The sequence below is a fragment of the Neoarius graeffei genome, chromosome 17 (genome assembly GCF_027579695.1).
Source record: "Neoarius graeffei isolate fNeoGra1 chromosome 17, fNeoGra1.pri, whole genome shotgun sequence".
NCBI lineage: Eukaryota > Metazoa > Chordata > Actinopteri > Siluriformes > Ariidae > Neoarius > Neoarius graeffei.
Genome location: NC_083585.1, coordinates 42,571,060 through 42,643,148, shown reverse-complemented (window position 1 = coordinate 42,643,148; position 72,089 = coordinate 42,571,060). Strand labels below are relative to the sequence as shown.

General features: G+C 39.6%; 1 protein-coding gene across 3 annotated transcripts; it reads right to left on the bottom strand.

The window, feature by feature from the left end:
- Nucleotides 1-46,350: 46,350 nt before the first annotated feature.
- etv1 (ETS variant transcription factor 1) lies at nt 46,351-71,144 on the bottom strand. 3 transcript variants are annotated; one of them, XM_060898145.1, is made up of 12 exons: nt 70,960-71,144; nt 70,576-70,654; nt 70,234-70,281; nt 66,116-66,169; nt 62,883-63,012; nt 60,544-60,735; nt 58,619-58,872; nt 56,386-56,454; nt 55,850-55,918; nt 53,718-53,887; nt 47,507-47,608; nt 46,351-47,336 (listed from the first exon to the last, which is right to left on the bottom strand). In XM_060898145.1, the coding sequence occupies exons 1-12, from the start codon at nt 71,002-71,004 to the stop codon at nt 47,115-47,117; spliced, it is 1,434 nt and encodes a 477-aa protein (XP_060754128.1). In that variant the 5' UTR covers nt 71,005-71,144; the 3' UTR covers nt 46,351-47,114. The 3 variants fall into 3 exon arrangements, with proteins under 3 accessions (XP_060754128.1, XP_060754129.1, XP_060754130.1); XM_060898146.1 differs by lacking the exons at nt 70,234-70,281; nt 70,576-70,654; nt 70,960-71,144 and adding an exon at nt 69,432-69,492; XM_060898147.1 differs by lacking the exons at nt 66,116-66,169; nt 70,234-70,281; nt 70,576-70,654; nt 70,960-71,144 and adding an exon at nt 63,243-63,295.
- Nucleotides 71,145-72,089: the final 945 nt, after the last annotated feature.

Below are 72,089 nucleotides of genomic sequence, written 5' to 3'. Positions count from 1 at the left end.
GGCATTTTGATTAAAAAATAAATTAGTTCAGAACCTGAAAAGTTGGTTCTCAGCTGGAACCAAAATATAGCTGTTTTTTTCCAGCATGAACCATGGCTACATCAGTGGGCATGTCATTAATTTGGAGAGAAAGTAGAGTGCAGCAATGGAGCATGCAATGGAAAAGGATACAGCTTCAGAAAAAAAGAATGAAAACAAATATCTGTATTAATAGAACAAAAGCTTGCAGGTAACTAGTGTGCTCTGCCATCGTGCTACTATTGTTTACTTCCATTGTGCATTGCACTGCATTTGAAATGGCAACTCAAATTCAGCATTCTGAGGTGAACATGTTTTCTTTGAAATTTGAAATTTTGTGTAAACATTACAAATTGTTTGATTTTAAATAACTAACACTTAAGCTGTATGTGATGTATGCTCTTCAAACTCTTCAAATAAGTTATTAGCAAGCATGTAAGGAGCAGCTAGTAAGGTAAGGCTCTCGTTATATACAGCTGGGTTGTTAAGGATAGCATGATGCACATAGTTAAACAATATTGACTGTACATGCATGTGGATTATTTGTCACAAAGTAATTGGCAGTTACAGTACTTGCAATGGAGCACTTTATATATTATATTATTTAATAATTAACTTAAGAAAGCATGGGTTTGCTTCCTTCCGCACGCACATGCCGACCCCCTGAAAATATCCATCCATCCATCCATTATCCGTAACCACTTATCCTGTGCAGGGTCACGGACAAGTTGGAGCCTATCCTAGCTGACTATGGGCGAGAGGCGGGGTACACCCTGGACAAGTCGCCAGATCATTGCAGGGCTGACACATAGAGACAAACAACCATTTACACTCACAGTCACACCTACGGTCAATTTAGAGCCACCAGTTAACCTAACCTGCATGTCTTTGGACTGTGGGGGAAACCGGAGCACCCGGAGGAAACCCACACAGACACAGGGAGAACATGCAAACTCCACACAGAAAGGCCCCATTGGCCACTGGGCTCAAACCCAGGACCCTCTTGCTGTGAGGCGACAGTGCTAACCACTACACCACTGTGCTGCCCCCCAAAATATCTCATCTCATCTCATTATCTGTAGCCGCTTTATCCTGTTCTACAGCGTCGCAGGCAAGCTGGAGCCTATCCCAGCTGACTATGGGCGAAAGGCGGGGTACACCCTGGACAAGTCGCCAGGTCATCACAGGGCTGACACATAGACACAGACAACCATTCACACTCACACCTACGGTCAATTTAGAGTCACCAGTTAACCTAACCTGCATGTCTTTGGACTGTGGGGGAAACCGGAGCACCCGGAGGAAACCCACGCGGACACGGAGAGAACATGCAAACTCCGCACAGAAAGGCCCTCGCCAGCCACGGGGCTCGAACCCGGACCTTCTTACTGTGAGGCGACAGCGCTAACCACTACACCACCGTGCCACCCGCCCAAATATCTCATCTCATTATCTCTAGCCGCTTTATCCTTCTACAGGGTCGCAGGCAAGCTGGAGCCTATCCCAGCTGACTACAGGCGAAAGGCGGGGTACACCCTGGACAAGTCGCCAGGTCATCACAGGGCTGACACATATGGCCCTTTTCCACTACCCTTTTTCAGCTCACTTCAGCTCGCTTCAGCTCACTTCAGCCCGACACGGCTCGCATTTCGACTACCAAAAACCAGCACGACTCAGCTCGTTTCAGCCCTGCTTAGCCCCTAAAACTCGCACGGTTTTGGAGTAGGGCTGAAGCGAGCCAAACCGTGCCGACTGAGGCTGGGGGCGTGAGGAGACACTCCCCTGTGCACTGATTGGTGAGGAGGAGTGTCCTCACATGCCCACACACGCCCCGCGAGCGCGCTGGGATCTGTAAACACCGCAAACCCGGAAGAAGGAGAATTACGAATTACGAGAATTTCTGAAGCCTTATGCGCCTCGCCTCATCTATACGCTCTTGCCAGTATCTGTTGGCGTTGTCGGTGACAACAAGCCACAGCACCAAGACCAGCAACACTAACGACTCCATGTCCTCCATGTTTATTGTTTACTATCCGGGTCGTGAGACTACCGCTTAAAAGCTCACTGAATCAGTGACATACAGAGCATCGTGGACGAGTTCGCGGAGCGCAAGGCTCATCGTATGCCCTTCAAATAATGCGCGCAGTAGGCTATTGATGTTTTATTATGAGCCATGTACAGTATGTCGCCTAATGTTTTTTTGTTTCTGAGTTACATGTTCGTTTGAAGGACTTAATGTACAAAATAACATAGTTGCACCCCGTAGTGTTGAAATTGGTAAACACAGTGCATTCAGTGAGGTTTGCACCGCCCTCCTTTTATTTCTGACTCTTCCTGTCACCGTTGCAACCTCTGAGCGCTCATTCGTATGCCCTTCAAATAATGTGCGCAGTATAGGCTATTGATGTTTTATTATGAGCCATGTACAGTATCCTAATGTTTTTTGTTTCTGAGTTACATGTTCGTTTGAAGGACTTGATGTACTAAATAACATAGTTGCACCCGGTAGTGTTGAAATTGGTAAACACCGCAGTTGCGGACATTTTGTAGCCTAAAATGATGTTATGATAAGCTTTAATAAAGGGCCCGGTCATTTGCCCCGCCCCCGGCCCGGCTCTGACTTGTTCCGCCACTGTCACTGATGTCACTGTTTGCGCTGCTTAACGACATCACATGACGTCCACCCACTTTCGCTAACTCCACCCAATGTGTCCACCCACTTCCAGCCAGCACGGTTCAGCGCGGTTGTAGTCGAAATGCAACTCCAACAGCCCCACTCAGCCCAACTCAGCTCGACTCGGCACGGCACGGCTCAGCCGCGTTTGTAGTGGAAAAGCGGCAATAGACACAGACAACCATTCACACCTACGGTCAATTTAGAGTCACCAGTTAACCTAACCTGCATGTCTTTGGACTGTGGGGGAAACCGGAGCACCCGGAGGAAACCCACGCGGACATGGGGAGAACATGCAAACTCTGCACAGAAAGGCCCTCGCCGGCCACGGGGCTCGAACCCAGACCTTCTTGCTGTGAGGCGACAGCGCTAACCACTACACCACCGTGCCACCCGCCCAAATATATTATATTTAAATAATATTGGCTGACGTTGAGTGGTATATTAAATATATTCCATTCAGCTCACATGATATTCAACAAGTTGAAGATGAGTTCAATATCATGCTCGCTGAATGGAACATATCTGATATACCATGAAAAAAAGCCAACCATTATTATTATTATTATTATTATTATTATTATTATACATACACATTCCTTTTGGGTGTTCAATGCGTCTTTCTTTTTCAAAATTCTCTCAAAATCTTCCATATTTAGCAAAGCAAACCTGGTGGCCATGTTTATTTACAAATTGTCACAGTCGCTTGCTGGCGCGGAAGTTTAACATCTCTGACATATGACGTCATGTTGTATTGACACCGATGCAACATTGTAAACCATATTCAATGCTTATTCTCCATTGGCTAGAGTGACGTAATACATGTAGGATAAGCAATATGCTAATAATATTGCATGCTAGCAAACCAAATGAATGAACTCTGCTAGAAGGGAATAGAATACATGTTTTTATTCCATTGGAAAGGTGTCCTGTATGTATAATAATTCCTGATATTTCACTCTGATGACGTCACTCCCAATGTTTTTTCGCTGACTAGACGCATGTTGTCAAAATGATGAACTGGATCAAAATTAAAATGATTTTGATTAACTTGCGTATTTTTTTGTGTGTGGAAGTGTCCATATAATATAAAGAACATTACACTGTGATGTGAAGATATGAAGTTTATCTTACCGTGTTGAAAATATTTTCATTCATTTGCTTCACTCACTCATGAATATATTCACCACTCGAAGGTAAACTTCATTTCTTCATGCAACTGTGCAATATCCTCTATGTATTATCTCATCTCATCTCATCTCATTATCTCTAGCCGCTTTATCCTTCTACAGGGTCGCAGGCAAGCTGGAGCCTATCCCAGCTGACTACGGGCGAAAGGCGGGGTACACCCTGGACAAGTCGCCAGGTCATCACAGGGCTGACACATAGACACACAACCATTCACACTCACATTCACACCTATGGTCAATTTAGAGTCACCAGTTAACCTAACCTGCATGTCTTTGGACTGTGGGGGAAACCGGAGCACCCGGAGGAAACCCACGCGGACACGGGGAGAACATGCAAACTCCGCACAGAAGGGCCCTTGCCGGCCCCGGGGCTCGAACCCGGACCTTCTTGCTGTGAGGCGACAGCGCTAACCACTACACCACCGTGCCCCCCTCTATGTATTATATTATATTATATTATATTATATTATATTATATTATATTAGGCGGCACGGTGGTGTAGTGGTTAGCGCTGTCGCCTCACAGCAAGAAGGTCCGGGTTCGAGCCCCGTGGCCGGCGAGGGCCTTTCTGTGCGGAGTTTGCATGTTCTCCCCGTGTCCACGTGGGTTTCCTCCGGGTGCTCCGGTTTCCCCCACAGTCCAAAGACATGCAGGTTAGGTTAACTGGTGACTCTAAATTGACCGTAGGTGTGAGTGTGAATGGTTGTCTGTGTCTATGTGTCAGCCCTGTGATGACCTGGCGACTTGTCCAGGGTGTACCCCGCCTTTCGCCCGTAGTCAGCTGGGATAGGCTCCAGCTTGCCTGCGACCCTGTAGAAGGATAAAGCGGCTAGAGATAATGAAATGAGATGAGATATTAATATTACATGAGGTGCAGGTAGCTGTGCACAGAAACAGCTGGTAGAAATGTCCTTCAAAGGGCTACTTTTTACTTTTATACTTTGAATACGTTTCAGAGTATATACTTTTGTACTTTTACTTGAGTAAAGAAGTTGAACTTCTACTTTTATCAGAGTCTTTTTTAACAAGTATCTGTACTAATACTTAAGTAGAGAATGTGTGTACTTTTGCGACCTTTGCTGAAATTGAATATTTAAATGTAAGTTTTCACTTTTGGGGTAAGCACTCTCTAAGTGTATGTGAGGCAGTGTTGGAGAAACTAGCAAGAGGAAGCTAGATTTTGAAAGTATCCAACCGAAAAATCCCACTCCCTCCCTTCAGGCCCCCACCAAAACCTCTCCTTTAACATACCTGAACCCGCACTGCCTGACTACTGCTGGAGGATGAGTCCATGAGAGAGAGAGAGAGAGAGAGAGAGTGATGGGGAGAGGAGAATATTGCATCATTGTCTATATGGTTTCAGGAAAATAACAAATCCCCAAAAACAAAACAAAACAAAACAAAACAAAACAGATAATTAACTGTCCGACATTAATTCAGCAACCATGGTATCACTTTTCCAGGCCCTTCAACTCCCCCGGTTGTTGCCATTGTCGAAATGCCATAGTGATGTTCATTCTAGTTTGGCCTCTTACTTTTTCCAACCTCTTTTTCATCATAGCCTTTTCGACTTCAGTCTTTCTTTTCTCGCTTTGTTTAGCAGTGCAAGCTGTTATAGGTGTAACATTAGGTGTAACTGGAAATGTTTGCTGCCCTTTTGCCTGACATTCTTATGTGACTAGCTCGCTAGCTTTAGCAATATGTCTGCCTAGCCTTGTGGATGACTCCAATCACATACAATGAGTGCACGGGCAGAGTGCGTGCAGGTAGGAAGACAGGCATGTAGGCCACCCAATCATTCAGGGCTTTTTACAGCCTTGTCACTGTCACAGATGATGGCTTTTTTCTTCTTTTTATTATCAGAGCATTTGGGTTGTTCATTGCCGTCAGGATGGAAATAGAATTTCAATATGTATAACAACAACAACAACAACAACAACAATAAAAAGAAGCTTTGAAAAGAAATTGCCCACCCTAGCTTTAAATGTTAAAACTTTACTTACATATAGTAAACAGTTAAAAAATTTCACATGCCTCCACATATCTGCTATAGATGAAGATTATGGGAAAGATTTTTTGTTCTATATACGATTAGAAGAAGCCTTTATTTGTCACATGTACACTCAAGCACAGTGAAATCCCTTGTCTGCATTTAACTCATCTGAAGCAGTGAACACACACATGCACACACAAGTGAGCAATGAGCACACACACATACCCAGAGCAGTGGGCAGCTATGCTACAGTGCCCGGGGAGCAGTTGGGGGTTCGGTGCCATGCTCAAGGGCACTTTGGCCACGATACAGAGGGAAGGGAAAGTTCTGTTCATTTACTCAACTCCCCTCACATTTTTCCTGCTGGTCCCAGGAATCCGAACCAGCAACCCTTTGGGCCCAAGGCTGCTTCTTTAACCCTCAGGCCATGGATTAATGTTAGAACGTGCATAATCTGTATAATTTCACTAAAACCACATACTAATTTGTCTATACTTAAACTTTAAAAATGTATCTACAGTATATTTGTAAACATACTTAACTTAATTCTCACAGTTTTCCTAAATTTTTTTTTCTTTCTCCCTATGAGATGATCTTACGTGAATATCTCTTATTCTGTAACTTAACAATTGAGTTTACCCAAATGGCTTACGGAAAATGACTGTCCTGACTGAAATGAGTGGCCTTTAATCACTTTAGCTGTGTGAGCTGCAGTAATGAATGAAATAAATAAAGATGAATCACCATGTGAAGACATAAATGAGTCAAGGAGTCATTTTCAGTTAACCATTTCTGAGACTCAACAAGCTGCTGAATTGTGCGTTGAGGCTGCGTTCGAGCTGTACTGTAAGCGAAAGACATTACAGAACATAATGTGGGAATGTAAATGTGTTTTAGACCTGACACTCTCTGGGTTATACTTGTGCTGCCAGATTTTGTTCCCAAACTCCCGTAATCTACTGGGAAAATATTTACACGTCGTATAATTTGTGGGAAAGGTGTTAAATCATTCCAGTTCTCATGTCAGTTCTTGATATAATGAATCTAATCGTATATATCACACAGAGGTCTCACTTTGAATGCAGATGAGTACTTGCTTTGCCCGGGTTTCCAAGGTGTTGCTGCGATATTTGAATAATACTTGTCACTGACTAATCAGCTGTTGTGAACAATTACCTAATGGCATGTCAATCAAAGGCTGTCAGTCAAAAAAGTGTTTTGCAATTATGTTATTTTTATTCCGAACTGGGTGATGTTTATTAGAAACAGGGCCTTATGTAATTGCAGTGAGCGTTACCTAAGAGCTGTGATGTTTGATTAGCCACCAGTGTGATTGAGAGCAATAAATAAACTGGCTCGGGATACGAGTGAGCTGCACAAACAGCCCTGTGTATGTGAGTGTGTGTGAGGAATAGAGAAAGAGAGAGAGAGAGAGAGAGAGAGAGAGAGAGAGCAATCAACACTACAAAACTTTAATTAAAGGTCAATTTGAGAATTTGAGTGTGAGTACAGGGCTCTGTATAAATAAGGACTAAAATACTTCTTTGAAAACGTTCAGTAATAAAAGACATGGTGGTGTGATTAACTCTGGAGTCCATGTTACTTTCTGTTGTCCCGCATCTATCGCACTTGTTCCCTCAAAACCCTTTCTTTTTTCTCTCTCGAAGTTGCTAAAACTAAAAAAAAAAAAAAACACAAGTAGGCATGTTATTGAGGAATGAGCGAGGGAAGCTCTTTCCTGTGGTGTTAAACTTACCGATGGCTATAAATCAAGGGTTCCACTCGAGACTCCTTTCATAGTCTGCGACATAAATGTCCCCTTTCGGAAAAGGTCACCATATAAGTTATTAAATAACAGCACATTTTATTAGTCCTTAGTCCTAATTATTATGCTTAGATTATGTAGCGTATCCACCATATAATTCCCACTGAGTTCTTACTATGAAATTGAAAACAGATTCAAGCAAGCACATTAATATAAATCTGTGATTTGCCTTGCAGATGGTACAACTGAAGTTAATAGCGCTGTGGTACATCAATTAATGACCGTTGTCGAATACAGAAGTTAAATATTTGTGTCCCACTTAATATTAAGTGTCTGTAATACCTGTGTAATTAAACATAAACTGTACATTTAACTATACAGTAACTACGGAGGATATTATGCACTGTTGCAGATGGATTATAGCAGAACATCTTGTATAAATACACACATTTTAGCTTCAGTGTTGGTTTGTGTACAGTATCTCTTCAGGTGCCCAGACATCAGGTCTGTCTCAGATGTACCGGTAGTAGTGGGAGGGTAATTACATTTGTATGACAAAACTGCCGTCCAACAGCATGTTACAGCATGAATGTGTGGTGATCTGGGAAAACCTACGACATAGGAAAATTGTGACTCATTTTTATTGTATGTATTTCTGAAAACTACAGGATTTCCTCAGATGATTCTCTTTTACATGTATCTCAATCACAAGTCAGGTTAAAGAATCCTAAACTCTCAAACAACAACAACAACAACAAAGGGAAAGTTGCATTTAAAGATTTCATTCCGACTGTGGTGCAGGAGCATGACGGACGTTTTCTTTTCAGAAAGTATAAACTTTTAGCAATTTTTAATGTGAATGTATATCAGATGTGTGTGTTGATGTATAAATATGTACACTTATCTCAAGACTTGTCCAGCATTTTCCAGATTTTTTTTAAGTTGTCCACAGAGATTCACTCATATTATACAAGATATTCTAATGACCTTAATTTTCCATTTTGTCAGACTTCTCTTAAGCAATATACATTGGTTACAATATACAATATACGTTACCTTGGGTGGCACGGTGGTATAGTGGTTAGCACTGTCGTGTCATAGTAAGAAGGTTCTGGGTTTTAACCTCATGGCTGATGGGGGCCTTTCTGTGCGGGGTTTGCATGTTGTCTGTCAGTGCGTTTACATGCACATAGAGAAAATCGAATTTCTGCCATTGCTCGACTGAAATCGAAGTTCTAAATGCCATGGAAACACCTTAGCTAGGCTGAAATTGAACCGAACTGGATTTCTCGTAATTGAGCTACGCGACCTAGATTATGCGATTTTTGCCGAGCTACTTAGTGCATGTAAACCCTATCGAGCTACGTAGTCGAGTTACTTACTTCAGCACTGCCCCTTCCGGAAGTGACGAGTGACGAGACCACAAGCGGGAAACACGACAGCCTCGGTCGGCATGACAACAGTAGTAGCGAACAGCAGAAAAGGTCAGGAGGAACAAATGAAGAAGAGAAAATGGCGAGCAGAAACGTGCACTTCTGGAGCAATGAGGAGACAGAGTTCATGCTAATTCAGCTTAAGGAGTTGAATATATTAAAATTCATGGACGGGAGAAAAACGCGCAATGGAGAACACGGAACTGATAACTTTGTTTACACTCTTGAAGAGCTCTTCTTCATGACGACAACCGGAAGTGTACCAACACGATGGGGCGTGTAGCGCCACCTGTGGCTCGGGTGCACAATGTACCTCACACAATAGCTCGATTTCCTTGTGTGCATGTAGGATTGGATTTCTCTGGCACCCCTGCTGAGACCCTTAGCTCGATTACCGACAGTAGCTCGATTTGGATGTGCATGTAAATGCACTGTGTGTGGGTTTCCTCTGGGTGCTCTGGTTTCCCCCACAGTTCAAAGACATGCAGATTAGGTACAATCGGGCTATTGCAATGTATGTACACTAGGGCTGTAACGATATGCGTATCGAAATCGAAATCGGGATACGCAGAGCCACGATCCGTATCGCGATACAAGAAGGCAGAATCGCGGTACACCCTTTCAAACTTCTCCTCAGCCCAAAAACAGAGGCGCTTCCAAACTTCAATTTATGAATACTTTACTTTTTATTTAAATTACATTTTAAACTTACTTAAATTACTTTTTTTTTTATATCTATTAGTAAGTCATTTTTTCGCCGACCTGCGACAATCTTCTGCGAGTCACGCAACGTCCACACTCGCCACTGGCAGAGCGTTCATTTCTTTTAAGCGGTCGCCATTCTGGTTGCGACGCGGGGAGCAAATCTGTAAACAAGCAGCTCACTGGCTGGCTAGGTGTGCCACAAGCCAATCACAATCACTTGACCGGAAAGGCATCAGTCTGCTTGGGCGGAAGCCTTCTGCGGTAGTTACATTTTGACACGCGAGCAATGTTTCACCATAAAAATTCTGTAATTTCCATCTGTTTTCCGCAATCACAGAAAATCATTGGCCCTATGAGAGTGAGACAGTGAGAGAGCCACCCCCCCCAAAAAAAAAAATCTTAATGGATTTACACGATTTGGAAAAAATGACTTTTTCAGAACCGAAAAAAACAGAGCTTCCGGCTCAACAGTATTATTTTGAGAAATAAAGCAATCTTTGGATATGCATTTGTTCATTTTTGCATACATATTACTCATTCTCTGCAGTGGTCTGAATTATCTGTTATTAAATAGTTAATGTAAGTAAGTAAATGTTAATAAGTCAAATTTACTACTTTAAAAAAACATTTTAAAAAAATCGTGGGCGTATCGAATCGTGGGTCAAAAATCGCGATACGAATCGAATCGTGAGTTGGGTATATCGTTACAGCCCTAATGTACACACACACACACACACACACACACACACACACACACACACACACACACACACACACACACACAATCTTGCTATGGCAAGGTTAAATAAATTGAAATACAGAGGACCATCTCTTTGGAACAAGATACCTACATCACTGCAATCAAAATCCACTTTATTATTGTTCAAAAAACATTTGTCTCTAATCAACAAACATTTTAAGAGTTCTTGAATCTTATTTTAATTAATTGTGTTGTCAATACATTTTATGTATTTTTTTTTACTTTTATTGCTGTCTAGTGCAACCATTATTATTCTATCCACATTCACTGGATATGAGCAATTGGGTGCTCTGATTGGCTACTCTACTACGAGGCTATCAGCTCATATACCGTAAGTAGAGAAAAACAAAATGGCGGAACGTGTTGCTGAACCAACCGAGGACGAAATAAAAACTCTACTCAAAAACAAACCCCCAAAATACCAAAAAAAAAAGCAACAAAATATGGAATGAAAGTATCTGATGGTAAGAACATACCTTTTTTTATTTTTCAAGAATTATTATTATAGCATTTTCACAAATTGCTCCTGTCATTTCACCGGTTTGTTTACATTCTAAGCGGAAATGATTTTGTTGGAAGTTTTGTATAAAGTTTTTATTTCTCGAATTTGCAAAAAATACAAATAAAAATGCTCTGTTTCGCAAAATCCAGTGAATGTGGATAGAATAAAACAATTATTCCACTCAAACCCGTCGTACATGGCTTATAGCCAACTCGGTGCTATGTCTTGTTGGCTATCAGCTCATGTACAACTCAATTTTGTGGAATAATAGTTAATTATTTAGAAGGGCGGTATTGTCCTAAGCCTTTTTTGGCTTCTAACCTTCCCTGCACAATGTTCTATCGATTATCAATCACTATTGTCTTTATATATGTGCAACTAAACTAAACTAAACATTTTGATCGCCTTAATCTGATTACCAGCTGAACTGATTAGGGTTATGTCAGTTCGGCTTTGGCACATAGCGACCCAACAACTTGAACAAAATGTGACATTGACTTTTGTGTGTGAGGAAGTTACACTTAGCTAGCAAGGTTTGAGATGTTTATACAGACTGACTGTTTTTACCGCTGTGTTTGTTAAACTGCCTCCTTCCCAAACATCATCTTTGCAGGATGACAGCCTTGACAAGAAGTAAATAAAAGCTTTTCCACATTTTTTCGTGAAATTTATTAGCATTTTTAAAGTTAAGGGGTCATACAAAGGTATGTGTATATTTAAAAGATTACTTCCAAGTTGACATGCATGTTAAGTGTTATGCACTAAATCAACATTAAATGCCCGACGCACCTTCTCTCCTCCCTGTTTGGAATTCTATTCATGAGATGCATTTTCGAAGACAGAAGTTATTCTGTACTGTAACTCTGTCCCAGAATGCCATGCTGAACTTCTACGTGCTCTTTGAGAGGTTTCTCGGGTTGAAGTATCAAGTATAAAGATCTTCTTCTTTTGTGTTTCTTCTGCTCTGGTCAAAAAAAGGGGAAAAAAATCTGTGACTCAGCTGTTTGGATGCTGCATTATAAAAGAATGGCAGCGGAGAGGCAGCAAACAGCGTGGTTAAAAATGCATGAGCCGCTACCCAGCACTGCTCTCACCGCGTCGAATAGAGCTATCATGGGTGCCTGTTATCTCCAGAAGCCCCAGGTAGGAATGGTAATGATACCACTTAACATCACTGCACATATGGAGGGAAAATGGAAATGCCAACAGCACCTCAACTATAAAGAAAATCAAATTGAAATATTAATCTGCTGATTAATATAACATTATGAGCGCCCATTCTCTTTGTTGTTTAACAACAAAGGGTTGCAAAATAAGCAACTGCCTAAGAGGTAAGGGGTTTAAAGGAGTCCCACTGATGTGCTAAAATCCCTTTCAAACATCATTACCACGCATAATGTATTCACTTCCACAGTGCTGAGATTTTGATATTGATGTTTACTCATTTATTTTTTAATTAATGTTCTTTGTTAATGTATTCTTTGATGAGAGGCGTTTTGTAAATCATTAGCCCATGAAATAAAGCAACTCTGTGAAAACGTGAAAATTGTAAAATGTACAGGATGACCAGTTAGGTTTTTTTTGTTTTTCAGTTAAAGTCACTCATTTTTGTGTTTGCCGTCAAATTCCTATCACATGTAAATCTGCTCTGGAGTTTCTTTAGAGACGGGCAGCGTTGCCAGCAGCATTCTTAATTAAATTAACTCAGAATCTCAAATGAACTGCTGTGAAGAGAAGATTTAGATCATCATGGAGTATTAGAAAAGTTCTCGTCTCTCTTTAAAAGAGTTTGATCTCAGTAAGAGTAAAGATTGACAAATTAATAGTGTGTTCAGTAGATTATAGATTAAAAGTTCATTCTGATGCTGAAAAAAAAACCCCAAAAACTTAGTGTGGCATGGTGGTGGAGTGGTTAGCACTGTCACCTCACAGCAAGAAGGATCCAGGTTCGAACCTCATGGCCAATGGGGGCCTTTCTGTGTGGAGTTTGCATGTTCTTCCCGTGTCTGTGTGGGTTTCCCCCATCCATCCATTATCTGTAGCCCCTTATCCTGTTCTACAGGGTCGCAGGCAAGCTGGAGCCTATCCCAGCTGACTATGGGCGAGAGGCGGGGTACACCCTGGACAAGTCACCAGGTCATCACAGGGCTGACACAGAGACAAACAACCATTCACACTCACATTCACACCTACGGTCAATTTAGAGCCACCAGTTAGCCTAACCTGCATGTCTTTGGACTGTAGGGGAAACTGGGGCACCCGGAGGAAACCCACACACAGACACGGGGAGAACATGCAAACTCCGCACAGAAAGGCCCTCGCTGGCCACTGGGCTCGAACCCGGACCTTCTTGCTGTGAGGCGACAGTGCTAACCACTACACCACCGTGCCGCCCTGGGTTTCCCCCAAAGACATGCAATTAGGTTACTCTAAATTGAGCAAGCTTTTAGCATTTTAAACTCTGCCAAGTTTAAAATGCTCTAGACACACCAATAATGGACTGTTAAAATGTCATCAGTGGTGCCCTTACAGTCCTTAAATTAACCAGTTAACTGTCAGGGCATTCCTGAATCTCATAACGACACACCTATTGAACTAGTTAAGGTAATTTCTGATAAAATATTGAATAATCAGGGGATTTTAATCATCTAATCATGACTGAAAACTAATTACTGTATGTAAGTAAAATGTATGTGTTACCATTCCTTCTTCCTTATTTTATTTTATTTATTGATTTTTTAAAATCTTTTTTTTTTAGAAGCCCATTGTCCAATATACAAACCTAAAGTCCAGTTGTGGATGATTGATTTCTCTGAATCATTTCATTCTTAATTTTCACTAAATTCTTTACTTTTCTGTCGTAAGCTCCATATGATCGCCTGTACATGCAGACACAAAAGTAAGAACCTTTGGAATTTCTGATCCACCAACTTACACAAAACCAATCTGAAGTTCTGCAAGAAACTTGGAAGGCACCATAAAATTCTCAAACGGATGAATAGATTTTGGAAAGAGCACATGAATTTTGTGTCGCTCATGCGGTGTCAAAACATGGCCTTATGCCATTTCATATTCAGCAAGAGCAGAAAATGTGCATTTTACTCTTTGAAACAAAGAAAATGGTTTGCTTCACCCCACAAATGACTGATTGTGTTTGCAGTACCTCACTTACACTATGATGCTATTTTTCTTTCTATCCTTCAAGCCAGTCTAAATGAAGCCAAACTATACAACCCTAAAGGCACATTCATCACCCTGCGTGGAGAAGCTCTGTGCAGATGTTACGCAAGTAACTGATTGCTCCCACTTTCGGAAAAAAAAAAAGAAAAGAAAAAAAATCGCAACTAGAATTAGGCCTTTTCATCGGCAAATATATTTCACTTGTGATTAATTGCAAGACTCAAATCCAGATCATTTCTACACAAGAGAGAGCATTTTGGCTTTGTAAAAATGATATAAAGAAAATGCAAATCGTTGGTGTTCTTGGCACCAAACATATGCTGCCACGATGCCAACAAGCCTGCCCCTGACGCTCCCAGCTGGAGGCTTCTAAGACTTGCTTTTGGCAAAGGATTTTTTTTCCCCATCCCGTTTTGCAAATGATCGGCAATTAATATGCCAAGCATCCAAGCCCTATTCTGCACCTGTTTATGTGTAAATTTAAATGTGTATGTAATATGTGTAGGTGCAAATGCTTTACATTGATTACAATATCTGTGAGTTTGTAATTCATACGGCACAAAAAGCTAAGCAGATAGGATACTGAAGACATTACTGTTAGAAATAAGTACACTCTGTGAGTGTGTATCAAGAACCGTCTTTAAAGTGCATCAAATCCGGGACATTTTAAGCCTTGATTTTTGACGTTAACTTTAAGCTGGAGTATTTTTCAGATTCTGTGCACCTGAGAGCTGAAACAAAGCCTGAGCGCAGAACTCGCAGATTTACATCTTTCCAGTCAGCCATTTTAGGAATTTAAAACTGTGGTAAATGCAAATCCAACAAATATTCAAATATTCTTGCTTTTAGTATGATGGGAAATCGGCCTGGCAATGCTTTAAAAAAAATCTTGAACATACAATAAAGAATGGGAGTCTATGTAGACTCCCATTCTTTATTGTATGTTCAAGCTTTTTTTTTTTTATAAGCAATGCTCATTGAGTCCTACATATAGAATTCATAGGGATCAGCACTTCTACAAAATGATCATTAAGCGTTCCTATTAAATGTAAATCACTTTCCAGTTTATAAGAGCAGGACACAGTCATCTCAAAGCTGATATCATGAAGTCTAACGGAGTGGTTTTTGTTCACGACTCTCCTTTCTGGCTCTTCTTCCTCACCACACAACTTATGATGGATAGGAGGCCTTAATGAGCTTCTTACAAGCAATTAAGTAATCAGGGAGCCCTGCTGCTCTGCGCCGAGGCTTTAGAGAGCGCTGACAAACGGTGGGCCGTCAGTGCTCCAATCAACAGGACACAGAGCTCAGCTCCACCACTAATGCTATTTTAGACAACGAGCTAATGAAAACATTCACACATCCTTGGATTTATCAGTTTTAGACAATAAGGTCATTTGTCGAAAAAACGGCATAATACTGTATATTTTGTTATTTCAGTAAATGTAACCTTCATGCAGTAACACTGCTGTGTCAGCTGACTCAGAGCCATACTGATCAAGCTAAATATTTTTAATAAATAAATAAATTTCTTACACAGCTGGGTTGCAGTCAGTTTTTGGAACACACTAGCCTTTTCAGAATGATGGCGTGTTAACCTTAAAGCAAAAATGGTATTTACATAACTTCCACTCCAAATGTTCAGTCAGCCATGACATGTTTTGTGTCTGTCGTGTGCTTCTTTGGTTTTTCACTGAAGCTGAACGCTCATATAGCCATCAGTTTAGCATTGCACAAAACACCTCAAAAACATCATACCCACCTTTAACTGTGCCACATTGTTTGCTATCTTGAACACTCTTGTTTATACAGTGCCCTCCACAATTATCGGCACCACTCGTTAAGATATGTTCTTAGGCTTCTAATAAATTCTTTTTTTTTTAAGAATACAGGACAACAATGCAAAAAAAGAGAAAAATCCAACCTTTAATTCAAGTGCATTTATTCAGTGGGAAAAAAATCCCACATTAAGAAATAATTCTTTTACATGAAATCATGTGTGCCGCAATTATTGGCACCCCTGATGTTAATACTTTGTACAACTCCCTTTTGCCAACAAGACAGCACTTAATATTCTCCTGTAACATTTCACAAGATGGGAGAATACAGAGAGAGGGATATTCGACCATTCCTCTTTGCACAATCTCTCTAAGGCTGCATCCACACGACAACAGCAATGAGATTTTTTTTTTAAATATCGCGTCCACATGGGCAATGGATCAGTTAAATTTCGGGTCCATATGGCAACGCAACGCTTGCTGAAAACGATGTAATACACATGCCACACCTCTAGGTGTGCTGTAAGATGGTCCCATCGGAGACACCAGAACAATGGAAGAAGTACACGCATGCGCATAAACCTCTTCTTCTGTAGCATTAGCCACATTAGCTTCCACAGTGTTTGGACTAAAGACTCTGCCCTAAGGGCTATTCTCTCTCTCTCTCTCTCTCTCTCTCTCTCTCTCTCTCTCTCTCTCACTTTGCATCATTACACAATAAATATTCACAGTGAAAATATTTTGTAAGCGCGTTTCATGAACCAAGTTATAGGATTTGTTGACAACTCGCATCGAGTTCATTACACTTCTACCCGGCGTGACGCACTGACAGTCATGTGGTTGTGACGTCATCGTAAACAAATCCGTTCTACTCATCCAGATGACTTCGCAACGGTGCCGTTGCCATATTTGCCAAAAGATTTCATTTTGGGGCACCCAAAACGCCGGTGCTGTGTGGACACCAGGCCGAAACGATAAAAAATTTTATCAGATTCACCTGAATCCGTTGCCGTGTGGACAGGGCCTGAATCATCCAGAGTCCTGGGTCCTCTCCTATGCACTCGCCTCTTCAGCTCACCCCACAGGTTTTCAATTGGGTTGAGGTCTGGGGACTGAGATGGCCATGGGAGGAGCTTGATTTTGTGTCTGGTGAACCATTTTTAAGTAGATTTGGCCACATGTTTAGGGTCATTATCTTGCTGAAAGACCCAGTGACGACCCATCTTTAGCTTTCGGGCAGAGGCCACCAGATTTTGATTTAAAATGTCCTGATATTTCAAAGAGTTCATGATGCCATGCACCCTAACAAGGTTCCTGGGGCCTTTGGAAGAGAAACAGGCCCACAGCATCACCGATCCTCCCCCATACTTCACAGTGGGCAGGAGGTGCTTTTCCACATACTCATCTTTTGTGATGTATTAGAGTGTTTGTTGCCAAAAAGCTCTATCTTGGTCTCATCTGACCAAAGCACACGGTCCCAATTGAAGTCCCAGTACCACTTAGCGAACTCCAGATGTTTATGTTTATGCTTGTAAGTGAGAAAAGGCTTTTTCCGTGCATGCCTCCCAAACAGCTTGTTAGCATGTAGATAGCGCCTGATGGTTGTTATGGAGACTTTGTGACCCCAAGATGCTACTCTTTGATGCAGTTCTCTAACAGTTTTCTCAACAGCTTTGGAGAACTTTTTACTTCTCTTACCATCCTCCTCACTGTGCATGGTGGCAAGATAAACTTGCATCCTCGTCCAGGCTTGTTTGCCACTGTTCCAGTTGTTTTAAACTTCTTGATGGTTCCTCTGACTGTAGATATGGGCAGGTGTAGGCGAGTGGCTATTTTCTTGTAGCCATTGCCTGACTTACGAAGGTCAACACACATCTGCCTTACTTGAATGGTGTGTTCTCTTGCCTTTCCCATGTTGAAGAGTGGATAAGAGAAATAGGCCTCTGTGTCACATCATATTTATACCCCAGGGAAACAGGATGTGATGAATTACTAATTAAAGGTTCCTAGATGCTCTGATCAACTTTATAAACTACAGTTGAAATGACAGAAATGCTTCAATTACATTTATTTTCTAGGAATTGTTACGGATGCCAATAATTGTGGAACAGGTGATTTTATGAAAAATAATTATTTCTTAGTCAGGGATTTTTTTTTAACTCACTTGAGTTAAGGGTTACATTTTTCTACAATTTTCAGTGTGAGATTATGCTTCTGCAATAAAAAATTAAATTTATTTTAAGGCTTTTAACACATCTTAACCAGGGGTGCCAATGATTGTGGAGGGCGCTGTATGACTGTTCGTGGTTTCATCTTAAAGCTGAACCACTTTATCCCTCAGCTTATGGTTTGATGTCGCTCAGGTAGGTGATGTGGCACAAAGTTTGTATGCGAGACATGATTTGGCTGATAATATGGGGGCAGCCATGGCCTGAAGGTTCGAGAAGCAGTCTTAGGCCCAAACGATTGCTGGTTCAATTCCCTGAACCAGCAGGAAAATTTATAGCTGAAGTTCCCTTGAACAAGGTACCTAACCCCAAACTGCTCCCCGGAGGTGCTGCTTGCTGTAGGTTGCTCTGGATAAGAGTGTCTGCTAAATGCCTGTAAGGTAGTATAATGTAATTTTCAGGTGTAGATTTATGCACTTTGCTTCTTTATGAAACTCTTGTATAATATTTGAATATTTAGGCAAGTCTTTAACGTGTTAACATTATTAGCTTCAGAGTCCCAAAGGAAAAATTATGTAAATTAGATTTTTGTCCAAACTATCAATTTAAGTTCTCAGTGTGGGTAAAGGCAGCAGTTAGATATGTTTATGTTGCTTACACACATGTTGGAGATGGTCCTGTTTCCCAGAACAGAGTTGTAAATATGTAGTCTTTTTGCTAAATTGTACCACTAATGCTAGGCTACATGAAGTCAAACAAAACCCAAAAATAAACGCCATTTGCCGATCACGGCAAGTGCCCTGATGTGCCCCACAACACGTTTAAATTAAAAATAAAACCTTATAACAACAATTTATAACTTTAAAAGTGATGATGTTCTTAAAAATAGGCTTATCCGGGTGTAGTCATTTGAACTGAAACCAGAGATTCGCCTGTGATGCAACCAGATCACTCGTATGCCATTTACCTTCATTACACAGAGCCATCAAATAAAGGCTTCTAAGGGTAGTATCTCACTGGGCTGCGACAGCCTGCGATTAGTTGGAGACACAACAATTGCGATAAAATATGCGAATTAGTGACAATTTTCACTTGGAATCACACTGAATTGATATTTGCATATTTTATCGCAATTGTTGTGTCTCCAACTAGTCGCAGGCTGTCGCAGCCTACTGAGATACTACACTTGCACTTCCTGTCTCATGGAAACTGACTTTAGAAGGGTTTGCGACGGCTTTGGGACACCAGCGACGCATTTGCGGCTATTTTGAGAGAAATTTTGTTGCACAAATTTTCAGCGACAAAGGAGCAACACTTTGCGACTCATGCGAGGACATTGAGAAGCCCCGCAAATGTTTCAAGATGCGTTTGAAACTCTCTCGTGAATGACGTTCGCAATTTGTCGCAAGCTGTCACAGCCCAGTGAGATACTGGCTTAATTCTAAAAAATCCCCAGGCGCCACCGCTCTCTCTCTCTCTCTCTCTCTCTCTCTGTGTGTGTGTGTGTGTGTGTGTGTGTGTGTGTGTGTGTGTGTGTGTGTTCACTGCTTCAACAGGGTTAAAAGCAGAGAAAGCACTTTGCTGTGCTGTAATGTATATGTGATGTTTCTAATTCTAAAAAATCTAATCAGAAATTTTCTGTAACCATGTGATTTTTACTGGCAATGAAGTCTGCGAATCAACAGACTTCACTTTTATGAAGTTTAACTCTTTACCCCTTAATGACGACCCCGTGTATATCCCATAATGACGACATTTGATGACTTTTTTTTTTCTTGTAAATATGTTCTAAGGGTGAACAGTATATACATATACAAGGGTGGCTGTAGCAACTGCTTTAAGGGGTAAAGAGTTAAATCTCACTTGGCTAGATAACACAAACTGACACAGATACTTGTAAACCGTGGCGGTTGTCATAACAACACGATTCTTGCCATCGAAAACGATCGCTTTTCTCAGTGAATAAAAAACAAACAAAAGCATATGAAAACATGATCAGGCTTATTTTTACAGCCAAATGCTTGACATTCAGGCATCTTCAAGATTGTTTCCAACAATTTAGAAGCGATATATATTCACATGGTCGTAGCTTTGGTAAGTCATGTAGCTTGTAAGTGATGTCACAATCTCGTAATTTGTACTCAGAGTGCGATATTTGAACCTTGGCGAGAGTAAGATGGCAGCGCCCACGACATTGTTTTTCTTTTAAAATAAAATCTGTTCAAAGTATTTAGATACAAATATGAACAAGTGAAAACTCGAACATATCTTGTATGTATATTATCTGTCAGTATAAAGGAGTTTATTTTTTGGGTTTTGTTTGATTTTAACTAGCCTGATCTATTTTCATGACTTTTCTTTCTGTAAATATGTAAATAATGGTGTGTCAAATTTAATTTCAGCCTGGCCTACATGCGTATTTTGTGAGCTGTTGACGTTCCATAACCGAAGGCTTCCACATGTTTTCCACATATTAATATAAATGCAGCTAATCCGATTACGCTAGTGACTTTACCATATTTATTTTTGTTTCATAATGACAGAAATGTTTACTTAATCATACCAGCTTCCTTACTGTAGCATAAAGAAGAAAGCATATAGGTATCTTTGTGAACAATGTATTTATCCTCAGTCTCCCATGTTTGGTCTTCACTATCCATCAATGTGCCTGTAGGTTGCTATGCTAGGTGACGCATTTTAGCATTTGGACCCAATCATTATACTGAAGTCTACTTAACACCGGCAGTGTTTCTGAAGCGGTATTAGAGACACAAAACACATAAAACATGCTTCCATTTTATTCAACATTTCGATCCACTGGGGCTCTGTAAGACACACATAAAACACAATCCCATGCACATTACTGCATTTGTTTTTAGCATAAACATGCACGGAATCCTGACATTTCCACTTTCTATAATGTTAATTTAATAGCTACTTATTAACTGAGCGTGAAGTCTTTACGGGAAAATATCAGACAGAGGTCTTGACAGATATTGTCTGATATTTTCCCATAAAGACAGAGCAAGTGAGGTTAATAAGGAGTTTATTATTTGGCTTTTTTAATTTCTAAGATTAAAATAGATGGTCATTACAATGAGGCATGATGCTGCTTTCAGTCACAACATATTTATAATGTAGTTGAGTCACGCATGCAGAATGAACAGCTAGCGGTTTCAAAACTGAATTTCTTTAATGGTTAGCAGTTTCTGAATGCTCTTTGTTGCTCATTTCTTGAATAACTCAGTGACTCTTGTTTGTCTTTTGTGTTTAGGTCATTTTTGATTCCGTTTTGATTTCCAATTAATCTTTTTTTGTCGTTTTGTTTTCGTTTTGGTTTTATTTTGCAACATTGAACCCCAGCACCTTGGAAAGAAAGTCCATAATCGCCCACCAAGGAACCAATCAGAGTGCACAATTTTACCGGAAGTAGCTCGTGCCATATAATAAATCATATTAATGATATAAAGATTCTGATATCTGTACCTGCAAAATGTTTGTACAGCAATGATATAGTATTTACTGTATACCTAGAATAATTAAAATAAGCACAAATTTATAACTAAACATCCACTCTCTCTGTTCTTCATGTTTTGTGGACACTGTTACACAGTTTTTGCAGTCATTTGCTTTGTAATAATTAGGTGCAGTGCACGGGCGATTGCTCTAAGACAACGAGGGAGGCTCAGCCTCCTCTAAAAATGACGAACATCGTGTAGGATGAATTGCGCTAGACTTACCGTATGTTATAGCCGACCTTATAACATTGCTATTTCAGATCCAGAATCATAGAAATATATGTGCTCAACCCAACTACAGTGCGAAATCATTCCCTTATAACTTTAATGTGTGCGTGAGTTTTTCCCCCTCGTGACAGCGCGATGCAGCCCAGCCTCAGTGGACTTCAATGGCATTTCGGAGCTATGCGCTTTTCAGTCTCAAAATGCAAGACGGTTATTGGACAAATACTGCGAAAATGCCCGCCTACGGACTTCGAGCCTCACATGGGAGGGACATGGCAAAGCTTTCCGCGAGGAGACTGGTGATTGGTGAAAGCAGCTGGATATTTTCTTTGATTGACAGCTCGTTTCAAATATAGACAGGCAGCGGTGAATTTCAGTTCAGTCCCATGCGGATTCGCAAGTGGTGTGGTGTGTTGTAAGAGATCAGCTTACATTTCGATTTCATTCATTACATACGGTTTCTACCAGCTTTTTTAGTTTGTATATATTTTCATTGTAAATAAAGTGTAAATATAGTGTTGTCAAGTTTGCTATCTTAGTTCCAGAAATTTCGTTTATTTGAGTGACTGAACTTGAACTTGAGGGGGCTAGTCAGCTAGCAAGAAAGCTGCGCACGGATGCCAAGCATTGCTGATTTAATTTTGGCGAAGCCATTTGCCAGTCTTCCTTTCGAGGAAAAAATTAAAATTAAAGAGCAGGGTAGACCAACGCCTCAAATTGACTTGGTGAAAAAGGTAGGGAATAATACTCGTTCCTTTCAGCTCTCCTGGTACGAGAAAGTGAATTGGCTAACAGCAAGTGACCCACATCAACAACAGTAAATAGGCTACTTTAGTAATATGTCATGGATGGACCAAAAATATAGAATCTATTTAAAATGTTTATGCTGAGTATATTATATTGGAATATATATTTTCTGGATATGAATTAAACACAGCTACAATTTGGAAAACATTTTTAAACAAAAACACAGCCGAGAACATTTCACACTACAGACCTGGATTAAAAGTGAAGGGCTATCAAAATTGTCAATAAAACATTTCTCAGTCAAAATAAGTAAAATATAGGGAAAGTGTCATTGAATGAAATGTGTGGCACCCAGCTCTGTGTTTGGCTCCCCAAGGTCAGTGCTTGTGCCTATTCCAGAACACTCTGCTGTTACTGCTGAGGTTCCTGACAAAGAGCTGCTTTCAGTAATGATCAATTTTTAAACAACATGCCACAATTTTAAAATATAAAATGTTAAAATATAACCCCCTCCCCCCAACACCACCATCATGTATATTGGACAGTAGGCTAATGGGCCAAAAGAACCTGTTATTTCACAGTTTGTGACGCTGCCAACAATCAGCCAGATCAGAGGCAAGAGTATGGGCAAAATTGATGTGTTTTTTCTTTTAAAATCTGGAAATATCGTAACCGACCAACCTCCCCTGTTTGAAAGACTACCAGCCGCCACTGGTGCAGTGGCGCAGACAGAAACGTGACTTGGAAGGGTACTTGCTACACACTCATGCAATGCAATGTTGAATGTTCACTCTGAGAAAATAAAGTATATTATTGTACCTTTAGGGGTACACTGGCTTGCCACTGGGGCAATACTCTCTAATGCCGCTTTTCCACTACAAATGCGGCTGAGTTGGGCTGAGCCGTGCCGTGCTGAGTTGGGCTAAGTCGAGCTGAGTGGGGCTGTTGGAGTTGCATTTCGACTACAACCACGCTGAACCGTGCTGGCTGGAAGTGGGTGGACACATTGGGTGGAGTTAGCGAAATTGGGTGAACGTCACGTGATGTCGTTAGGCGGCGCAAACAGTGACATCAGTGAGCTTTTAAGCGGTAGTCTCACGACCCGGATAGTAAACAATAAACATGGAGGACATGGAGTTGTTAGTGTTGCTGGTCTTGGTGCTGTGGCTTGTTGTCACCGACAACGCCAACAGATACTGGCAAGAGCGTATAGATGAGGCGAGGCGCATAAGGCTTCAGAAATTCTCATAATTCGTAATTATTATTCTTCCGGGTTTACGGTGTTTACAGATCCCAGCGTGCTCGCGGGGCGTGTGTGGGCATGTGAGGACACTCCTCCTCACCAATCAGTGCACAGGGGAGTGTCTGCTTACGCCCCTAGCCCCACTCGGCTCGGTTTGGCTCGCTTCAGCCCCACTCCAAAACCGTGCGAGTTTTGGGTGCTAAGCAGGGCTGAAACGAGCTGAGTCGTACTGCTCTGAGGTAGTCGAAACGCGAGCCGTGTCGGGCTGAAGTGAGCTGAAGCGAGCTGAAGTGAGCTGAAAAAGGGTAGTGGAAAAGGGCCATAAGGTACTTATTTGTACCCTTTATATACTGCTTGGGGCCATATATGGACCTTTTTGGCCCTAAAAAGATACATATAGTTATCTTGAGGTCCAATAATGAGCCCTAGGGGGTACATTAGTGTAGACTGTACCTTGGGGGAAAGAAATGGACTCCTACTGTACCCCTGTTTCTGAAAGTGTTGTGTCGTAGTGTGCCATGGACTGACTTATATATGCAAATTTGCTCAGACCAAATCAAATGAGCCAGTGTTTGGGCTATTGAGTTTGACACCTGCACTCCATGGCCAGATTAATGACTGTTAGAAAGTAGATAGTTAGAAAAAACTACTCAAAGTGTCCTTTCACGGGTCATTATGGAGAAATGACGGGTATCAGAAACTTGTAATCACAACCTGAATGGATATTTGTGCATTCTGTATTTCGAGAACTATCTATTTACTGTTATTCTCATGGCACACAAGGACAGCCTACAGTATATTCTGCTTCATTCATGGTTCATGTTGCTCGAAAAAGCTCTTTGTTCCTTCTCTCTAAAAGTTTTTTTTTTTCCCTTTGACAATATCATCTTTGCATGATGTTTAAAGCTGCTTTCCCTAAATTAAAAAAAGTGGCGCTTCTTTCTTTGTAATTAGCAATATTTGGTCTCAGGAAAGCTCCCTGGGTTGCAACAGTACAATTCCTACTGTGACAAGGAGAAAAAGAAGTACATTTTAATTGCAAGAGCAGTCATGTTCCAAATTTAGCAGGCTCAGGGCTATGACACACGACGCTCCACTCTGAATTCTCAGCTCCATGTTTCTCACCCAAAGGAGACAGGCAGAGCATCCCTGGGTGCAATCACACCTCAGCCTCGGTGATGACTTCCTCACGTATTAGAACGCAGCCCCCTACACGGCTGCAGCTGAGAGGTGGGGAGTTATTGGAACACGGCAGGAGAAGTGTGCACTGCAAAGCAAATATGTTGCTTATTAATAGGCTGGTTTGGTGAGTTGTACCTGGAGCAGTGCCGGGAGGGACTGTGGGTGAATGCCAGAAGTGCAGTGTGTGTGTGGTGTGTATGTGAGGGAGAGAGGGAAGAGAAATTTTGCTGAGGGAGCAGATTTGTGCCATACTGGCATACCATGCACACACACACACACACACACACACACACACACACACACACACACACACAGAAAGCATAGGTAAACTAAAAACAAGTAGGATTTATGACAGTGACAAATACATGCTTAATGATGACATTTTCATTTGGTATGGATGCGAGCGGTCGGTTAAAACCTGAACTCTACACTGAATAATTAACGGTGAATGTTCGAGAAACATTCAATCAAAACATTTGTTAAATGTTTCATGTTTATGTGGTCACAGTATGACAACAACAAAATGCTGGCCAGTTCTGTGTAGCACCCGTCCATATGGCTGACTGCCACTTGGAGCGCTCTCTCTCTCTCTCTCTCTCTCTCACCTCATCCCTCTCTACACGTTCTTTCTACACATGCTTATTCCTCAAAATCTCTGTATGAGGCTTCAAACTGTGTGTGTGGTTTAGTTTGTGTGTGGCTGCTTGTATTCAATTTGTTATTTTTCCTTTCATTCTTTGAATCTTTGCTCAGATTTGTTCAACAATTTTTCTTATCATTTTTTTTTTGCATTCCACAAATACATAGTGATACTGGATTCAGTAACAGCGTAGTAACGATAGTAGATGATTATTTCAGAGTGTATTTTTTTTTTCTTGTTCTACATCATTACCTGCAGCTACTTGGCATTTTCATGTGTGAAATTTCCATAGATACAGGCCCTCGTGTGTGTGTGTGTGTGTGTGTGTGTGTGTGTGTGTGTGTGTGTGTGTGTGTGTGTGTGTTAAATAGCTATTCTGTAAATAATTACAGAATATTTTGGATCCCAGAGCGACAGAGAAGCACTGCGCCACAGAGCCATGCTCCTGATTCCATGCAGATAGCACAAGCTAATTATGATCTAATAACTGGCAGACCGTCCAGCATTATTACAGGAAGGCAAGGTTAAATTAATAGCTCATCATCTGCCCTCAGAATCAGTCATTTTGTTATAATGATCATAATTTCGATGTTAAATCTTCATTACCTGCCAAGATCTTAAAGGAGGGCTGTCAATTTGCGACCTCGATGAGAATGAAGGCCGGCATTGTTCAAGTCAGGATCTGTTTTTCAAAATGGAAAAAATAATCGAGTTAACAAGGTACACAACACGACAGCAGAGCCTCACACAAGAACATTTTTCAGCTTCTGTGGCGGCCAGTCTTCTAAGAAAACCAGAGGTTTATTAAGTAATAACTGCTTTGCACAGTTTGTTGTGTTCTTTGCTAATTTACCCACCCTGGCAATAAAAGCAGGGCAATTAACTTGTGATTTTGGATTTTTTCTCGTAATCCTCTCACTAAACATCGTCAATCATATTCAGATTGAATTTTTCAAGAAGTATCCAGTGGGCAGAAACTATCAATTACCTGAAATGTAAACATAAAAAATAATGCTAATTTGTGCTTAAGGAGCGTAGCGTTGCATAAATTCTATCACAGGCGGCCTATCCTGGTAGAATTGTTATCAAAAACAAACACATTTCTGTGCTGTAAATAAAAAAAAAAAGACGACAACAACAAAAAATCCCACCACAACCAAACTGTAGCTTCACACGGCTGAACGCTGAAACACAGAACTGTTAATTGGAAAAGTGTGAGAGACGTTAAAGCTTAAAGGAAAGAAACAAGACCAGAAATCCGCATCTCTCCCCGTCTCACTCTCTCTCTCACTCATTCTCTCCTGGTGCCTTTCCGCTTTTCTGTTTGTGGTGTCATGGCGTGTTGATTCACAGCAAACAGCCCCAGGCTTCAGGACAAGAATCAGACACAGACAGAGATGTGGTGAGAAATTCACTGATGAATTAGAGTGAGGTCCAGGAGAGACAACATGTTACACAACACAGACTCACACCTGCAAATTTCGAGTAATTTGGACAATTCAAATCACATGAAAAGATATGAAGTTTGAAGTGAGTGCTGGAGGACAATTTGGATTTTTTTTTCATGAGATTGAGGCCCAGTTTCCTGAAATCATTGTAAAATTAAGGTCATATTAACTGGAAAGGGAGAAAATGATCAGTTTGCTTCAATGATTACTGTAGGACATAATAATATATATTTAAATAATATTGGCTGGCATTGAGTGGTATATCAGATATATTCCATTCAGATAGCATGATACTGAACGAGTTGGAAATGAGTTACGAGTTCTCTCATATACCATAAAAAAGCCAGCCAATAATAATAATAATAATAACAACAATGGGTGGCATGGTGGTGTAGTGGTTAGCGCTGTCGCCTCACAGCAAGAAGGTCCTGGGTTCGAGCCCCGTGGCCGGCGAGGGCCTTTCTGTGCGGAGTTTGCATGTTCTCCCCGTGTCCGCGTGGGTTTCCTCCGGGTGCTCCGGTTTCCCCCACAGTCCAAAGACATGCAGGTTAGGTTAACTGGTGACTCTAAATTGACCGTAGGTGTGAATGTGAGTGTGAATGGTTGTCTGTGTCTATGTGTCAGCCCTGTGATGACCTGGCGACTTGTCCAGGGTGTATCCCGCCTTTCGCCCGTAGTCAGCTGGGATAGGCTCCAGCTTGCATGCGACCCTGTAGAAGGATAAAGCGGCTAGAGATAATAATAATAATAATTATTATTATTATTATAAATACACATTCCTTTCAGGTGTTCAATGCATCTTTCTCTTTCAAAATTCTCTCAAAATCTTCCGTATTTAACGAAGCAAAGCTGGCAGCCATGTTTGTTTACAAATTGTCACAGTCGCTCGCTAGGGTGGAAGTTTTACATCTCCGACGTGTGACATCATGTTGTCTTGACAACCGTGCAATATCATAAACCATATTCAGCACTCATTCTCCATTGGCTAGAGTGACGTAATACATGTAGGATAAGCGATACGCTAACAATATTGCATGCTATCAAACCAAATGACTGAAACCCGCTAGAAGGGAATCGAACACGTTTTTATTCCATCGAAAAAGTGTCCTGTATGGATAATAATACAATATAATATATAAGTGAGAGAAATTAACTTATTGGTACTTATTTATTTATCTCATCTCATCTCATTATCTCTAGCCGCTTTATCCTGTTCTACAGGGTCGCAGGCGAGCTGGATCCTATCCCAGCTGACTATGGGCGAAAGGCGGGGTACACCCTGGACAAGTCGTCAGGTCATCACAGGGCTGACACATAGACACAGACAACCATTCACACTCACATTCACACCAGGGCTTTACATTAACTTTTTTGCTCACCGGCCACTGTGGCTAGTGGTTTTCCCGAGTCACTAGCCATTCAACCTTTTCACTAGCCACAATTTTGTTGCCAGGAAATCGAAGTTTTTTATTCACCATGATATGTTAAAGTTCGGAAGGCCTAGATTTAATTATGAATGGCAGCGTATAATGTATCTCTACAGTAGCACTCAAGTATTCAGTGCTGTTAAGGTAGCTCCCTATATGAAAACATGCAACCAATTCAGACAAAAATATAAACAGAGTATTCTGTTTATTGAACTCAAATTCAAGCCCCTTACACTAAGAAATATCGTATAATATGAAAAATAACATTCAGTACAACTGAACTGATTCTAATATTAAAAGTCCAATTCAAAACATTTATCATTGAAAAACATTTGATGTTTTGATATGCAAGTATTATGTGTATTATCAAGTATTATTATGTATATTATGTATTATCTATTAATAGTGTGTGTGTGTGTGTGTGTGTGTGTGTGTGTGTGTGTGTGTGTGTGTGTGAACATGTGTAGAAAGAGACATTAAATGTCCTCATTACATTCATCATCAGATGAGTCTGAATGGTCCATGAAAAATGGTCTTCGTGACCTGAGGCTTCCAGCAGGCCATAAGTTGATAGCTGGGGTGAGATCAACTTCTTTCCAATCGCGTGAACGTTTCTAAACAGCAGCTCCATCCTCTCCAGCTCAGCCGACTTCATGACAGCCAGGGACTTGAAAGCAATGCTGTCCTGTAGTGACCAGCCGTCTTCGCCAGTTTTGATGTTATACTACCGATGTCTGCATTTGACTTTTCGTGGTCCTTTATAGTTTCGAGTTTAAAATTACTGGTGCCTGTCTTTGCCAGATTTTCTACAGTCTTTGCAGTACATGGTATTTTCGGTTTTGCTATGAACTAGCCAACCTCGCCCGAACTTCCATTTGTCATTGAACTGTCTTATCTTCCTATTAGTGTCTTGTTCATCTCCATGGCCGTAGCCAGCTCTGAGGCCCCCGAGGGCCGGACCTCTGTCATTTTTAAGAGCTGAAAATACATTTGTACGCTAAATATTCAACTGGATAAAAAAAATAAAGAATAACATTAAAACATCTCCGTAAAAAGTGCATTGTTAATTATGTTAAACGTTGATTCTGTCTTCTGTGTCTGTTTCGCGCGCGTGGCTCGGAGACCAAGAACACAAAACCGAATGAGCGTGCGACTCGGCGGAGGAACGCAGTGCAGCAGACACGGGGTTTCCATGGTAACCATCAGTGCACTTTCATGAAGCTGTTAAATTTACATTTTCGAAGCAGCACAGTTTTGTCCTCATTGCTTGGGCCAGATCAAACCATTAAACAAGCTTAAATTATTCTTACTCTTGCCACATACATGATTTTTTTTTTCAAAACTGATGATATTCAGTTCAAACACCATTAAAAGTAATTTCAGGAATAGATCTCTTGTGTGGTGTGTAATTCACCCCTCTCATTTAAATATGATGAACATTTTTCGGTGCGCGCTTTGCGCATCACAGACCTCTGTGATTTTAAAATGCTGCTCTGGCCCTGCTCATCTCTGCCCCTTTTTTCTTGAGCAGCAGGGTTTGAAACTCCAGCTATATGCCACCACAGTACACTTGTCAGTTGTCAGCAACTTTGTTGCTTCGTTCATTAACTGCAGGTTACCATATCAGTGATTTTATCTGAGACGTTAACAAACATTCTAAACCAGGGCTTTTCAAAGTGTGGGGCGTGCCCCCCCGGGGGGCGCCAGAGTTCTTAAGGGAGGGGCGCAATGTACATTTAGCGAACTTCAGCTAGCCTTTACCAAAGACAAAATGGATCGATTTTTAGTACCTAAAGCTACAGTGAGTGAGGAGACAGAGTCTGGGCCAAGCAAAAAAACAGAGCCTCCAGGATTTCGCAATTTGCAACTTCAACGCAAATTCAACCAATCCCCTCGAATTCAGGGCGGTGTTGCAATTATATCCAATCACCGCAACTTTCCCGCAAATTTGACCAATCGTTGGCGTCGTCTTGAGGTGACGTCGACAAACTACCTTCCGCCTTACTTCCGTGTATACGTTCAAGAGAAGCAGCATGCACGCAGTGTTGCCAGATTGGGTGGTTTCAAGTGCATTTTGGCGGGTTTTGAACATATTTTGGACTGGAAAACGTCAGCAATATCTGGCAACGCTGCATGATGTGCGAGTCAGTGTTTATATAGGCTTAAATTCTGTTACTGAAAGTGTGTTATGTTTACAGTGAAGGACTGTGCGAACTTTATATTATTTATTTTTACTTAATACAAGAAATTAATGGATGCCAAAATTTTTGCCAAAATGGTATTTTATTTTCCATTGTTTAGGCAGCTTCAGCATCATACTGTGAGATTCTGTTCAAATTGTTTTTTTTTCTTCTATGAAGCCTGAGCCATTTATTTTATTAGTTTATAATTATTGTTTAATTTAGTCTTCAGGAGAGACTGCCTGCACACAGTACTAGTATTAATAGTTTTTTTTTCTTACATGAAAACTGAGGCATTTATATTATATTTTAAGGTAACTTCATGTTGTGCTGTGAGGTTCTCTGCACTTTAACTTTTGAACCAACAGGTGCATTTGGATAAGTAAAGCCTATTTTTCTGCATTTTTGTAGTCCTGGTAATCTTTTATATTGGTAAAGTTGTTTATAGGACCATTTCTCACTGTCTTTGTTTTTTTAATCAATAGTTTTTCAGTAATAACTTAATATTTAACATATCACTCAATTTTAATCACAAAAAGAGAAAATCGCAACAATTTCTTGCAACTTTCACTTCCTCCCGCAATGTAATCGCAACAAAAACCTAAAAATCACCGCAACTTTCATCGCAATTTTTTTGGAAAACCCCCCGCAACATCAGACATTTTAGCCCGCAACAATCACAGAAAAGGCCCGCCAAATCCTGGGGGAACTGAAAAAAAGTATGACCATGATTATTTAAAGTTTGGATTTTCATGGACTGGATCTGAAGATGCTCCACAGCCACAGTATGTTGTCTGCCAAGAGGTGCTAGCTAACGATGCTATGAGATGTTTGAAATGTGTAAAACAAGATGTTTTAAAAAGCACAGATGTTTAAAATGTGAAAAAGTCTAAAGTCCTTCCCGTGCCATATGGCGCATCAGGCGGCGCCAATCTCCATTTCTGCAGCCCTCAACCTCTCGCCTACTACATAGCTAGGGTTACAGTGGGGGGCCAGTCCTCTGGTAACCACGAGAGTTTAACTCCCCTACTCGCATCTGTATTGCAGCATGCCTTGCCAGATGGTAGTAGGTACCATTTTTATGATGGTCTTTGGTATGACCCGACCGTGAATAGAACTTACGATCTCCCGATCGAGAGGCGGACACGCTACCACTAGGCCACTAGCTGGTATAAATGTGAAAAATAAAAAAAATAAAAATGTGTACAACAACCATTTTTTAAAAATACAAATGGAACATTAAGTATAGCAACAACAAAAATTGTGAGGGGGGCGCTGTTGTTTATTTGCTCTCCGAGTGGGGGCGGGGCTGACTCTCCCACACTTTGAAAACCCCTGTTCTAAACAATTCTAACATGTTGTTAGAATGTTTATGCAGGTGCTCATGGGAGTTGTAGGTGTGTAATATTACATTGTAATGCGTTTATTATATCAGATGCCTTCAGAGAAAACTACAATTAAAATATATTGTCATACCACAGAATAAACCACCCGCCAAAGTGGCTAGTGAGACTAAAGTCATTACCCACCAAAGCTGAATTTTACCTGCATTTGGCGGGTGCTAATGTAAAGCCCTGATTCACACCTACGGTCAATTTAGAGTCACCAGTTAACCTAACCTGCATGTCTTTGGACTGTGGGGGAAACCGGAGCACCCAGAGGAAACCCACGTAGACACGGGGAGAACATGCAAACTCCGCACAGAAAGGCCCTCGCTGGCCACAGGGCTCGAACCCAGACCTTCTTGCTGTGAGGCGACAGCACTAACCACTCCACCATCATGCCACCCCCTTATTTATTTCTTTGCACTTATATATGAACTTACAATGAACTTACGTCTGAAGGCAGTATAGCTTTAAAAAACCCTGTTCTAAACAATTCTAACATGTTGTCAGAATGTTACACAGGTGCTCATGGGAGTTATAGGTGTGTAATATTACATTGTAATGCGTTTATTATATCAGATGCCTTCAGAAAAAACTACAATTAAAATTGTGGAAAACCTTCACTTAGTTTAGTGTAGTTTAAAGCTATACTGCCTTCAGACGCGCAGCTTGTGATCTGGCAAAGTAGGCAACTGCTTGGGGCCCCCTGGCCCAGGGGCCCCCTGAGAGTCGGGGCCCGAGGGCTTATTTATTTTGTTTTTTATTGTTCTTTACCATTGTATTTTCACATTTGGAATTAAAAAAACTTTGGTTTCATACATTTTTTGTTGGTGTCAGATTATTTATAACATATTGGTGATGAACACTGGTCAGAAGGGCCCCCTGGAAATTTTTGCTTGGGGTCACAACAGACTCTAGAATTGCCTCTGACTGCCTTTCAGATTTTTCAAGTTCAGGTCATAAAAAGAATTTTCCCTGACACCCAATTATATTTGTTTAATGGACGAAAAGCTACTGAATTTGAATCACAGACTTGGCTTATAGCCAACTCAGATATCAGCTCATGGAGGACTTGATTTCATGGAATAACTGTTAAATATTACATATTTTTCTATTGTGTTCTGTTATGCATGTATGACAAAAATCAGTGATATTTACTTTTTAGACAGACTTAAACAGTTATTGGTAGTGGAGTCAGAACCATCCGCTCAGTCCAACATCGTGGTTGTGAAGCGTTTGTGATTTGTGGCAGAGAGTGGAGCATAAATCAATCGAGTGTGTCTGCCGTATGGATGCAGTTGGTGCTGGACGTGCTGTCGCTGAGCCTGGTGCAGAAAGGACAGAGTCAAGTACATCACATCCAAGTGAATGAACCTACTGTGCATGTCAAAATGAAGCATAGGGTGAGAATCATTCACCACTGCCGGCTCATTACAAGACTGACTATGTACTATCAAAGAATGTATTGTATTACACACAGTGTATATATCAAATCAACAGGAAGGGCACTTTAGTAAAACAGCTGCTTTTTTCTGATATTATAATCAGTCGATCTTCTAAAAATGTCCAGTATCATGCTTATACGGATTGTGAAGGTTAAATCGAAAACACTGACACGTCTGTATGTTGTGTATACTCTGTATCTGCATGCTTACTATAATGATTCAGATTTTGATTAGAAAATTCTTGCACCCACTTGCAAAAATGGAAAATTTATGCAAGGGATAAAAGTCAAAAGGCAGGAGATGGAATTGACTTGGCTACAAAATTGCTCAATTCTCTCTCAATTCAGTCCAACAGAAAACAGAAACAAACAAAAAAGGCCCAGAATCATCATGATTAGAAGCTGTCAGCTCTCGTTCTTATTCTCTCTCTCGCTCACTCGTTGTCTTTCCTTAACCACCTGACATATAAATAAGACCTTAAAATGGACCTCTCAAATTGAGCCCCAGCTAAAACAACCAAGTCATTTCACCTCCCAACAACAATTGATCAATTGTAATTACCGACCTGTGGATTGACCCTGTAGTCCGTCTGCTGTCCCTGGAGGGACCCTACAGAGCGAGTGAGCCCCCAGTAACAGGTAGACTCTGTAGGACGGTGCAGGAGACGGAGGCTTTTAATTGCTCTGTGCAGTGCGTAATTGAAGGTTCAAGTGTGTTGCCATGAAGAGTGTGACTTCACTTGGCCTTGTCTAATTAATCCCGTCACACAATCCTTCTGCCTTCAATTTTCACGTTTGCAGAGGTGAGAATAAAGCTGGAAATATAGGTTTGTAACTGTATGCCTCTTGCTGAGCCAGATGCACACAAATAGAGCCATATGGAGGAGGGAGTTTGTGTTGGGACTCCAACTTGAAGCGTTTCTTTGGAGACTCAAAAAGGGTTAAATGTAATTACAGTAACTATACATAACTTGTTGTGATTTAGTAAAAAAAAAAATCAATCTGTTGCTGTAGCAAAATTTAGATTTCCCTGTTGACCCTGTGTTAAATTATTAAATAGGCTTTAAAGCTGTTATGCCATGTTACTTCACACACACACACACCTTAGTGAGTAGTAAATATCCCCAATTACACTCATCTTTAATATTGTGCATTTTAACACAAAATGCTGATGATGTCACTGTGATGAAAGTGCTGGATAGTGCACTAATAATCCAACACCACTGTCAAAAGGATGCGTGATGGACTGCTTGTTGGCAGATAATGAATGAACTGCTTTAGCAGGAGAATCGAGGGGGAAGGGTAGCTTTCGAAGCCAAAGCTCAAAGCTTCATAGCTTGGATGAATGGCTGAACCTCGATTTTCTAGCTTGGATTCTGATCTAACAATGCTGCTCATGAACTAAAAAAAAAAAAAAGACATGAAACAATCAAAACCTTTATCAATTTAATTACGGATACATAAGCGAATTCCTTAAACAGCAGTAAGGTCAGCATGGCAGATACTTCATTCAGTGTACAATAATACAACTTACTGTAGTAATATTTGCACAAGGATCAAGGCCAAGGAAAGTCACTATCAGGTTAAAAAAAAAATCAAAATTTTTTTTCTTTTTAAATACCACCATTAACTACTACTACGATTATACTGACTTTTTTTTTTTTATTTGAATACTCCAGTTTTTTTTAACCTAATCTACAACATACACTGTACTGTGTAAAAGTCTTAGGCACCCTATTTTTTTCCCTTCATACAAACTTTGTTATAGATTTCGATTTTATGACTTCTACATTATAGAGCCAGTACAAAAACATGTTAGAGTCCAAATGTTAATTTTCCAGCACAAAATTAAATGTTATAGAAAAAAAATGCTTGTATCTGAGCAGCATATTACATAAGAGAGCACTTTTCAGATTAAAAAGGAAACCATAATGAAGGCTACTGGGTTTTGGTGCAAAATGAAGAAGCGAGTGTGACAGTCAAAGCGTCCAGAAGAACTGGGTCTGGTTCTGGAAGATGCTCAGTAAAACCTACAGCTTATTTCCGCATAAAACTGCACTCATTGGACCTGAGACTACTTTTTTTTTTAAAGCAAAGGGAATAGTGTTCACACCAAATATTGGCTTTGTTTCATTTATTATGGCTTACTGCCACTTATAGTATTTTTTTAAATGTTGAAAAATTTCATTTCATTATTTTTAAGCCATTTTTGGTCTACAGCATTTCTTTACATGTGCCTAAGACTTTTACACAATATTGTGTGCGTGTGTGTATATATATAAACACACACAGCATATGTGCAAGTACACATTTCCTGGTACTGAGAAAATAGAAGCCTTAAAGGCAGTTGTTGAATTCTATCAACAAACATTTATAATACATCATTGTATAATGCAACTTTAAAACTACAATTAAAATCAGCAGTTTTGGAGCAAGTCAGTGAAGAGTAAACGTTTTACTAATTTTTATTCTTTTGCCCAAATTTTGTACACGAGCGCAATCAAAAGATACAAAGAAATTCCATTTACTAGCTCATTCCTGAAGAGTTTGTTATATCCATGTGAGACCAGTCCAAAACTGAGGTACTTCCATGTTTAGATGTCTAGTAGCCCCATGTCTAAAAGAACAAATGACACAAATTCATTTTAGAAAAAAAAACATTAATGAATTCATGAAATAATCTGACTAAATATTAGGTCATTAGTTGCTCTGACAACTGGCCTTAGAATTAAGCAGGTATTCTGTTCTGGTCTTTTCTTGGTGCAGGGAATCAGGTCAAAATTCTTTACCTTGGTAAAACACATTAGAGGCGTAACATGGAGATCTCACAATCTATATCTGTATGTGGATCTGTATCTGTTTAGTGCTCCAAATATCTGTATCTACATGACCTGAAATTAAATACAATATAGTCATGGTCTAAACCCCGAAGCATTTTTCTTGTTTTAATAGAGATGTGTGTGCAACTGTTCTTTTATAAATCCTGCTTGCGCAAGTATTATTTTTCTTTCTATCTGCCTATGTCATTTTCTAATTAATTTAATTGGTTCTATTTCCCCAAATATAAGCAAATTAGTAGCCCAATTTAAAGCACCATGACCTTGACTAAGCAGTTACTATGAATGAATGAACACTGTAAAAAACATTGCTCTAAATGCATCATTCTTGTCCACATTAATGAGCATTGTGTTTCTTCATCCCACAAGCTTCATATCTAATGCTCACGCACAAGAAACAAAAACATCTTTTTTGTCTAGTCTCAACTAGAGCCCAATTTTCTGCCAAGCTCTCCCATAAACAAATAAATGTGTGCCTCCTATTTATGTATAATCAAGTTATTCCACAAAGTCGAGTCGTACGTGAGCTGATAGCCGATGAGGTGCGTAGCACTGAGTTGGCTATAAGCCGTATATGATGAGATTGAGTGGCATAACTGTTTTATTCTATCCACATTCACTGCATTTTGAGAAACAGAGCATTTTTATCTTTTGCAAATTTGATAAATAAAAACTTTATACAAAATGTCCGACAAAATCATTTCCGCTTAGAATGTAAAACCGGCGAAATGATGGGAGCAAATTGTGAAAAATGCTACAATAATAATTCTTGAAAGATAAAAACATATGTTCCTACTATCAAATACTTTTTTTCCCATATTTTGTTATTGTTTTTTTTTTGTATTTTTGGGGGCTTTGTTTTCGAGTAGAGTTTTTATTTCATCCTCGGTTGATTCAGCAACACGCGCTGCCATTTTGTTTTTCTGTACTCATGATATATGAGCTGATATCCTAGTGGTAGAGTAGCCAATCAGAGCACACGACTGTTCATATCCAGTGAATGTGGATAGAATAAATATTATTACCCGTTCAAATTTATTTAAAAAATTCAGTTATTACAGTTATTATTCAAAATCTGTTCAAAACTGAGTTATTGCAGTTTATTTTACTGTAATAGCAGCTGCAACTCATTGTATCAGTGAAAGTTTGTGTTTGAAACATAAGGCTGGATTCTGAGCCAGCAGAATGTGAGACTGGTCTCTTTTCAGCAGCTTGGGTCTTTAGCAATGGCTAAGCATTAGCCTCTGTTGCTTGCTGTCACTCTCCATACAGCAATGAAGCTGAGCAGAAGCTGAACAAATAACCCATTAGCCACCCAGCAGGTTTAATCACAAGCATGTTGGCTAACTTTCACAAGGAGGAGCCGATATCAGCACTTTCTTGCTCTGTTTATACAGTTACATATGTCTGCATCCACAAGACCCCGAGCTCGCGCCTGAGCAGAGGCCGGTGGCAGAGTTGGAGAGCAGGAGCACCGGCGCCACCTGACTTCCTTCTGTTTTGTTCGCAGCACATCTGAAGATGGCAAACGGCACTGTTGCTCACACCCCTCCTCGATCGGCGCATCGTCGTTGGAGCCCTGCCACCAATCACGAGCCAACCGAGTTAACAGACACTTCCGCTCCACACACAACGAACCATCTGTTTTTAAGGCAAAATAAATAATGAAATAAATGTCCCTCCTAACACCACACCACGTGTCCTCTTTCTAAAGCTGCATAACAGCGAGCTGTAATTTATGAGGGTTTGTTCTGACATGGCTCTACATCAGCCGCTAGTGTTTTGCTTGAATCTGGAGTGCTGTGTGTGTTATTTTGCTTGGATTAGCGTTTCCAGACGTTTTATTGTAATTGACTTGGCCAGGCTTCTTAACATGATCTTTCTCTATGACTATGATGGGTCAACGTGTAGCGCTGCAGACTCCTGCACTAACAAAACAAAGCTCAAAATGAGCTCTTATAGTTCTGTATTAACAATAAGACTGACAGAGACCTACATTTAACCCTTGTGACTATATGCTTGGATTGTATTATGCCTTATTTCATACATTATTTCGGATCATTTTGTGTCTATCATTATAGTAAATATCAATGCAAGTGGATGATAATAAAATTATAAATTATAATAAATGATAATAAACTAAATTATACTACAGGTTATTGGACTATATTCTGGAACAGACACCTAAGGTTTGGAAGCTCTTGTTTAAATTGTGTTAATAATTAGAGATCTGTCTTTGTCTATGAAATGCTAAAACCCTTAAATCCACAAAGGCCCCACTTTTCACCAGAGTTCAAGTTTCACACGTAAAAGTTTCAATTTATTATTCAGTTATTCAGTGAAACTAACAGGGAGGTATGCAGTTATAAGAGTGAAGACTCTTATCCCACTCTCCTTGGTGTTTCTTCTTCTTCTTCTTCTTCTTCTTCTTCTTCTTCTTCTTCTTCTTCTTCATGATATAAATCACCAAAATTATGGTGAACCACTGCTTTATCCGTGCTACAGAAATACAAATTGATGTGTGATGTGTGACTATTTTCACTAATATGAGGCCAGGATGATCTTTATAAAATAAAATGTTAGGATGTTGAGTCTATTTTGAGACTATTTATTTACTTTATCAACGTGAGGAGGATTGGGCGTGATGCACCGTTATCCATTTCCAGATGGAGGTGTGAATTGTGTCTGTCTTCAAATGTTATAACTCCAATCCTGTTGCCTTTAGGGGTACGGCACATTCATTTTTGTCATTAAAGAGTTAAGTTTCATTGTAATAAATGCATTATTTATCAGATTTGACACAGAGACCATATGTTAGCAGAGAGATCCAATTTCTCTGTAAAAACTAAGCAAAGAAGAGAAAGGAATGTCATCGTTCAATGAACCTGTTTCTAGGTTATATTTTAAAGGCTATTTCAGGAGCTGGTTATAAATGTCCCTTCCTAAATTCACCTCAGTTACATTAGTCTCAACGCCACCCCTTAGTGTATTTTCCAAGCTCCTAGATGACCACACTTCATCTGTGGAAATTATACAGGCAAAGCACATGAATTGTAGTGTTTTAACTTTTTATAAGAAAGAGTTCATTATCTTTTCAGTTGAAGTGGATTTTTTTCTTCTTCCAAGATTCATACCTGGGGAAAATCTGAAGCGATTTATGAATGTTCTCTTAAAGTACTCGATCTTACCGCACAAAGACTTTTAGGTATCATATTTCCAGACCTTGTCTCACTCCCCCCTCCTATACCTCTAACCCCCTTTTCTCTTCCCCTCTTTCTTTCTCTCGAGTGACAGATGGGTTGGCCCACCTCTCTGAGGACGGTCTTAGGCAGACCTGTGTACGCCTGACAGGATGGCACAGATCAGACGACATTGTGGAAGGTGAAGAGCCTTTTCGTTCGCCAACATCACTGTGTGATGCAAGGCAAAGGGGGCCAGTGGCAGCCTGACTGGCTGGGACAGATTCAAAAAGTGCGAGACCCTGTTTTGTGTACAAAACGATGGCACAGGCAGCTGGCAGTGAGCATATGACTGACAAGGTGCTGTTTGTTCGACAGACTAAATCACCTCTCTGTTATACTAATCTTTCTAGCAAACGACTGCACTTTCATGCACTTGAATTGAACAGTAAAGTGGATTTGCATTATACGGTTCAGTTTTTCCTAATATAATGACCCAGAGTGGTCATTTACTCTACAACTATTAGTATAAGGATATCTAATCTAAATTAGATATGCAATTATATAACTAATACTGTATGCATATTGTATGTAAGAAATATGCCTTTATGTTAGAAATTATTTTTATAACACATCCTGAAGTGCTTGATTCCTCATACGACAGCAACTCACTAGCAACTTTTTTTTTTTAAATTAATGAACAACACAGGGGTGGCACGGTGGTGTAGTGGTTAGCGCTGTCGCCTCACAGCAAGAAGGTCCTGGGTTCGAGCCCCGGGGCCGGCGAGGGCCTTTCTGTGCGGAGTTTGCATGTTCTCCCCGTGTCTGCGTGGGTTTCCTCCGGGTGCTCCGGTTTCCCCCACAGTCCAAAGACATGCAGGTTAGGTTAACTGGTGACTCTAAATTGACCATAGGTGTGAATGTGAGTGTGAATGGTTGTCTGTGTCTATGTGTCAGCCCTGTGATGACCTGGCGACTTGTCCAGGGTGTACCCCGCCTTTCGCCCGTAGTCAGCTGGGATAGGCTCCAGCTTGCCTGCGACCCTGTAGAAGGATAAAGCGGCTAGAGATAATGAATGAATGAATGAATGAACAACACAATACTGTATTTAACAGTTTATAGTTACTTTTAATGTTGTAGAACGACCATGAAACAAGTTCCTGTCATCAGTTATGTTATAGCAGCTATAGACCCCCCTTGCACATGATGTCACGCATCACGTGATAATTTCATCTGGGGGACAAACAGACACTCCCTGTGTCCGAAATCACCCACTCGTTCACTACTCCCTACTCACTATATCGGGAATTACTATATAGAGGACTATATAGTGAGCTCATTGATAAAATGAAAAAAAAAAAAACGCTTTCGGACACTACTCTGTCACACCGTTATTTATGTCATTGCTGTCGCACAATTAAAACGTGCCAGATCAGTCAGCTGGTGGGTTTTCAAAATAATAAATACATGCATGTATTTTTGTGGTAAATCCATATTATACTGAGCGCATTTCCTACATTAATCAATACAAAGTATCTGCATCTTTCAGATCTTTTAAATCAAGGCTGAATACTTTCTTCTTTGCTGCTGCCTTTTATTAAATCAAATTTGAGACTTTTGATTTGATTTCTTTCAGCGTGACCGCACTGCATGATGGGATATATTGCTTGGTTAGTGACCATTGGTTGTACACTACTTTTTGTGATGCATTGTGGGATACATTGAGTGCACTATATAGGGTGTAATAATGCTCACTATACATTCGGACAGCACTACAAAATGGCGACTCACGATGTAGTGAGTAGGGAGTGATTTCAGACACAGGGACTGTCTTTCCTGTAAGCAAGGATTAGTCTGTCTTAAATATTTTTTCTTTTTTGCACTGTTTTTGGTCGTTCCAATCATTCAAATAGAGAAATAGTTAAAAGGTATTACCATCTCCTGCTATCAAGAAAAATGTTAACAAAGAGAAGCAAATACTTCAAGAACAACGAAGAAATTAGTGGTTAAAGAGACTACAACGAGAGGATCTGACGAGACGGTATTTCCCTCACCAGCCTTTCTTCTCTCTCTCTCTCTCTTTCTCTCTCTCTCTCTATCAGAAGCCTAGCAGGTAATAATCCAACAAATACACCTTGCCATGTTTAGCAGAAGTCAAAAAGTGGAAAAGTCCTCTTTCCTGAAGACTCAGGCTTTCCCATGGTGGAACGTTTGCAAAGTGTTTACACTGGAGACTCCTTCCATAAATATTAAATAAAATCTACTTACAGAAATTATTAAATCATTATCATTAGATGATTGTTATTTGATGTGGAGCATCTATAATACACATTCCTGTGTTACTATAGAAACAACAAGCTAGTGCATTAATATAAACGTGTGATTTGCCTCGCAGCCGGCACGACCATCTGACCAATCAGATTCAATTCAGCACTGCGGTATAAATCACAATCAAATGATTCTTTATAATTTGATTTATGTTTTAGTTTTAATTCCTTCTGTACTTGTAAAATTTTTACTAACTCTAAGGTATATTTGAAAGTAAAATGAAATCAAGTTTTTTTCACTCTTGTTTGTGAATTATCTGGCATCTTTTTCCAAAATAACTTAAAACACATGCTTATATAAAAACGAATAAAGGCCAGTAATGCTTCAGTAATCAGTTTCCGTGTACTTGTGCGTGTTACATAGATTTTGCTCTTTAAAAATATCCTGCAGATGTAAACTTCAAATCCATGCGATTCACAATCACAATCACGGGATGCTTCTCTGGATGCGTGTGACCCTTGGCTACTGAGATGCACTACAGCCAATTTTGCCACTATATGAGCACACATCAAGAGCTATTCATCAGTGTCATGCATGTCTCCATAAAGCCCCAACCCTGTGGGGTTTCGTCTGCCGTAAAGCCGCCAAGTGAGCAACGGGCAGCAATGTAATGAGTGTCAACCAGTGGCAATGCCTGGAATCGGTCTCTGCTCGCCGTCAATTACTGCTTCAACACTACAACGCTCTCTGGAGTCAGCAACATCTCCGCTGTCTTTGATCGGCTTGCTGAGAGCAATTATCAGCCGAAGCCTTGGCGTGTAAATCCGATATGAGATCAAAATGTAAGCTTGAGCGAGCAACGGATGCACTGAGAAGGCCTTCACAGCAATACCGCTGCGTTTATTAAAAAGCAAGACCTTTGCTCGTGAGGTACGTTTCACAACAAAACGTTCAGAATAGGTGTGAAAGCCGAAGTGGAGATGATTAGATTGTAAATGTGTTCTGGTTGAGAAATATATTTACACAGTGTTGATGCTTTTAAGATGAATAAAACTCTAATCTCGATGTTGTACAGCTTAAGCAAAGCTTCTTCGGTTGACCTAAATAATTTGACTTTGCACTGTGGATTACCCTGTGAATGATTTATGTATTTTTGCTGTCAATGGTTGGCTACTGATGTGCAGTAAGTGCTTTTTCTCAGGTTTTCTTACATGCATTAAAACTTGTTGAGGCGCTTCAAGCACATTTGGTGACACCAAGGCCCATTTGGTTTCATTTCACTTGTCAAACACTGCCAACTGGGACACAAACCATTTCCTATGAGCAAACATGGCATGCTGTAAAGCAGAGTGTGACAACGTGAGCCTCGGCAAACACAGAGGTGGATGAATGGGCACGCCGTGCCCGGCTAAATGGCTTAACACCAGCCACTCTACTAATGGAGCCGACAGAGCGAGCAGGCGTTTGCTCTCTGTAGAATGGAGGGGAATGGCAGAATTACTGTCGGCCCAATGAAACATATGGTCAAAGTGTTTGTTAAATACACATTTTAAGAGATTGGGTGAATTGATTATGCACTCAGGTGTTGTTAGAGTTTCTGCAATGTTGGATGTACAACGATTGATTTTAAAAAATTTATAGCCTGTATTTTGCTACAATAAACAGAGGAAAAAATTAAATTGCTCACATGAAACAGGCATCGCGGCATTACAGTGACCAGAGAGCAGTGTTTCCATTTTGGTAAGGAAACACCATTTGTAAGGGTTTTGACTTTATGACCCTCGTAGCAAACCTGAGCGATGAGAGAAGGAGCGATTGAAACGTTCAGAGAAAAGCTTTCAGTACACTTCACAAGTAATATTTAGTATACATTTAATGTAACGATTAATCATTTATCATCATTTATTAGCATTTCAGCTCCAACAATCTATGGAATCTATGAACTATGGAATGATTAATATTATAAAACAAGAAGGAAAGAAGGTTTGTGCTTATTGTTGACCTTTTCTCAATCAGAAATCTAACTCCATTTGAGTGATGCAGGGTACTGTGGTGAAATAATTGTCCATAACACTTCTGCTTAATACATTGGAGATTGTGTATAAAAACAAGCTCCGTGATCCATGTGAATGGAAATTATGAAACCTTTCTTTTATCAGGATTCCCTTTTTAACTCTTCAAGGTGCACAAACTAAAACACGACATATTTTGAGGGCAGAGAAGGTTTTGCATGATATTTCAATCTGAGATATTTGAATTAACCACCATCATTTGTGTCCTCTTGAGAACCGTGACGATCATTTTACCAGACAAATTTGACCACAGCTTTGTGCTAATACATGTGCATGTCTGTCTGTGGCCCTGGTGTTCAACTACATTCACAGAAAATTGAGGCTTTTTTAAAAAGAAGAGATTCCATGATGATTTTTTTTTTTTACATTAGATTTTTAGTGTCAGGCTCCACAGGAGAAGAAGGAACGACACTATTTGACATTAAACCTTAACTCAAATGAATCTGTCATCTTTCCACCTGAGTTTGATAATTAGTGCCATTTTCAAAAGGTGTATTAACACAAGGGTAGATTTGTAATCTCACATTCCTTGGTTTTGTGGAACTTGAAATGATCCTGACATTTTTCTTGACTTTTCTTTTTCTAAAATGCTGCTTTAATGCGGAGAGTTCTACATAGGCCTAATAGAAATGAATAATTGCTAGTGTTCAGTATCCAGTCTTCGCCCACTTTAATCTTCTATTTAGTATTTGTTTCATTTTTTAACTTCATGTTTGTCTATACCCGTATAATGCCACCAATGTCTCTTAATCAGGCAGACACTGAAAATCTTCCAACCGATGAATGATTAGCGCACTCTGAGACTCTGAGACTTCATTCCCGTTCCCACTGGACTCGCAGCCACAGAGGCAAAGCTCAGGTTTGATCTGAGGTGGAGGACACACCGCTGGTTTAAGCTGGGTTTTTCAATGTGAACCTTTCAGGAACACTTTTAATAGGACCATACGTAGATTCTTTTCAATGCTAAACTTGGTAAATAGTGAACATCATCATATCACATATAACAACAGGAAATATCTATCTGAAAGCTCCAAATATACAAATATGAAATTAACAATAAAAAAGCTACAAGAGTTCATGTGTTGTATTCCCCCCCCCCCACACACACACACTCACACACACACACACACACACACACACACACACACACACACACACACACACAGAGAGAGGAGGATGGAGCTGGGTAGGAGCTGAGCACAGACAATATATTTTAATATGGTTAAATTTTAAGTTGTACTGAACGTCAAAGTTTTTTTTTTCATTCACTGTCATATTTGGAAAAAAAAATCCATCCCAAAAACTTGACTTCTCTTCTACATAAAATCATCCTTTCTAAACTTTTAATTAATAAGACAGAATACTGAAATCTTCCTTAAATTTATCATGGCTCAAGTTGAAATTCGATACTCATTTTCCCTGGACTGATTTTTTCACTATATGCATTGTGGTCGGATCTCTAACCAGGAAAAAAAAAAAAAAGCTCGGAGACGTGTATGTATAATGGCAGATTTTTTTCTCCATCAGAAATGGTTTAGCTACAATTTTAGCTAAGTACCATTCCTAAATCTCAAGCATCTAATACTATTGCGTCTATTCACACTGACTTCTGATTAAATCCTGTGTGTGTGAACTGATGTGTTTATTAGTAGAGCTGCTTAAAAGCAGGCCAAAAATATTCTAAAAAATGACCAAAATGACTAAAAAATGATTAAAAATGATGAAAAAATGAAAAATTCTTTGATTGTTTGAGGAGTGACAACTCATTTGTATTTCAACACAGTTTTATTACAGAAGTGTAGCTATTGCCATTTTCTCCTCAATGCTGAATATATTTTTACATTCAATAAACACTGACTTATTTTTATTTTTTTTCCGTTGTAAAAAAGACAAAAACATGAATGAGTGTACTGCAGGGCATAGCTGCCATCTGTCATTGAACAACTACATGTATCCAATCACATGAAAAAGCAGCATCGATGTGTAGTAACCTGAATATACGTACATGTTCATATGTTCAGAGATTATGGAGGTGTTAGGAAATTAAACATTTATCTCCAACCTTGACGATGAATTCTTTAAAAAAAAACGTCTACAGGAAAGTTAAAATGTACATAATGATTACAATACAGGTTTGGCCTAGGAATGAGTGAAATTATGAAACAAGAGTTTCCTTAAAATAATGGATTTGAATGGTTTGAAGGGCATACCTGGTAAAATATATATTTGTTAAATCTTATAAATGAATGAAATCAAATGACAACAGGATAGGGTCAAACCATTTTTCAAATCTTAAACAATCAGCCATCTGGAATGTTTATTTCTCGATTTTCTCCATGTTCAGGATGGACCTGATCGTCCAAAAGAAACAAACAACACAGACATTTGTAGTTCCTCCGTTGTAGTACTTCATCACTTATTCCTTAATAACAGGTAAGTGTATTTTATGGGCTCTTGCTCACCCGCTGAATCATGAATCACCTCAGATGTGTGCTTGTTTCGTTTCACGGTGGAGAGTTTGATCGGCTTTATTCTGATACAAATACACTGAATTATTAGCTGCTACTCAGAATGACACCAAGTAGATGGGTAATGAAAATAAATGAGCACTCCACAAATGATTTAAAGAGATCTTAGTAAAAGAGGTTGAGATTTATTCACCCACGTTCTCCAGACTAGAAACCTGCCTAAGTAGATGAACACATATTTCCAGAAACAGCCAATTTCTTCAGAATTTGCCGTATGTGAATCTGGCATGCTCAAATTCCCCCACATTTATTGAAAAAGAAACAAACATCGAAGGAGCGACTACCGTAACTAGGACAGTAGGTTTTACACGCTGCCCGTCTCTGTCCATAAAGTGCACTCTTTGTCCCGGGGAATGACGGAGACGACAGAAAGAGGAATCCAAAGTCCTGATCTCACTCAAAATTCGTAAGAATTCTAATGACTGAGAGCGATTTTTCTATTTGTTGTTGTCGTTGTTGGATTTCATATGAATGGAGTTGTAAGAAAAGCTACGAGCGGTTCCCCCCAACACACATACACACACACACACACACACACTGAAACGTTCATAACTTTTCATACTAGTTGTGAATTCTTACGAATTTTAAAAGGTGAGATCAATGTGGCAGAGTCTGTGCTCGATGATCAGTAAACGTAGCCTTCGCTGTAAGGGTGCGGGTTGCAGTAAGCTCCGTCCTGAACGTATGCCACGCTTTCGTCGTAATGTGACAGTGGCACTGTCTCCTCCTCGTTGATCTGCCTCTCCATGTCGGTCTTCAGCACGGGCCGCTGATTGTCAGGGAAGGCCATGGAGAACAAGGCCTCGGGGTCGCATACAAACTTATAGACGTATCTCTCACCCGCCACCTAAAGAGCCATAAAAAAGATGCGATCAGGTTCACTTTATGGTGCTGCTTGAACATGGATGTGAACATATTTTACCTACTTTGTAATAGATTTTTGCAGAAAAAGTAATACATATTACATAAAACGTAATACATTTTTTCATAATGCATTAGCTTTGTCACATCCTTTACCTTCTGCATGATCCCTTTCTCGTAGTAGTAGCGTAACGAGCGGCTGAGTTTGTCGTAGTTCATGGCAGGGCGATTCTTTTGGATCCCCCAGCGCCGTGCCACCTTCGGAATAAAAAATGGCCATAAGCACCAAAGAAGAATTCATTAATTCTCAACCCAATCAGTCTTTATCCTGGAATAGTCTCTAAATATATGACACATATTATTTTAGTCTCTAAAACTCCTTCAGGTGGACATACTGTATGTATCATTCGAGATGTGCTCATTAGGATGAGTGAAGCATGGCAGATGTTATGGCACCTGTCTGTACACCCCCTGCTTCTTTTTCAAATCTCCCTCCCTCTATTTTCCCTGAACCTGCCACAGTCGGCCTTTTTTCATTCACGTCGTCCACCTGCCTGGTCAAACCCCGCAGCCCTGGGTCACCTGATGGCATGAATTGGCCCCCTGTCCCCTACAGCTGCCCAATGGGCCTGTGCCAGCTTCCTACACACACACACACACACACACACACACACACACACACACACACACACACACACACACACACACACACAGGCTAAAGTGAGCTCTGCTGTGCTAGATGCAGCTCACAAATGCAGCACTGTTAGTCTCCTTGAAAAACCTCAGCCAGTCAACATATCTTTCACTGTCGAAATATTTAGCAGTCAGCTCTCTGCTGTGTGTTGTGTTTGGATGGACATAAAAGCTTGTTGTGTATTAAATAAGGCCTGGCCTTCTTTACGGCCATCAAAACATGGCCGTGAGGTCAGACTCAACATTTAACATGGTGGTTTGAAGGAGGAGTGAAAATAACTTGACTTGGCTAAATAAGGTTTGGCTTAAATTTGGTAAATTGGATGAAATAATCAAGTGGTGAAGTAACTCACAGTATATTAGCGCTGCAGGACCTGATTTAACACCGGCCTTATCTCGTACTAATCTCACTGAAATGTCATTAAAGCTTTAGGTATCATTAATGCAGTGCTTAAATGTAATTTTATGAATAACAATGCACCATGAAAAATTACTTAACTAAAAAAAATAAAACAAAACAAAACAAAAAAACAGTTAAGTGATCAGTGTTGAGTTTCCCAAAATCATCGCAGCAGAAAGATCATCATTGAATGGTAGTGCAAGCAGCACAATGAATGCTCTCTCTCTCTCGCTCTCCTAGTTAAGACACTCTTAGCATTAAGAGGCTTTTGGGAAACCCACCGCTGTTCTTTATTTTCTAATCCAAGTAAAGCTTGACTATTTTTCCATCAACATGAACCTGAAGGTCCTTTTTAAATCTTAAATGAACACGACCAAACTCGTAAGTGTTACAAAATGAAAACAAGTTAAGTCAATCCTTGTTTATATTAAGTTGCAATAATTGTAATTTATTTATATTTATTTGTTTATTGCTTATTGGTAATAATTGTGGCTAATGACAGTGAAATGTGATATAATTGTTCAATTATTCATCTTAAAAGCATATTATAAGGAAAGTACATCTTTGTACTTTAAAGGGTTAAATACATTGCACAATCATATATATATATATATATATATATATATATATATATATATATATATATATATATATATATATATATATATATATATATATAAACCTCCTGGGAACCAAGAAAAAAATGTGTTTCTCAAGTTCTCTTTTGTTGTGATTTCCTTACTAGGAATTTCCCAGCAACCCTCCTAGTCACATGATATATCATTGGAAAGCCCAGGATGTACTCTTTACAACACACCAGGATTCAAGTGACTAGCTTGAAAGAGTGAGAGGGTGTGCACGTAAAAACAAATGTCAACTACAGAGGACACAACTCTATAGGTTTTTTATATATATATATATATATATATATATATATATATATATATATATATATATATATATATATATCAGTGTTTTAAAGCCCTAAAAAGCCCAGAAAAAAATTAAAGCCCTAAATTCTGGCATGATAAAACACAGACAGTTGAGCGCCAATGGCGCGAAGTGAAACTAGGGGGGTCTGGGGGCATGCCCCCCCCAGAAAATTTTTTGAAAATAGATGCTCTCAGGTGCATTTTCAGGGTCTCTGAGAGGTTTTTGATACATGATTATAGGATCAATTTTACCACTGTTTCAATGATTTCTGACCTAAATAGTATTAATGTATACACATTTGAAATTTCACCTTAAAGTTCAACATGCAAGTTAAACTGTTTTGTTATAGATTACTGAGGTATACGATAGATTTGAAAATCTACGGGGATACCTTGCACTTAATTATCTATGATCAAGTAGTGTTGTAACAAAAATGTGCATGAAAATATGAACAGTGGTTTGCTCCATCTTATGCAATCCAATGAAGAGAATCGATCATCATGACCTCCTGGTGATCACAAAGGGATCTGAACCTAAGAACTGCCACCTTAAAATAAGTTGCTGTATTACTATAACTGTAATGATTTAGAATGTTTCTGATACAATTACCATAATATATGTATAACTAAGATGCACTGAAAGTTAAGGCAACTGCATATTATAAAGTTTAAATTTTGGCACTTTATTAAATGGACTAGATTAAGATTAAAACATATTTAAAGGAAAAGAAAACTTAATTCATACATTTAAGTTTGCAGAAAGATTATGTATTTATAAAAACATTCATGAAGAGATTGTGTTAATAAGTGTCAAATGTAGCATAATTTGGAATAATAATGATAAGCATTTTTGGCAGTGTGATGTCACTGTGATCCTTTAACAAAAGAATAATCCGGAGCCGCCTTTTGTTAAATGGATCCCAGTGACATCACACTGCCAAAAATGCTTATGATTATTATTTGAAATTATGCTGTATTTGACACATTTGGACAACTTCACTTCGTGAGAGTGTTTATAAGTACATCATCTTTCTGCAAACCCAAACTAATAAATTAAGTTTTCTACTCCTTTAAAGCAGATTCATTTTCCTTGGCTTTTGCTTGTCCCAATGTTGGCCAACCCTCTCATAGTCCATCTCGCCATCATCCATGCTGATGTGGATCAAACTGTCCAGTGAGTCTTCTCCTAGCTTATTAAAGTCAGTCGGCTTTGTCCGTCTGGTGCGGGACAACATCGGCAGCCAATGAGATCGCTTATAATGAATCGGAAACTTCCGGGATGTTTGACATTTTCTTTCGATATTTTTATTGGACGGTTTGAACACGTAATCCTGACGTAGCCAACAGATTACAGTTGGTTTACATCATACCATGCGGACATATTACTCTGACAGAAACAACACAAACATTGGAAAAAAAGACCGCTTATTTAACACAAATATCAATCAGTATGTAAGTGGATCTGTTATTTGCTCTCCTATGTATCTAGTAACTTGTGGGTAGGAAATTTTAACGTATCAGTATAAATCTAAGCGTATTGGATTTTAACTAAAGCGACTAAGTGTATCGGCAGGCAGAGCAAGAGTATCGGGCCCGATACGCTAAAATGCTTTGGGGAAAACCATGATATATATATACACACAGTGGTGCTTGAAAGTTTGTGAACCCTTTAGAATTTTCTATATTTCTGCATAAATATGACCTAAAACATCATCACATTTTCACACAAGTCCTAAAAGTAGATAAAGAGAACCCAGTTAAACAAATGAGACAAAAATATTATACTTGGTCATTTATTTATTGAAGAAAATGATCCAATATTACATATCTGTGAGTGGCAAAAGTATGTGAACCTCTAGGATTAGCAGTTAATTTGAAGGTGAAATTAGAGTCAGGTGTTTTCAATCAATGGGATGACAATCAGGTGTGAGTGGGCACCCTGTTTTATTTAAAGAACAGGGATCTATCAAAGTCTGATCTTCACAACATATGTTTCTGGAAGTGTATCATGGCACAAACAAAGGAGATTTCTGAGGACCTCAGAAAACGCATTGTTGATGCTTATCAGGCTGGAAAAGGTTGCAGAACCATCTCTAAAAAGTTTGGACTCCACCAATCCACTATCAGATAGATTGTGTACAAATGGAGGAAATTCAAGACCACTGTTACCCTCCCCAGGAGTGGTCGACCAACAAAGATCACTCTAAGAACAAGGCGTGTAATAGTCGGCGAGGTCACAAAGGACCCCAGGGTAACTTCTAAGCAACTGAAGGCCTCTCTCACATTGGCTCATGTTAATGTTCATGAGTCCACCATCAGGAGAACACTGAACAACAATGGTGTGCATGGCAGGGTTGCAAGGAGAAAGCCACTGCTCTCCAAAAAGAACATTGCTGCTCGTCTGCAGTTTGCTAAAGATCACGTGGACAAGCCAGAAGGCTATTGGAAAAATGTTTTGTGGATGGATGAGACCAAAATAGAACTTTTTGGTTTGAATGAGACGCGTTCTGTTTGGAGAAAGGAAAACACTGCATTCCAGCATAAGAACCTTATCCCATCTGTGAAACATGGTGGTGGTAGTATCATGGTTTGGGCCTGTTTTGCTGCATCTGGGCCAGGACGGCTTGCCATCATTAATGGAACAATGAATTCTGAATTATACCAGCGAATTCTAAAGGAAAATGTCAGGACATCTGTCCATGAACTGAATCTCAAGAGAAGGTGGGTCATGCAGCAAGACAAAGACCCTAAGCACACAAGTCATTCGACCAAAGAATGGTTAAAGAAGAATAAAGTGAATGTTTTGGAATGGCCAAGTCAAAGTCCTGACCTTAATCCAATGGAAATGTTGTGGAAGGACCTGAAGCGAGCAGTTCATGTGAGGAAACCCACCAACATCCCAGAGTTGAAGCTGTTCTGTATGGAGGAATGGGCTAAAATTCCTCCAAGCCGGTGTGCAGGACTGATCAACAGTTACCAGAAACGTTTAGTTGTAGTTATTGCTGCACAAGGGGGTCACACCAGATACTGAAAGCAAAGGTTCACATACTTTTGCCACTCACAGATATGTAATATTGGATCATTTTCCTCAATAAATAAATGATCAAGTGTAATATTTTTGCCTCATTTGTTTAACTGGGTTCTCTTTATCTACTTTTAGGACTTGTGTGAAAATCTGATGATGTTTTAGGTCATATTTATGCAGAAATATAGAAAATTCTAAAGGGTTCACAAACTTTCAAGCACCACTGTGTGTGTGTGTATATATATATATATATATATATATATATATATATATATATATATAATTTTTTTATTTATTCTATCCACACTCACTGGATATGAGCAATTGTGCTCTCTGATTGGCTATTCTACTACTAGGCTATCAGCTCATTTCGAGTAGAGAAAAACAAAATGATGGAGTGCATCAAGTCAGATATATCACTGTTATCATTAAAAAACCCCAGAAATAGCTAAAAAAATAGTTTGTTTTCCACCCAATATCTCCTCTTCCAAACACTCCAGTCCAGTTGGTGGCGGTAATGCACCTTTACGTTGGTTTGCCAACCACCAAAAAACTCTAAAGAAGAAGAAGAAAATGGCAGAACGTGTTACTGAACTAACTGAGGACAAAATAAAAACTCTACTTAAAAGCAAACCCCCAAAAATGCAAAAAGCAACAAAATATAGAATAAAAGTATTTGAATGTAAGAACGTATCTTTTTTATTTTTCAAGAATTATTATTATAGCATTTTTCACAAATTGCTCCTGTCATTTTATCGGTTTGTTTACATTCTAAGCGGAAATGATTTTGTCAGACATTTTGTATAAAGTTTTTATTTATCGAATTTGCAAAAAAATAAAAATGCTCTATTTCTCAAAATCCAGTGAATGTGGATAGAATAAAAGTCATTGCACTCAATCTCATCGTACATGACTTATAGCCAACTCGACGCTATGCACCTCATCGGCTATCAGCTCATGTACGACTCGATTTCGTGGAATAACTGTTTATAGATAGATAGATAGATAGATAGATAGATAGATAGATAGATAGATAGATAGATAGATAGATTTAAGTAATTTTTCTCATCATGAGATTATGATCAAATAAACATAATTTTATTAAGCCTGTTTCTGCACTATTTTAATTTTAAGCTTGAAACAGTGGCTAAAACTAAATGCTAGAAAACAGCATTTCAAGCTTGAGGTTAAAACCGTCCAGAAATAGTCTTAATAATCTCTGAATGGCTCTTAATGAAAAATATTATGGACATTTATTTTGCATAATTTCACTTAATCACACATCAGTGATGGTAGGATTAACTTTGGTCGCAGTACCTCCTCAGGTTCGATGAGTTTGAACTCCATTCCTCGGCCAGTCCACGCAATGAAATGGGAGTTGGAGGGGTCGTCCAGCAGGGCCACCAGGAACTGCCAGAGCTGCAGTGAGCCACGCCTCTGATAGGTGGGACCCTCACGGTAAAGCCCTGCCTCCTGTTTGATTTCCCCTGCAGGAATGAAACAGCTGATCAGCTCAGGTTTATATGTCATAATGGACAACAATAAAGCAATGCAGATTTGCTGCATTTTAATCGGAAAACTAGAGTTTAGTTATCGGAATGTAGAATATCCAGAATAGTAGGAAATAATCTTTCATGTAGAAAATCCCTAAAGATAGAAAATAACAGGAACTAGATGTAGATAACTGTAATTATTTTATCCACATTCACTGGATATGAGCAATTGTGTGCTCTGATTGGCTACTCTACTACTAGGATAACAGCTCATATACTGTGAGTAAAGAAAAACAAAATGGAGGAGCGTGTTGCTAAAGCAACCGAGGACGAAATAAAAACTCTACCCGAAAACAAAACCCCCAAAAATACAAAAAAAAAGAGTAACAAAAATATAGTATAAAAGTATTTGATGATAAGAACATATCTTTTTTTATTTTTCAAGAATTATTATTATTGCATTTTTCATAAATTGCTACCGTGATTTTGCCAGTTTGTTTACATTCTAAGAGGAAATTATTTTGTCGGACATTTTGTATAAAGTTTTTATTTATCGAATTTGCAAAAAGTAAAAATAAAAATACTCTGTTTCTCAAAATTCAGTGAATGTGGATAGAATAAAACAGTTATTCCACTCAATCTCGTCGTACATGGCTTATAGCCGACTCGGCTATCAGCTCATGTATGACTCGAATTCACGGAATAACTGTTAAATAAACTACCTGGCAATATTAATTTTTCCAAATCTGAACATCCTAATGGCAAACATCATGTCACAGCGCACATGTAATTAGAGTTGGATAATATGTTAAGTATCAAGTGATAAGTATCATGTTGTAATATTTATCATGATATTTAGTGTTGATAAACAGTGAGCACAGAAAAATAATAAATTACAAATATGTAATTATTTGTAAAAAAAAGTTTGAATATTTTACAACAAATATAATTTAATAAATATAATGTATAAATAATTGGCTTTTATTTTATATTTACTGAAATATTATTATTTAACCTTTATATATTAAGGACAATTAAATAATTGGTATTGAAATATACTTAATTTTTTGTCAGTTTGTAACAACTAAGCTGTGAAAGCACGGACACCTGTCAATAGCTTGTAATATACAGGTATACCTCATGATAGAAATGTGTACCTTCTGGACAAACAAACAAGCAAACAAACCTGACCCTGTAATGGTTACAGTTTTAGTGGGAGTAAAATTTTAGTTTTGCTAATTTTTGAGATAGCAACATTAGTAGAATTTGTCTGTTTTTTTACATTATCACTTCATTTGACATGAAAATGATACAAATGAGAAATTCATTTCTCAGAAATTATTTCATTGCGTGTGTAAAGCTGAAACCCAGCAGCTATTTATAACATTATATCAGTAAATACAGTGATACCCCAAAACAGTAATTGTTTTGGACATTTATTTTTAATTGAATCAGTTTTGAATTGTGTTATTCTAAGTATCTTTGTTGCTGAAAGCACAATATGCTGGGACCAAAATGCACACGCACACACACACACACACACACACACACACACACACACACACACACACACATCACTGTTCCACTAGTCTGCATGGGTGAAACCGAAGGTCCGATATCTTTAATATCAGGTTTCATTCATGAAGAGATTGCAGCAATTCGAGCTGTGTGTTAGGTGTGTACGTATGCTTATATTCATATTTAGAGACAATATGTACTGTTATAACACATGAAAAAACAAAATAAAACAAAACAAATGGTGTGTGAAAGACAGCTTACACACTTACACACATGGTTTTCTCAAACAGCAAAAACATTCGTCTTTGAATCTTTCAATATATAAAGCTTTGCAGTGGCAAATAACCCTGAGTTCCTGATACGTTTGGAAAGGATAGTGGACTGAAATCTTAGTACCCATTGTCTACAGCGATGATTACATTCCAAACTAAAACTTACCTTCAGCCTTCTCTGGTACTACACACGTGTCATCATAGAAATGCCTGGCGCCTTTATCAAACATGCAACCTGCAGAAACAAGACAAGTATTATTATTATTATTACTATTATGTACAGAATTTACAGGAACACAAAAGAAAAACACAGGCCCTAATTTCCTTTTAGATAAAACAAATGTTCATACTAGAAGGGCACATGGTAGAGTGTATACCTCGGCCAATCAACATTAAAATCAAATCACTTGAACCTAGAATAATACGAAAGCTGTACACCAAATTTCATCCAAATCCGTTGACTACTTTTTGAGTTACATTAGGGATAGAGAAAAAAGAAAATCCTAGATCCGCATATATATCCAGATTTGTGTCAAAATTTAATCAAGTGTTCCTTGGCACATGGCCCACCTTTCCCTAAAATTTCATCAAAATCCTTTCACTACTTTTTGAGTTACGCTGGGAGAAAAAAAAAAAAAACGGAGGCAAAAACATAGCCTCCTCCAACACAGCTGGCAAATGGAATGAAGCTTTAAACAATACCTTCAGTTCTGTTTGCATGAGCCAAATAACCCTCTTGTCTCAGGTAAACCGAGTGGCAGCTTGGCACTTCTGCAAAATATAAAGAAGGAACGAAAGAAAAGACTTGAACAGGAATGCATTCCCAGTGCCATAAATTAAAGTACAACATAGGCACATAAAAAAAGGATCAAAAACCTGCACGCATTCGGTGCTATATTTTTCATCATGTTATCTTGTATTGTAATTCAATCAAAGAAAGCAAAGGTGCAGTTTCTAAGTGAATGCTCGATAAAACAGCTAACCCTGTTCATTTGAGCCTAAAAAGATCTTACAAGACCTCATCCAAGTAATGGCCCTGTCGAGGAAATTACTGTTAATTAAATTAGCCACTGCCCTCCCTCCTCTACAGCACACAACAAACACCGCTCTTTTTATGGGACTAAATTCTTCTAAATGACAAGGCGAAGACATAAAACATGACGAGGTTTTCACCCACGAAGAAAAGAAGCTATAATGAAATTTTATTATATAGGTTTGGTTTTACGAATACTTTATTGTCCACAATGTGGAAATTTGTCTTCAGTTTCACCGCAAACATTTAAACAATTAAACATTAAAATCACAATACACAAATCAAGCATTCAAGCACTACATTTTGTAAAAACAGAAGAAGAGAAAACTAAGTTATTATAAAAATACATTAGCACTCAAAAGAGTGTTTAAAAGAATGAAATAGCTAAAAAGTAATAAATATCATATATAATAATAAATAAGCAATCAGACCAATAAAAAGGACTGGGGTGAATTAAGTAAGAATCCCTGTATTATTTATCGCCCTTATTCCTTTTGGGACGAAGGAGTTTTTAAAGATGTTCTTATTAGCGTTGGGCACTCTAAAACGCCTCCCAGAGGGTAGAAGCTCGAATTCACAGTGGAGCGGGTGGGAAAGGTCATTTATGAGTTTCCTGGTTTTGTTTAAAATCTGTTCATCATACATTATACTTAAGTGCTTTTGTGGCTTTCCTATTATCTTTGTGGCCATATTCACTATTCTCTGTAGCTTATTTTTTCTCTGCATTTTCAAGTTACCATACCACATGATCATATTAAATGATAGAATGCTTTCAACAAGGTTTTTATACACTGTTTGTAAGATGTCCTTGTTCACACCAAAATTTTTGAGTCTACGGAGTAGGTAAAGACGTTGTGAGCACTTTTTAAAAATAAAATCTGTGTTTTCTTTAAAAATGAGTTTACTATCTATAAAAGTGCCAAGATATTTAAAATCATTCACAACTTCCACTGTCTGTCCCTTGATGATTATTGGAGATAACAGGTCCTTATACAGAAGGCTGTGCAATTTTGAGTATATATACACACACAAACTGCAAAATAAAATATTTAAATAAAATGTATAGTATACTGTCATGAATATGACCATCAAATAATAGATTCAGAATCTTAATTATAAATAGCTTTTCAATTTTATTTTCCCAAAATGCAAAGCGACATGTCTGTTTCTCAGGAGAGGGGATTAGAGCATGTGTCCTAATTCATATAACCACTACAGGAAGCAGCTGAGGGCCAGACGCTACATTCCTTCCTGACAGGCTGCTCCAGTGTACCTCTACCGTATTTTTTTTTTTAATGAATGAACAGCAAACGCCACTTCATTCATGCCAGAGCTGAGCCAATAGCCTGGGGGCCCTGTGGGAGAGATTATAGGGGCCCTTCTCTCCTCCCTGCTCCAGCCAGGCCCTCAGGAAATGAGACCAGAACCCCTTTTCTCTACTAATGCACTAATTCTATCAGTCACCCCATCCCTCACACAGCCGCGATCTGCCTTTAGAAAAAAAAAAAAAAACCACAGCATTTACCGGAACAGTCTCAGACTCTTTCCTGTCATACTTGTGGGGAGGTTAGTACTCGGCTGAGGGGAGGTTATTAGCAAATTTAGGCTGACTGTTCCCGCTAACCAAATGCTAAACATCTGTGCGCTATGTATAATTAATTCATTAGTAAAAATGCACTCCAGAAGAGAGGATAAGCTGAAATGTACTCTGTTTTACGCACACACAAGGAGAATTTGGGTTAAAATGTGACCAAAACTAAAACTAAGATACACATCATAATACTGTACTTTATTTAACACAGACCCAGTGTGAGAAAATCTTGCTCTAATGTCTACAGAACAATGTCGTCCTCCTTAACATATAACATATTAATAAGATTTTTTTTTTTTTTTGGTGTTCACCTGAGTCATAGGTGAAATCTCGCGGCTCTTGCTTTATCATCATAGAAGGGGGGTAGGATTGAGGCAGGGGGGCTCCCACCATGAGTGGATGCTCAAACAGTGGATCCGAGTATTCCTGCTTAAACCCTTGGGACTGGTAGGGAATGCTGGGTTCAGACATTTGTCTGTGGTACAAGGGACGCCCGTCTCGCCCCATCGGAGCCGGTGCCGGCGAAGGGAACGAATGACACGGCTCTGACAGCTGACGCCGGAACCTGAGGAAAGTCATTACAACAGCAAAGTCAGCATGGAAACTGGATTTAAAAAAAAAAAAATTAAATTAAAATGAACTTTAAACGCTTTTTCATGAATGTAACTGTGCATCATGTTGATTGTTAATACAGCATGAGTTCTGAATAAACCTTTCCTAATGAAACTCAAGTACCTCTGACGTCTCTCATCGAGCAGGACTCCTATTTCAGCTGCATCCCTGTTTCAATTTGGAATAGAAAAATGTTTTTTTTTTTTTTTCTGTATCAAATTGCTTTTTCATTTAAAGTTATTATTAAATTATACTACTACATCTCTTGTATCACATTAGTTATTATGTGACTCGGCATTTTTTACTGTCTTCTTGTCGTCTTGTGCCTTATTGTTGACTTGTACACACACGGAGACCAAATCCACCAACGTTGTTTTTATTTTATTTCATTTCCGCATGACAATCATCATCGTTCCCACCGTCCCACTTAGTTGGGGCAATGACATTTATTCTTATTGTCCTTCCAGTTTGTTGACATTAAATAATTAATGATTAATGAACCTTCTGCCATCAGTGTTTTGCGAAGCATCTTTTTCCAGTGCTTTCTCTGCTTTCGAAACAAGCTATGGGACACTTTTTACAGTCAATCCTTCTGCTATACTTTTCTGACACTGATCTCTTCCATCCAATCCTGTTGTGTTTTCCTGGTTAGTTAGCGTGCACTGTCTCGTTTATTCATTTCTTATATAATTTGCACTTGCACTCGTCTTACACTGTCTTGCTGTTGTACTTTTGGTCCTGTGTACTGCTCAACTGCGTTGTTTGTTGCACCGTGCTCCTGAAGAAATCACATTTTATACGGACGAATGACAATAAAACTCACGCGCTTTGACTTCAATTGTTACTACCTCTGTTTTGGTGTGAATATATTAATAATATAATTTAAAGAATGTGTTCCTTTGATAAATCACATTTGTTTTTAATGTATAACAGAAGGCATGACTAACCCCAACCTCTCAGCCAGTACGTTAATAATTATTTTAAGATTCTTAGTAATAAGTGATAACATGCCTATAAGAGAGTGTTAGACCTTTGTCTGGTTTATATAGTATAGAAATGAAGGCTAGATTCATATAAAGGGATTATTGATATGACTAGCTTGATATAAGCTTGATATATAAGTGCATTTGATCATATATGCATGCAAAATACGCTATATAAGTAATAAATATTATTATTATTATTATTATTATTATTATTAATAGACTTGTCCAGGGTGTACCCCGCCTCTTGCCCATAGTTAGCTGGGATAGGCTCCAGCTTGCCTGCGACCCTGTAGGACAGGATAAGCAGCTACAGATAATGGATGGATGGATGGATGGATGGATGGATGGATGGATGGATGGATGGACTATTATTAATAAACATTATTGCTGACTGTGGCTCTGATAAGAAACTGTCTAATCCTAGAATCCTGGGATCAGAAACTGTTTCAGATCCAGCAGATCTCTCTGGTATTTAATAAGCTTTATGAATAAATCTTGAATATTGACTGCGTACAAAGGCAATTGATTTAATCATCATGACCCTTTAAACACAGTGTGCCAGGTACAGGTATAAATCTACTATGACCTGTATGTATAATTAGCTCAAGCCTGTTTTGGCTCAGCGTTTGCATAAATACCTGTGGTCAATGTTGTAGGTGTTGTCAGGGAGGGGATGTGGGCCGTTGAGGTGGGGGTATGTTCTGTCTGGTTTGGGGGTGAGGCCAGCGCTGGGAGACACATGGTGCTGATGGGGGGACACGGGCGTGCTGCAGGGCGTAGTCGCAGGACTGGAGCCCTTCATTCCTGCTGCATGCTTTTGCTCGTAGACACTGCAATCAGCAGGGAATGAGAGGAGTTTGGTTAGAGCCGTAGCGATCTGCAGAAAAGCAGCTCTGTCAGGAGAAACTGATGGAAATGCACGTAATTGTGTACATTAGCTGGAGAACTTTGTTTAACTACCTTGCACGTGAGATCTGCAGCTGACATCAACACTTCACCCTTGACTTTGCAAATGCAATTACGTGCCATTCAGACTCATTTAAACATAACACGCACGTTTCTACCATTTCATCCTTCAGCTCAAAAGAAAACATCGTTTGCACTGAGCTCGCTAGTTTAGCTCAGGTGTCATCGAGCTAGTCGTATTTTTCAGTCTTCGTTTGAGTCCAATTTACACCCTTTACAACATGGAATGTCATGAGTGCATCGTCAAATCAATGGAAATGGAAAGATGACTGTAACCAGGCAACCATGGTTCACAGGGATGGCTGTCCAAGTGGAAAGAAAATTCGGTACATGTATTGTGATATAGTAACTGCACTTTTTTTTTTTTCCCTTTCGGTTTTAGATGCACCTGCTGTTTTGTTTCACATAGCACAATTTCTTCTGAATGAAAAACAGGGGTGGGATTGAGGGTGGGGGGTGGGGTGGGGGTGAGGTGAGGTGAGGCGGGGTGAAAATTATGAATACTGCACCACTATTTTCGGAAAACATAGTTTCACTCAGACCGGAACCACCAAGCGCAAGGGTCTCCAATAAGAACAGCATATGACTGGACCCATGCACTCTGCAGTATTACAGTATTGCAAAAAATAAATATTAGGAGACATATGTGGCAGATCACAGAATCCAGGGACACATGTCGGCCCGGGGGCATTTTGAGTTATTGACAGATTCAGAAAGTACAGTTTCTAAGCTTTCCAATGATGCCTTCCATGTGGAGATCTGACAATATTTGAAGAATGTGTGGCCTTTTGAAAGCGTATACTTCTTAAAACAGAAAAGGGAGAAAATCGCCCTCAAAGTTTTCCATCTCAGCTACTCTGGGTGTAGGGCGGGCACATAATGGGCATGACATTAAGGAAAGCCCTACCCCCTACGAGCTAGCACGATACTACTTTCATGTAAACAAAGATCACCACGTCAATTTTCCTTCCATGCAAAGTATGCCCAACACAATTATGAAGTACAAAAATAAGTCCTAAAGTATACTTTAACGTTTTGTGGTTGAAAAATTACTCACACCGTAAGAAAGCGCTCTGTTTAGTAACTCATTCCATAGTGAAATCACACGCCTGTATGCAGGTTAAGTAGCCATGCGCTCAACTCGGATCATGCAGCTGATTCGCGGAAAAAAACAAAACAAATGACTTAAATCATCATGTGAATGGCCCATATGGTAATTTACCCACACCCCCCAGCAGGCTACAGTCCTGACAAAAACGAGACAATTTGCAACAAAAAATGTATGCTTTTCCAACAAAACAATCTATTATCTGAAATACTGATTGCATTCTTCAAGATCTCAACTTGCACATGATGGGAAAAAAACAAAAATCACAAATTTCGGAAAAAAAATGCTTCTTTTGCGATTATCTCGGATTCGTTTCGGCCGACATGTGTCCCTGGATTCGGTGAGGGGTCACATATTTGCACCATGCGACACGCATTATCTTGCCTGCACACACACACATGCAAAAGTGAATCACACTATGTTTGAACAGGACCATGCAGACTTGGACTGTGGGTTTCTTCATGCAGACTGTGGCTGCTGCAGAAATTAATCAGGAAAAAATTAACCACAGCAAGAGAAGCCAGCAGGACGATTAAACAGGGGAAAAGAATAGACGATTCAAAGTTATTTCATATTGCAGCTACATATTGTGTGGGTGATGGGAAAGTCTGTCTGTTGGTCTCTTAAAGTAGTTTTACTACAGTGAAACTAACAGAAAGTTGATACAGTAATGAATGTGGTATATCAAAGGGAGTATAATGCATTCAAGGAGCACTACCGTCTTATGGTTTTCATTGTCTGGTAATCCTTTGCGATGTTTTTTCTCAGAAAAGACCACAGACACATCATTCTGAGTCTTATCTGAATTCTGTATTGGTGAATTGTGTGTGTGTGTGTGTGTGTGTGTGTGTGTGTGTGTGTGTGTGTGTGTGTGTGTGTGTGTGTGTGTGTGATTGACCATACCTGGTGTTGTACATGCATTTCTCTCCATATTGGAGCTTGAAGGGTCTTTCCTGACTGCAGGAGGATCCCAGATTAGCACAGGGGCTGTGGGGCTCACGCTTTATCCTCAACTGCAGCCCGTGGAATGCCACTGTGTACGTGTGATGGAGAGAAAGAGAGAATAAACCAATGAAAAAAGAAAAAAAATCACTGATAAAAGGGCTTCAGCTACCAGCAAGGTGCTGAGACACTCTGAGAAAACCAATTTAATGAGTTGTTAAAGCACATGTTGTGATATAAAAAGTTAACCCGAGATGAAATGCTCAGTGTATGTCATTGTGTCTAAGCAACATGTCATTTCCTGGTGTCCGTGTGACCCACTGAAAAATGCATGCTCTCTTTTAGCTGTATGCAGATATCGCCCAGATGAGAAGGATATCATTGATCATGTCTCCTCTCTCTCTCTTCGCCTTCCCACACCATTCCCATTTCTCATGCCTTAAAGGGCTGTTAAGAGCTCAACGACTGCTGATGAATCTCCTGTCCCAGTGAGAAAAGATCAGCGCTAAGTCAGTTAGCCTAGCGAAGCAGCTCTTAGTCAGTCTGTACAGCACGGAGAAGTAATGCGGCACTGCTGCTGCCGCCACTCACTCAGGATGGATTGGGCTACACTTGGAAAATATTCATTTTCATCACTTATCAAACCACCTGGACATCTACAGTATCTATCCATCCAGTTTTCCGTCCATTCCGTAAAGGATAAATAAAGGTCACAGAGTCTATTAAAACACTCCACTGGCAGCTGTCCTTAAAACGCTCCTCTGGCAGCTGTCCTCACCATAGTGGAAAATCATGGAGACTAATTCCCAACCCCCTGAGAGAACTGACCTTTTACCATCATTGATCGGAGGTTAAAAAGGCACAAGATAAAGACCTCTGACAATGTCGAACAGAGTAACACTCGTTAAGCAGTGGCTCCGTCGCCATAATTATGAGGGTGTAATGAGGGTGGAGATGCGTTATTACAGCTGATGATGATGGATTCTGACTTGACCAAACACACGGTTTCAATTTCACCAGCCATTTACATTACATTAAGTCTACTTTTTTTTTTTCTTTTTCGGAGCAAACAAAGTATTGTGGAACAAACTGACTAACACGATTAAAGGATAGACGAGGCACAGGGGCGATGGATAAAGCAATGCATTTAAAAATGAGGTCGTATTTTTAATGTCGTGATCAGTGAGTACCAGCAGGTGTGTTACTTACTGTAATATCAGTGCATCAATGCACTAATCATTTTATTAGCGCAGAAAAAGAACGACAACAAAATTCAAAAATCCAATATTATTTTCAGTACAATAATATTTACAGATTATTTTCTGTGGACCAAAACAAGAACCACTTAAAGTACAGAGAAATACATCATTATAGATTTTAGTCTGAGGAACAAAAGTATATCAATCAATACAACATGTATTTGCTCTTCAGCGAAGATAAACCCTATTTTCAGCGGGGGACGTCATGCGTGCGACTCTTTCAAGATTGCAGCAATTACAGACACATTGATTTCTCTTAATGGACGGCATTATGAAGGATTTGTCTGTGGCATTTGCTGGTATTATTCATTTCCTCAGAATCTGGATGATAGTTTAAAGACTGACAGAGCTCCCGTTCACATTTACACACTTCCCATTGTTCTATAAAACCGATATAGTCACTATGCATTATTATTATTATTATTATTATTATTATTTAGTCATATGTTGGTTTCCTGTAAATACATAACAAATGATTAATTATTAATTTGCACTGTTTGCTTTCCTGACATGGGCGTCTTGCTTACAATATTAAGGGCTGTCTGTATATTTTTCATAATCATGAAGTTACACTGAGGCAAATCTCACATTTAATAAAAACCATGTTATTAAATAAACTGCTAGATAACGATCAAAATAATGAAAGGTCAACTGAGGAATCCTAAGTTCTTACACAGAGCCTTTTTTATTAAACACAATATCATGGTGTTATACTCTGAACTTCTAGGCTGCATTTTTTTTTTTTAAAGAAAACTCCCTACAGACCCAAACATGGCTATTTCCCATCATTTAGTTTTACTTTCTCTCAAATCCCTCGAGTTTATTCAGCTTCATTTGGTCTCTTTCATAGTCCCGTGCTTTGTGTGGTTGTGTGCTGAGGGAAAGTGAGAGAGAGGGGCCGTGCCAGCGTGGACACATATGGGAGGGCTGCACGCTAGGCTGCCTGTTCAGGAGCGCCACAACCGCGCCCTCGCCCTCCCACCATCTGCCCGTCCCTCCTCTCCTGCTCTGTTCTTCCCTCGCCTGCATCCACAAATGCCAGCTAACAGCACTGAGTCGGCTCAGTGGCACAGCACTACAGCGCGCAGGGACGCAAATGAATGTGCATTTAAAAATATACGTCCGGTACACAAACCACCGGCTGATTCAAGACAATAAGTGCACAGTATTCACCACTGTGGAGGTTTATACTGGGTAAAGCGGGATATTATTCTGAAGTGAGGTCACACAATAAAACTCTGGCTGGTATAAATGCTGTCGTTGTAATCTCACGGTCCGAACTGTTTCACACTTTACACCCAAACACAGGGCCGAGAGATGCTGATTGAACTCATGATGAGGAGAATTACAGCAGGATACAGTACTCTCATAAATAACAGCATTGTGTGCTGCTTGGTGAATTTCTGTCACAAAACAAAGCCCTCTATTTTTTTTTTTCTCAGCATCCTCAGTGCGGTGGTGTGTTTTGGCTTCTCTTTAAGACATAAGCTGGCCTTATACCCCACTGTGCCACACTCAGTCCATGCCACTTCCGACACTGGCACTGAATCCGCTGACTGTCCCGAGCCAAGTCTACTTCCTATGGCCATTTAAAGTAGTACCGGAGCTAGCTACACACACCACACAACCTATAAATCAGTCTGACCTTAATCCTTAATTTACTTATAGCAATAGCAACAAATTGGTATGAAATATTTTACTAAACAATGTGATACATATATATGACAGTTTTATAAAACCTGACCTGAAAAGCTTATACTATATATATATATATATATATATATATATATATATATATATATATATATATATTTTTTTTACATGTAAAACATGAAATGACTATTTATTTTACTATCAACTCTCGACTCATGTAAAACCTTTAGTAATTTTCGAAAGGTATAGTATGAAAAGCAAAATTTAATTTATGACACTTACAGTTTTCACCCTGAAAGTCAGGAACGAACTGCTCATCATTGTCCGGAACTTGAGCTGAACAGAGAAGGGGGAAAAAAAAAGATGAGAACAGAACCAGATTAGTTTCTTTCCTCCTTGCCTGTGGCTAACTCGAAGAGTTAACACAATCTGTATTTAAGTCATTTCCTCTATTAAGCTCCAATGATTTAAACAGTAATGAATCAAAAATCGTCATTCTATGCATGAGGACATTTATTCATTTATAACAAAGGAGACATATCCTCTAATTATGTCAATAATCTAATTTAGACTTCATTTGCTGGACAGAGCAGGGCCTTGCGTGTGAAACACATCCTGAATCTGTGTCGGTCATGTTTTGAGATAAAATTCGGTGAACGAGGGTTAAATCAGCTCATCGAAAGAAATATTCGATTTTTGAGTGTTCCAAGCACCAAAAAAATTCACAACACTAAATCTTCGCTTTAGAACATGTTTTCTACTCTCTTTGTTTTTTTTTTTCTTTGAGGCAAGATAGGGGGACAGCCGTGCACCCCCCATAAAAAAAAAATAAAAAAATAAACACCCATTGTTCACACCGTCTAATTGGGACACATCCCCACTGGTGAATGCACCTGTACCTGCCGTGTCGGCTCTCCTCCAAACCGAGCATCTCTCCTCCACTGCTGCCTAATGCTAAAATAATGAATCCTTCAGTACAGACTGCAATCACGCTTATTCATGTTTATGTTCCACATATTTTACACTTTGAGTGTGTGTCTGTTTCCCACAAGCCTGATCTGGTGTAAAAGCCAGTGAGTCAAAAAGCAGTATGAGACCTCTGAGCGCCAGGCTATTAGCACGTTCATTTTGGAGTGATAAATATGGATTTCCATTTTCACACCAACAATAACAGGTCAGGGCGCACCAAGATAGATATACAAATACACTGCACTTTTATTTGGTTTAATGAGGGCGATAACTTGTGTTTGGGCTTTTCTTAAAACACACACACACTCGTGTCCACTCTAACACATATTGCATGCAAGGCAGTTGACAGATGACTTATCTTTATGGTACGAGCCTGAGTAGTTATAAAGCTGTTTAAAAGCTCAAACAGCACTTCAGATCTGCACAGCAACGTCACCATTATGAAACTGCCGCCCATCTGACAGATCGGTTCAAATGTACAACGAAAAAGGAGTTGATAACGGTCATGTCTACCAATTAGCAACTATTTTAGAATGATGTTAGAAAGAAAGAAAGAAAGAAAGGAAACACGAGAGAGAGAGAGTATAGGTTAATGCAAATGAGAGGGAGATGAAGAGACAGGAGAAGGAAGAAAGCTGCAGGACTCAGCAGGGTGAATGAGAGAGCCTGTGAATGAGACAGCTGATCCAGGCAGCACTACTGAGGACGGCCTGGGAGTTGGAGTACTGCCGTCATTCACAGAAAAAAAAAGAGAGACAGGTAGACAGTGAAAATGCAGGCCCCAGTCATTACACACATGCACGATGGTACAAACACACTCCTACAGCTCCTCCATACAATTTTACATTAACGTGACACTAAACAGGAGTCTACCTTTATTACATGAACCTACAGCCTAATTGACTTGACATGATAAATTATTTACACAATTCTTACTACCATTTCAGAAGACGCTTCCCTGCATAACATAAATAAAAATATCTTTTTACAAAAGTGCCGAAATTTCCTCAAGAGACACAGCTGGGTGCCCTGGCGAAAATGACACATGCATGTCAAATAACCACCCAATCACCTCTTTCGTCTCTCGTGTCGGAAATACAGTCCGTCTCTCATACGTCTTACTCTTCTTTCCAATTACCTGAGACGATAAATCTCTGAAATGATTCCAGTAGTTCTTCGTTTTGGTTCTAATGGACAGGAAGTCGTCCATTAAATCTATCTACAATTTGCCTACAACCTCTGGCCACGGCCGCTGACTGATGTAAGACAGACTGAATTGGGTTCGTCACTATAATATCCACAGCAGTGGACAGTTCTTTTTTTTAAATCCCCATCTTCCTTCCTGAGGCACTAAAATATTTAAATGATGTCTTATTCTTTTAAAGGCCCTGAGGTGGACTCGCTATAATCACACTGGCACTGAGGAAAGTAAAGTATCCTCAAATCTGTTCTTAAGCGGGCTTCTCATTCCAAAATTCTTTCGCAGTACTGCGAGGATTTTTAAACGTCTTAAAGAATACATGACGACGATCTAAGGTTATCAAATATTGAGATTCTTTCACACCTATGTGTGCGCCGAGTCATATTTTAGTCCGTTTAATGGTAATGATAATGTCTTTATACACATTTTATGACAGTGAACATTTGTGACGCACACAATAATTGTAAAGTCTATTACTGTAATTCACCAAGTTCATGATAAAAGTTTAATTATAAACACGTGATTAATTTTGTTCTGAAATGCTATGACTTAATCGTGTAATGTCCAGTTATAATTCTTGATGAAAATAAGGCTAAAAAGTGAAATCATAAACGCAAACACACGCATTAATTTAATTACTTATTTCGTGTACAGCACATATCATAAACGGCAAAGACGTAGATCGTGGAAATATGTCCTTAATGCAAAGCACTGGTCCTAGTTTTACAAAACTACTTTGCATAATTTTAATGTGACAATCTATTTTGTTTATTTAAAATATGCACATAAACAATGAGGTTGACCTTCTGGGTCAAACTGCTTGGAAAGATATTAGTAATCCAAACTATAGCTTCTTTCAGGTTCTGATGAATATTCATGCGTTATAAACTTGTCCAAAAATATTTAATGCAGTACTAGAATATAGTAGTATAAGAAATAAGTTACAAAATTAAATAAAATAAAAACAAAAAAACCCCTCAAGTCTGTGAATATAAATAAACATTAAAAATATAATAAAAATCGTTGCATTCTTACAAATATAAAGTCTAATATAATGAAGTCTATAATAAAGCCTACGAAAACATAAAAAAAAAATCTATTAAAAATTTCTGTAAATAATGTTCTAAACTAGCCATCTAACAATTTTATGCTCACACACATTATTTAATTTTCAGGAAAAAAAAAAACACATTCACAAAAATAGTGTTAATCTTTTGGTCAAATGATAATAAATGAAGACATTTTCCAATCACATATATTTAAGATTAGCTGCGATCACAACTCTACTACTATCGTTACCTCTCCAAAGATTTGCAATTTTACCTCTAAAGAGTTTTCTGAATTATATACTAAACTTTTTCAAGCACAAATAGCCACAAATATGTTAAATTGCCAGAAATATCACAGAATAACACACACACCACTAACCTAAAGGCCGGTGTTGTAAGCAAGAAGGAAACAAGACGCTGGCGCTCAAGTCCTGAAGCATCCCGTTACACCATAACAAGCATGTCTTTCCATCAGAAAAAAAATCAATCAACTCAGAAAAGTAAAAAAAAAAGAAAGAAAAAAAAGAAAAAAGAGGCTGCAGTTCAGAATGCAACCCTTCTGAGCATTTTCAAAAGTTGTCCATTTGTCCAAAAAGTAAAAAACACTTAACCTGCAGCACTGACAGCTGGAGTTCTTTAGAAAGATTCATATAGACACTATAAGAGGATGTAAGGGAGAGAAAGACAGAAGCCGAGAGAACGTGTGTGTGTGCGTGTGTGTGTGTGTGTGTGTGTGTGTGTGCGTGTGTGTGTGTGAGAGAGAGAGAGAGAGAGAGAGAGAGAGAGGTGGTGGTGGTGGTGGTGGTGGTGATGGTGGCTCGGCTGCCTTAGTGTTTGCCAAAAGCGGAGGAGAAGAGAGTGAGTGCGATCGCAAGTTCTCCTGGTAATTTGTGATGACACTCGCAGTAGAAGCTCCTCGGTCTCCCTCTAGACTCCTCTGCCTCTTTAATGTATGCATGACACATGAGGTGCCTTCGCCACACACGCATTAATTGGACTGCATATTAGGCATTGTAACTTGAGGCATATTGCTTTCCCCTCCCCCACTTTATCTCTCTCTCTCCTCTCTTTCTCTGTCTTTAACACAAAAGCGCTTGTTGATCATCCAACCAACTATAGATAACTTCAACAAGGCCAAGCTTTTAACAGAACACACACACACAAAAGAAAAAAACACTTACCTTCTGCCAGCCAGGTCTCTTGAAGTTGGCTGAGATCTTGGAAAAGCTCTGCGACAAAGGACAGGCGTTCAATCAGAAAACCATCCACAGTGATTATCTTGGTTTATTTCATTTCAGACTTCAGTTTTTGCCATTCTAGTCCAACAACGCACACCTCAGCCCGGATCTGAGAGCTGAAGGAGTGTGTTGTGAAGCTTCTTCAAAGGCATGTGGTTTGTAATTGAGATTTTACAGCACAGAGTGCAGGTGGAAACAAGCAAATTGCATTTTGTGAAATGTTAAGAAGCCGTGAAATGAAGATTGCCTCGTCGAGCCACCCCCCTCGACATGTTCTGTGCTTACCCTCAGTGTCCAAAGCCAGGTCAGAGTTAATGAATTTCCTTTTCTTTTCTTTTGCCAGTCTGTTACTGCATGCCTTTCCCTGTGGATTTGAGAAACAGACAAACAAATCCATTTATCCCAGATGAGCCAGGCTGCTCGGGCTGTGGTGTTCATTTTGGACTGAAATGAAAGTTGTTTTTTTATTGTTTGCTTGCTTGCTTGTTTTATTTATTTATTTATTTATTTATTTATTTATGAAGAAGATTTTCACTTCACTGCTTCACTTCATCCAATACAATCCATCGCATCATGAGTAATCAGTGTAAGAGTAATGCGTAAGCAGCTGTTCCATGAAATATCACCGACTTTTGTGTGCATCTGTGATACAACCTGCAACCTACTTACATGTGCATGACTGAAAGGCACTCGCTGGTCGTAAAGTGTGTCCATTCTGCAGCAGTTTGGACTCGGACTCTGGGAGAGATCGGAGTGGAGATGTGAGCTGGAGCTGTGCGTTCAGTGCGCCGTCCGATCAGCGCCTGAGCTGCTCTGAGAGGATGGCTTGAAGCTGCTTTAGTGGAGAGGGAGGGGGGGACGGGGGGAAGCATGAATGAAGTGCTCGAACCTGCAGAGAAGGTCCGCTTTGAGATGCTCCATTCACTGAGACGCGTACAGGCGTGTAATCTGGCGATCTGCGCTCCGGACGTGTGAAGTGGCGCTCAGCGTCGGTGCGGGTTTATAACTCACCTGTCCGATGCATTTCATACAGCAGGTATAAACTATAAACAGACGGTAGGATAAAGTATCACTTAAACACATTCCGGGTTTCACACCGACTACAAGCCGAACGTGTGCGTTTATATTGCGCGCGCTGTGCTCATGGAACGCTCGGGATTTTACGCAACGCTGCGGACTTTCCAAACTAGCGGAAATGACGCACTCACCTCTGTGAAACGCACCGTGCTGTATCCACAGGATGAACCAGGAAAAGGCGCTCAGTCTCCGCGTTCTCACGGCACAAATATCGCCGAGCAGCTCCGCCAGGTTCCCGGCCTCCCTTCTGCCTTCAAAGCCGCGCCGCCGCTGCGTGTTCTCATTGGCTCCGAGCGCCGCGCCGCCAAACCCCGGAGCGCCCCGTCTGCCCTCCACCGTCCTGTTTACACTGCTCTAACACGACCAGAGCGAATTCGCACAATAACACAGAGCCCTGAAGTCCCGAAAGGTGATTTATTCAAACCTTGTTCACACAAGTTATTATCTCGTGTCAACAAGTAATTATCTCATAATAGCATCTTCCCACATGATAATAACTTGTGCACACAACAACAATCACATTTGGGAACTTTACATGCTCCTTAGAATAAAAACAGTTCCCATGATCATCTTTTTATTACTTCGTTAGGCGTTGGCGGTGTAAGTGGTTAGCACGGTCGGCTCACAGCAAGAAGGTTCTGGGTTCGAGCGAGGGCCTTTCTATGTGGAGTTTGCATGTTCTCCCCGTGTCTGCATGGGTTTCCTCCGGGTGCTCCGGTTTC

Excerpts from the sequence above, each read along its gene's own strand:
- etv1 (XM_060898145.1), bottom strand. The coding sequence starts at position 71,004 with ATGGACACACTTTACGACCAGCGAGTGCCTTTCAGTCATGCACAT. Across the intron at positions 70,655-70,959 it reads TGCCTTTCAGTCATGCACAT|GGAAAGGCATGCAGTAACAG; the intron begins GTAAGTAGGTTG and ends TCAAATCCACAG. Across the intron at positions 47,609-53,717 it reads AACTCATCGAACCTGAGGAG|GTGGCACGGCGCTGGGGGAT; the intron begins GTACTGCGACCA and ends TTTATTCCGAAG.